This window comes from Amblyomma americanum, chromosome 1 (genome assembly GCF_052857255.1).
Source record: "Amblyomma americanum isolate KBUSLIRL-KWMA chromosome 1, ASM5285725v1, whole genome shotgun sequence".
NCBI lineage: Eukaryota > Metazoa > Arthropoda > Arachnida > Ixodida > Ixodidae > Amblyomma > Amblyomma americanum.
In genome coordinates this window covers 390,295,574-390,367,662 of record NC_135497.1, presented here as the reverse complement: position 1 = coordinate 390,367,662, position 72,089 = coordinate 390,295,574, and the positions used below count along the sequence as shown (strand labels likewise).

The 72,089-nt window shown below is 47.8% G+C and overlaps 1 protein-coding gene and 1 long non-coding RNA gene across 2 annotated transcripts; both read left to right on the top strand.

Annotated features, from left to right (window-relative positions):
* Window positions 1–12,749: 12,749 nt before the first annotated feature.
* On the top strand, window positions 12,750–15,306 carry LOC144101891 (uncharacterized). Its single transcript, XR_013308088.1, has 3 exons — window positions 12,750–12,883; window positions 14,708–14,827; window positions 15,217–15,306. It is a non-coding gene; the product is annotated as an uncharacterized LOC144101891 (long non-coding RNA).
* Window positions 15,307–18,529: 3,223 nt separating this feature from the next.
* On the top strand, window positions 18,530–65,269 carry LOC144123208 (uncharacterized). The gene is made up of 9 exons (XM_077656084.1): window positions 18,530–18,613; window positions 19,083–19,202; window positions 19,593–19,703; window positions 22,863–22,973; window positions 28,204–28,308; window positions 50,971–51,109; window positions 61,413–61,540; window positions 64,528–64,601; window positions 65,254–65,269. Exons 2-9 carry the CDS (start codon window positions 19,152–19,154, stop codon window positions 65,267–65,269), a joined length of 735 nt encoding a protein of 244 aa, XP_077512210.1. The 5' UTR covers window positions 18,530–18,613; window positions 19,083–19,151.
* Window positions 65,270–72,089: the final 6,820 nt, after the last annotated feature.

Below are 72,089 nucleotides of genomic sequence, written 5' to 3'. Positions count from 1 at the left end.
CTTCCGACCGATAACGATAATATCAGTTACATACAGGCTGGCGATGCAGGCGGTGAAAATAGAAATGCACTCATGGGTAGAAAGTAATAGAATACTCGGAGAACTCCAGAACGGGTTCAGATGTGGTAGGCGCTCAGATGATTGCCTGTTCCTGTTTACCCAGTGCAAAAATAGCTAAGGCGGAAAACAGACCTCTGCATTTAGCCTTCCTGGACATAAGCGGTGCATACGACAACGTGAACAGGGAACTCCTGTGGAACATATTAAAAGGTGAAGGTGTCGGTCATGAGGTAATTAATTTTCTACAGGAAATATATCGAGAAAATTAAGTTGAAATAGCATGGGAAGGAATTAAAGAGTACAACAACTGTCCAGGTACACAAAGGATTAAGGCAAGGTTGCCCTCTATCACCGCTTCTTTTCATGCTTTATATGATAAGTATTGAAAGAAGGCTACAAGGAAGCAATCTAGGTTATGATCTGTCGTACACATTAGGCGGAAAGGTTGTTGAGCAACGACTACCGGGTTTAATGTATGCGGACGTTATTGTACTGTTAGAAGATAGCCAGGAAGATTTGCAAACTTTGGTGAATTGCTGTGGAGACGAAGGGGACAGTCTAGGTTTCAGTTTTAGTGCAACGAAGTCAAGTGTGATGGTTCCCAACGGCACAACTGATCAGGAGCTTACAATACAAGGCCATGAAATACCCCGAGTGGCCGAATACAAATATCTCGGTGAATTTGTAAACAAAGGGCATAAGTTCACGGAAAAGCACGAACAGTCTCTCATAGCAAAAGGGCGAAGAGATGCCGGGATAATGAAATATAGGGCACTGTGGGGGTACAACAGGTATGAAGTCCTCAGAGGTATTTGGAAAGAAATAATGGGGCCGGGGCTTACTTTCGGGAATGCGGTTCTATGCCTAAGGGCTGAAGTTCAGACGCAATTAGAAGTAAATCAGAGATCTGTTAGAAGATTACCACTAGGTGCCCACGGGAAAACCACAAACGAGGCAGTACAGGGGGATATGGTCTGGGCAACGTTCGAAGCACGGGAAGCTCCGAGTAAAGTACTATACGACGAACGCCTGAGGAAATTTGACGATAACAGGTAGGCAGATAAGGTATTTAAATATCTGTACAGAAAGAGGGTTGACACACAGTGGCGGAAACGAACTAGAAAGCTGGCCAGTAAGTTTGCCAGAGACTAGAAAGGAGAAATAAAGAGCATTAAACGACTGGTTAAAAACGTCGAAGGCAAAAATTGGATATATTTAATGGAAAAGAAGCATAGTGTAGAACTATATCGATGCTGAAAAAGGTAGATCAGGAAGGAAACGTTTTATGATAACTCAAGAGGCAGTGCCATCCTCTTTCAAACTAGGTCAGGGTGTCTTAGAATGCGCAGCTACAAAAAGAAATCTAACGAAGAAGATGACATGTGCTGTGTGCGGTAAATGTGTAGAAAAATAGAACACCTCATTCTAAAATGTGATGGTATCCATCCCGATGTCGATGCAGGCGCAGTCCCTCTTCTTGAGGCCTTAGGGTTTAGAGATAACAATAGTCATGTAAATAAATCTGCGGCGGAAATTAGCAAAATACGATTGGAGGATTGGTGGCACAAAAGCAGAGAGGTGACATAAGTTTTAAAGTGTAGGAAGACGTATTTTAAAGAAAATGGCGAATTTCATTAACAACTTACAGCAGAGTTCAACAAAAAAAAAGGCAAAAAACAGCATGGTGGCAACTACTACTGCCCCGTTTCAAAGTGGACGCTCCTATCTTCCATCCATCCATCCATCCATCCATCCTCTAGGTGCCATGCGTGCACGCGTTACCGAGCATGGCGGCAATCCATTCCGTTTCAAACGGTACTATCTTCCGTTTCTCGACACGAGCGGCGCGATCTTCGCTTCTTCATCTAGTAAACCAAACAGCTAGCGCTCGTTACCTCAACGTCTTCCAGAAGGTGGCGGCCTTTATTTTATTAAAACCGACCAAATGGATATCTCAGTGCAGCATGTGTCTTGATCATTTTAGCGCTATTGCAATGGTTGCCAAATTCCTGCGCGAACCGCAGCGTTTCAAATGACATATTGGCTATGAGCCGGGCTTGGTAAATTTTTTCTTTTCATATTTTCGCATTCTTCGCGTTAGCGGCTTGCTTATGCGCACGATCATATCGCGTGCCAATGAGAAGGTGTGGAGTGGCAGAGGATTCTTCACTTCGCCTTAAAAGCGGCAGCATACTCGTCTGCTCCAGCGGTAATCGCTCTGACATTTTCTATTCCAACACTAGTTGTCATGTGACGCATGAGCGGGATTTCTATTTAGAGAGGTCCTCGCGGGAGCAGCTTCGGTTTTGCCGTGGTGGACGGTAGAATTAGAAACAAAGTAAGCTCGTAACCAAGCTTTTAAGAACGTTAGCGCTTACTACTTGCGTTTGTCAAGGACGCCTCAGTCTGCAATGAAGGTCAAATTGGAGAGAGCAGTTACTACGCGACCACACTATCAGACAGCAACAGTGGGCGCGTAGCACCGCACTTGGAACCTATACTTTCGATCCGTTATATACATGCCATACAGCGGCCATCGAAATGCCCCCTTCCCCCCTCCGGGACCACGATTTGCATAAAATTTAGGGGCACCCGTTTGTAGCAGAATGTTCGATCTGGTGTCAAATGAGTTGGCATGTTCCTGAGGATAAAATTACTCGTTTTGACGAACCCCAAAATATGCGAGATTCGCACCGACAACCTTTCCGCCAACAAACTGTGCATTCCGAGGACCATCAGACGGCCGCTACGGCCGAATCGATTCTCCCAGGGGGTTTCGGATGGTGCGAAATGATTCATCGTGTTGTGGTGCACAAGTTTATGACATTTATTAACTGATACAAAGAGGATATTGTCACGCGTGAATGCTGGAGATCACTGATCACAAGAGACAGCGTCGGGCTTCGATGATCGTCTTGACCGCCACTCCAGATCGCTTCTTTTTCTTCTTTTTGAGGCGATGCGTGCTTCAGGTCAGCGCTAAGCGAACATGCGGAATGCACCGTGTCACTGACCCCCCGGAAAGAAAGAGCATCGTCCCGATGCGTAGCCTGTGTGTTTAAAAAAAGTTCACTTAGGGAAGCATGATTTGCGCGTGAAAGTGAAGCTCTACCGCTACCGTTCGTAGTAAGGCTTGAGACGGACAACGTGTACCACCTCAGGATGGAGGGATCGCCGATGCCTCTGAAAGCCGTCAGAAATGACCTCATAGTTGAGGTCTCCATTTGGCCTGATCAATACGTAGGGTCCAAAATACCGGCAGAGCAGCTTTTCGCTAAGTCCGCGTCGGCGAATGGGAAACCAGACCTATACACAGTCCCCTGATGTGTACCGAGCATCAGGGCGTCGAAGGTTATAGTGTTGGGCATCTTGGCATTCTTGGTCGAGAATCCGCACTCTAGACAGCTCACGAGCCTCTTCAGCGAGGTGCAGGAAGGTGTGAAGATCCGCATTCGGGTCGATGTCGTCCACTTCAGGTAACATGGCGTCCAGCGTCGTGCTCACGTCGCGGCAGTAAACGAGACGGAACGGTGACATGTTGGTCGTTTCTTGTACGGCCGTAATGTATGCGAAGGTGACGTATGGGTGCACTGCGTCCCACGTTTTGTGCTGAACGTCGACATACATTGAGAGCATGTCACCTAGCGTTTTGTTTAATCGTTCCCTTAAACCGTTCGTCTGAGGGTTGTAGGATGTCGTCTTTCGGCGGTCTGTATGACTATGGCGAAAATTCTGCTGCAGAAGGTCAGCCATGAATGCTGTACCCCTGTCGGTGATTAGGATGTCCGGTGCACCGTGACGCAAAACGATCTGACGTATGAAAAATATTGCCACGTCAAGGGCGGTGGCGTTTGGTAGAGCTGATGTTTCCGCGTATCGTGTTAGGTACTAGGTTGCAACGATGATCCACTTGTTTCCCGAATGAGAAAGAGGGAATGGGCCCAGCATGTTCATCCCGATCTGCTGGCAAGGCCGCGATGGTGGTGCTATAGGCTTCAAGAAGCCGGCCGGTTTTGTTGGGGGCACTTAGCGACGCTGACAGCCTCGGTACATTCTGACGTAGCATGCAACTTCCGACTGAAGGCGGGGCCAGTAATACTTCCCTTTTATCGTTGCAAGCGTGGGGGCTACACTAAAATGTCCAGAAGTTGGTTCATCGTGTGAAGCTTGAAGGATTTCGTCACGTAGTCTCGTCGGTATGACAATAAGGTATTGCTGATTGTTTGCGGGGAACCTTTTCTTCACCAGGACACCATGGCGAATGCAGAGTGACGCTACCGAGCGCTTGAAAGCCTTCGGGGCATTCGGGCGGGTACCGTTAAGGAACTCCATAAGGTGCCGAAGTCCAGGTAGGCGTATTGTTTCTGAGCGAGGCTCGTTGCACTGATCAGATTTAAGGTGATGTCGTCGTCGTAGTTACCGTCCTCTGTTGGGGATTCGACCAGGGCGCGCGAGAAGCCATCGGCGTCCGAGTGCTTCCGGCCGGACTTGGACGCACCGACTCCATCTGACAAGGCGGGCTGACGGATATTTGACAGTCGCGAGCCAACACAAGGCATGGTGGTACGTAACTACTATAAATCGTTTTCTATGAAGGTAGGTTTGAAATTTCCACGTCGCCCACACTATCGCTAGACTCTCTTTCTCAGTTGATGAGTATTTAGCTTCTGCGTGAGATAAAGAGCGGCAGGCATAAGCGATTACTCGTTCGCGACTGCTGTGGATTTGAACCAGAACGGCACCTAGACCGACGTTGCTTGCGTCAGTATGAAGCTCCGTATCTGCGTTTTCGTCGAAGTGTGCCAGAACTGGAGGCTCTTGCAGGTGACGTTTAAGATATTAAAAGGCTTGTGCTTGAGGGGCGTCCCACGTGAAAGGCGCGTCTGTCCTCGTCAAACGCGTCAGGGGCTCGGCGACTGGAGCGAAATCTTTCACAAAGCGACGGTATTAGGCACATAATCCTAGAAAGCGGCGGCCTGCCTTTTGGTCGTGTGGTGGAGGGAAATTGGTAATTACTTTGATTTTGTCTGGGTCCGGCCGAACGCCCTCGTAACTGACGACGTGACCCAAGAACTTAAGCTCAGTGTAAGCAAAGTAGCATTTCTCATTTTTTAACGTTAGCCCTGAAGACTTTATGGCTTACAGCACAACTTCGAGGCGCAGAAGGTGCTCCTCGAACGTTGGGGCGAACACAACAACGTCATCAAGGTAGACGAGGCATGTCTGCCACTTCAGGTCTGCCAGAACTGTGTCCATCAGCCGTTGGAACAAACCAAATGGCATTGCCTTAAACTCATAGAGCCCGTCCGGTGTAATAAATGCGGTTTTTTTCGGTCCCGTTCATCTATCTCGATTTGCGAATATCCTGATTTGAGGTCCGTGGATGAGAAATATTTTGAATTGCAGAGGCGATCAAGAGCATCGTCAATTCGAGGAAGGTGATAAAAATCTTTTTCAGTTACTTGGTTTAGCTGATGGTAGTCAACCCAAAACCGCAGTGTCCCATCTTTTTTCTTCACAAGGACGACAGGTTCCATCCAGGTACTACGGGAGGGCTGAATGACGTCGTCTCGAATCATCTCTGTAATTTGACGGCTGATTGCGGCGCGTTCAGCGGAAGACACACGGCAAGGTGACTGTCGGAGAGGGTGCACGGCGTCATCCGTAATTATCCGATGCTTGGCCAAGTGTGTTCCTCCGACGCGGGAAGAAGTCAAGGTATCGCAGTAGCGCTGGAGGAGATTTTCTACTTCGCCTCGCTGCTGCGGCGAAAGCGCTGTGTTAATGTCGTACTGGAAGTCGGGAACACCGGTGTGAACTTCTGTTGACGACACCATGGCAAGGCTGGGTGCTTGCAGAATTTCGGCGATACTATAAATGTGGGCCACAGTGGTCCCAAGGCTGAGATGTTGGTGGTCACTTCCAAAATTCGCAAGCAGTACTTTGGTTTCTCCGTTTTCGAGGTAAACGACCCCTCTGGCGACAGCAAGACAGCGGTTGAAAAGCATAATTTGTTTGCTTTCGACGACACCCTCAAACTTCCGCAGCATCTTCGCGCCAACAGATACAACACTCGAACAGAGTGGAATGGTGACGTCATGAAGGATGTAAAGAGCAGCGGGACGTTCGGAAGCACTGTGGATGGTGTTCTCGGTGGAGAATGTCACTGACTTTGATTTAAGGTCAATGACCGCGCCATTTTCTGTGAAAAAATTCATTCCGAGGATTACGTCCCGGGAACGCTGGTCGAGTACAACGAAGGTGGCCAGGCACGTGTCTTCTTCGATGGTCACTCGTGGCGTGCACTTGCCAGCTGGGGTGATCAAATGGCCCCGGCAGTACAAGGCTGTGGGCCCGTCCAAGTTGTGGTCACCTTTTTCAGAGTCGCGGCAAAAGGTTCACTGATTACCGAGTAGTCGGCTCCGGTGCCCACAAGTGCGGTGACGTCGGTACCGTCGATTGAAACGTTCAGATCAGCAGTTGTAGTCGTAGGTGTACGGGAACGTCGCGGAGTCCGCTCACGGCTGAGGTGCGGCGCCAGGCGGTTTCGTTGCGGCAGAGAATTGATGCGGCGAGTCGTGTCATCGGGCTGGTGATCATCGGTGTGTCGTACAAGCGGTAGGTGATGGCTGTGCAGCGGTGGAGGATCTTGGACGTGTCGCCGGTGAGCAACCTTCCCCCAAAAGGTTGCAGCTTCTAGTTTTCCCGACGGGGACTAGGAGTCCTTCCACGCGAAATGTTTCGCGGAAGAACGTCGCGGAGATGAGAAACGACGTGGAGAGAGCGACAGAGCATAGTAGTGTGGTGCTTCGCGTGCCGCGGCCAGGTAATCGCTTATTTATCGAGGCCACTCACCCCGCTGCTGTCGGGGCGCATCGGCACTATATCCCGGAAGACCCATACGTCGGTAACTTCAGTTGCGGTAGACGTGACCGGGCGCGCCGCAGTGATAGCACAGAGGGCGCTGATCGGCAGCACGCCTGATGTCACTCTTTCGAGAGGGGACCTGAGAAGGGTGAGGAAGGACTGGTTGGCAGCGAATGTGGACAGGTGTATCGGGGCGACTTGGAGGCGGCGGTGGATGGCGAACGGCTGCAGCGTATGTCTTCATCTGGGGTGTTGTGTTCGGTTGGACCTCTTCACGAATAATGTCCGAAATGGAAGAAACCTGTGGCGACTGCGGAGCTGGAAAGAGCTTTTGAAGATCTTCGCGCAAGACGGTCCGGATGGTCTCCCGAAGGAAGTCGTGGCTAGAAGCATCGACACCGCTGGTAGCCATCAGCGACGATGGACGCTCGTAGTGTCTGGATCGCATGTCGAGCATCTTCCCCATCGTAGTGGCTTCGAAAACAAATTCGGCGACTGTTTGGGGCGGGCTTCGAATTAACCCAGCGAAGATCTGCTCCTTGATGCCCCTCATAAAAATACGCAGCTTCTTCTCTTCGGATATGTTGGGATCAGCCCGGCGGAAGAGCTTCGCCATGTCCTCGGAGTAAACGAGGACGATCTCGTTTGGTAGTTGGACGCGTGTCTGGAGGAGCAGTTCGGAACGTTCTTTCCGGAGGACGGTGGTAAAAGCCTGCAAAAACTGAGACTTCAAGGAACCCCACGTTGTTATTGCGACCTCTCAGTTCTCAAACCAAGTACGAGCTGCACCGTAAAGCGAAAAACACGTGCTGCAGCTTCTAGTCGTCAGCCCACCTGTTGCATTGGGCTAAGCGCTCAAACTTCTCAAGGCAGTCCTACGGGACCTCGCCTGGAAAACGTTGAAAGGTGGGTGGATCGCGTGGCTGCTGCAGCACGACGGACGACGAAGGGATGGCATCAGAAATGTTGACGCGGGTTTGTGTGGATACTGATGGTCGCTCTGAATAGGACGTCAGTGTCCTCACGCTAGAACGAGACTGCAGAGGCCCGAACTCTGGTTGTATCCTTGCAGCCGCCGGCTACCTTGGTGGGTGGGCGTAACTTCGACCGTTAAGTATTCAGGCGGGCTGCAGTCCCGGCTTCCCGGAGGGGTCCTGGGGATGGGGTGTGCTACCCAGCAAGCCTCCACTAAGATGTCTCGCGTGAATGCTGGAGATACTGATCACAAGAGACAGCTGCGGGCTTCGACGAGCGTCTTGACCACAGCTCTTCTTCTTCACCCCAGGTATATGGCACATACCCACGCGGGGGGATTGGCCAAGGTGTAGTTGAATAAACAAAGACGTTTCCATGGAAGATGAAAAAATTGTAGCACCAATCGTGAATTTTGAAAAATGAATGATGAAAACAACAGAACAATATTGACAGTTAAAAAACAGACAGCATTTTGGTGAAAAAATAACAGCTCGTAGAACTTTAAAAGAATTAGCACAGCTCCAGATTGCTTCTTCTTCTTCTTCTTGAGGCATCGCGTGCTTCAGGTCAGCGCTAAGCGAGCATGCGGAATGCACCGTGTCAATATGTACCTGATACAGGAAAGGTGGCTGTAAATCGCAATACTGCAAAATCCATGTCGAGATGACCCTGCTTGTATGTTAGGAAAAGAAACATTCGCGGATGCTTGGATTTGTTCGTCTCCACGTCTGCTGTGCTCAGCGATGCAAACACTTGAAGCTCCCGCAGCTAACGGTCTTAAATTGGACACAGGGGCAGTGTTGGAGGGGAGTTTTTTTAGTACAACTTTTAAAGGGAAGGGAAATGTTAGTTCAGGGCCTTTGAGCCTGCAGTGATGAAAAGAGGGCCGGGAATAAGGTTTGCGGGTTAAAATGTATGCAGCGAATTCAGGAACTGTTGTTGAGCAGTGACGTGCTCTCGCTTCCAATCTATGCGGAATAGGATTCGCCGGCTCGTTGTTCTGACATTTTGTAACATGGCATCGTGGGCATTTTGTTAACCTCCTCACTAATGCATGGCAGCACCCTTGAAGAATATGATGTCAAACTAGGTAATGACAACATACACATAAAATAGCGCTCATAGAGAAATGTTTGCTCCAGTTATTTGTTATCGTGGAAAATGTAATCTATACATTTCATGGGTATTCGTTGCATTTTCAAGTACAATATTGTCGGAAAAGATTTTGAAAAGTATGAAATTGTAGGAAACTGTTATGTAAATATAGAAGGTAATGGCCCATTCTTGTGAAATGTAGGAAATCATTTTTTTTTTTCAAGTGGTTCCATCGGTCGCATCGAACTGTTAAGACTGCCACTTCAAATCAACGGGAAACGCTTTTGACGATAGCAAAAACGATCATAGAGAAAAAATGAAATACTGCAGTCAGGTGATCTGCAGATATATTAATTGTTGTAGTCAAATGTTGCATCATATAAAAAATTACGCTCATAAATGGCTGCCCTCTAAAAATGCTTTTGTCCAGAATTGTTGGTTATACATAACTAAAATGTAGAACTATTTAGTTTGCATACTCAGCTCAGTGCGCGCCTACATTTGATAGCTTGTTTCAATGGTGGACTTGAAATGAGGCACTCAAGAATGGTTGAATGTAGCGTTTCAATGATTGCCGTTCTGGTACTTTTTACACGAATGTACACAACTTTTTACCTAAGATTTTACGCAGTTCTATAAAATAGGATTTTTCAGAGAAGAACGCTGTTTTCGGCATAGCATTTTCAGCGCTGTAGTACATCAGTATACAGCTAAGAGTATTAACTAGTAGGTTGGTTAACTATACATTTAGGCTCTTTTACTGTTAGCTTTCTAACTATTGCTATTAGGCTCCTTAATTGCTGAGAGGCGAGTAGCCCGTTGTAAGTAATATCCATATAAGCTTCTAGAATTCCGAAAACGTGGCTACTCTCGGTGCTGTGGAGCAAAATACTGTGGCTACAGCGCGCAAAATTACATGCTCTTTCGTTAAGCTTGCAGGCAAAGAAACCTCTCCAGTGTACGTAACTCGTCGAAATAGCGAAATTTTGTTTGGCCACAGCGCCGAAGATAACCTCGTGTTCGAAATTCTAAGAACTGACATTACTTACAGTGGGTTACCAGCTCCCAATAATTGAGGAACATAACAGAAATAGTTAAAAATTTAGTTAATCATTATTATTAACCCGACTGTTAATTAGCACGTCTTTGACATATTCTAATACGCTACATCGCTGAAAATGCTATATAGAAAAAAGCGCTCTTCTAAATCAAAAAGTCTACTAATAAAGGTTGTAGAAAGCCTTAGGTGAAATAACCCGTATAGATGTTGAACGGTACGCGTGTAGAGTGTATGAGCATTTTCATGATTTATTCTAACCGAGAGGCGATGAGCTGGCATGATTTTGAAGCCATCGCTATCAGGAATTCGGGATAGCGGACTAGTACATTTGTTTTTCCATCAGGTGGGGCATCAGAAGAAAATACCAGCTGTATCTTTTGTGTACAAAAAGAATACTCGGCTGCAACAAAAGTTTCATCTGAGGACCTTACCACTCTGCTTAATTGCCCAGCTCAGCATAAACGTGCTACGTACATGTGGGTGTGAACGCACCGGCTTGTAGCTGTGGAGCGTGATATCGAGTAACCGTTATGAATGCAAGTTTTGGAGAACACTTTAGTTTGTGTCGAGGAACATGGTATTGCACGACTGAAAGTTCTACTAAACTTCAGGTTGTTTTCACACCTCACTACTTCGGGCTCCATATTAATTCGGCGTCGGACGTGAAGCAGACAGCCAGAAGACGGAAGAACGATGACACACGGATGAACAGAGAAAGTAAACTTTATATAGGACCATTTCGAAAACAATATTGAAGCAACTACACGTAAAAGAACAAGACAATTTACGCTCAGATATATAAGAAGACTCAATAAGTGGCATTCGAGCTCAATGCTCGCTCTTCATGGCTTCACGAAATCCGGGACCTGCCTGCTTCCTCTGACGAAGACTGACCAAGAACCACGTAACAGCAAGCATCACGCTGTTCAATACCTTGATCCAAAACTCCCAGAAGTGGGAGGCAGCGTCGAGAAAGGGAGGAGTGGCAGCGGCACGCCTTAATTGCCGCGTAGGTCTCCCATGTCTTCTCGATAGGCCTCGAACCCTCTAAAATGTCTGGCCGCGCGCGCCCTGCTTTGCCAAGGTCGTGGGAAGAGGATCTTGGTCCTGCGCCGAGATGCGCCTAAGGTTGCACGTGGCTTCCAGAGCATTAAAAAATTGTTGTCCAAGATTATTTTCAGTGACTTTAAACCCCCCTCAATAGTTTCTCTAAATGTAGGATCTCTCCCATCACCCTGCGCTTCCGACAATCTCCGCCTCCCGAAGCACACAACCCAGCTCATCTGGACCCCTGCACACTCCTCCCTCCCAGGGAAGTAGGCGGCCCACTCACACGCCCGAGGCATCAATATCCGGGTGGGGAGCAGTCCCTATCCGCACCACAGAGCAAGGTCTTCGAGGGACCGATTGAAGACTTATGAGGACATCATCCAAAATTACCCACTTTACCGACGTCTTCACAAAACGGCCGACAGGTTACTATCCCACACGCATGCATATCCTGACGCCAGATTCAAACGAACGCATTCCGAAATCCCGCAGTTCTCTGCCATATCTGCCCCACCCTCTACTCTTCCAAACTGCAAAGTCTCCGGTGGGATCGCTACCCTATCCCACATCAAGTAGGGCGGCCCTATCACCCCCCTTTTTCCGCTTAATGAGTTCCGAGGAGCCGTGGCAGACCAGGCTGCGGAGCTCGGAGCCGGGCACTGAGATTCAGCGTGTCCAACGGGATTACTGGGTCACCGACGGACATGAACTCTTGGCCATCCGGCGGAAGTGACCTGCTGCGTATTGAGGGGGTCCGCTCTTCCCTGTCGGCTAACAACGTGTATTGTGGTTCTATCTTCTTCGGCACGTGCGCCGCGCAAGCACAGCACTAAGTATAACGGCCTTACAAGTTCGTTCAATTTTGAGCTGCTGAAAAAAAAGCGATTGGAGCTGTAGTTTATTAAAAATTGTCACTCAAACGTACTCTAGATTGTGGTCATTTCCATAGACGCGCATTGATTAAACTTTCTATGGTTTCGGAATAAATTACAGGCGAGGCATTGAAACGTGGCTGACTTTGAGGTGTACGGGAGAAGACTTATAGAATCTAACCTCTAAAACAAACCGCTTCCGTTATCTTTGCAATTAGTTGTACTAAAATACACGACGCTTTCCAAAGAAGCCGCCCAGTTTGGAGCGCTTAGGTGCGCTGCTAAAGGTTGTTGCAAATTCTTGATAGCGACTCTTCTTTTGGGGAATTTTTTTTCAAGTCAATTTTTCTTTGTTGGCTTATTTCGTGGCGTCTTCCAGTTTCTTGCTCATTTATCACGAGAACTTTTTTTGTTCACTAAAAAAAAGGTAGTTTATACCTTCGTTCGCATTACAGAATGCGTGGACCTTGATACTCATTTGAACTGTTGATCGTTAATTTTTTTATATGTCAGTTTCCCACTCAGTTATTACCTATGTATGCGTGTGTGAGCAAAGCAAGTGAGTTAGAACATGAGGGTTGATTGATTTGCGGGTAGTATTGTCGTAAGTTGAAGGCGAAAGCGCTCGGCGTTTTCGAAGGAATGGCCCTGGCGGCCAGTGTTCGTTTTTTCCTCACATCTGGAAGCGCGCAACGGCATCTCGTGTGCAGAGCCGTTGTTAAGCTGGATCACCCACTTAGTTTTCCCTTTTAAACTGCAGGCGAGTCGAGACCGCCTTGGGCCAAGCGCTGCCGTTCCATCCCCGCGGCCGCTCGGTGACCATAATGCTCGGTCCGTGCAACGCCTGAAGCAAGCAGCACGATTTGCAAGCCCTTTCACTGCAGCGGAGAAAGGCCGGACTGAGGTCAGTCAGATGATACCAGTATCGTGCTACGCAGTTTGTTCTTTTCCGTGAAGTAAATCGGCAGCCTTACTTGCCCCATTTTGAGAAAGCCCATCTTTGTGTATGTGGGTTAACACTTGATGGTATCCATAAAAGATGGCGACCTGGCAGGTGGCGGTTATATTAATGACTGGTAACGCGAGGTTGCTTGGGAAGAGCAACCGGGATCGCAAAAGTCACATGGGTGGCAGCTCCTGCCATCCCAGGAGTGTGGCGCAACTCTTAACCGCTGCACCGCTGCGCCAGGAGTGGTATGATGACTCCCAGGCTTCTATGAAGGTTAACTAGTGAGACCAATAGCGCTTATAGGGGGCATTAACCCATCAGCTATCACGGCATGCCCAAAAGGCGGAGCGCGAACCGCAGTATGGTGGCGAATGTGTTCTAGAAGGTAGCGGGTAGATCAGAACGGGTGCGGCGGCTTCGCAGCGGCTGCTGCGTAGGGCCATGTAGAGGTCGAATTGCCAACTTGCATGGCATCGGGTTACATTACGCAGCAGTGCGCGGCCACTACGTTCACAAAGTGAGCGGTTGGCTGACGCGTTCTCACACGGAAGCAGTTTAAGTGTCTCTGCCGAGATATTATGGCTGTTTAAAAGCGCCGCGCTTTACAATCTCCGTACTATGGCGTTACACTGTAGGAAGTGGGGACTGTTCTGTATTGATTTTTAGTATAAAAATATTTTAGATCACAACATCCTAAATGCAGGAGTGAAGTCAGTATTCACACACAACAATTTAGGTGCGTAGGAAAAAATGTGTATGGAGGCAGAAAACGACACAAATGAAAATAAATACGTCCTTTTAAATTAGAACCAGGCTATTTAATGAAGATTGCTTGAAAAGAAAGGAAAAGTTATATTGTGCATAAACACAAAATGGAGAATAATTAATTAATGAGAGTGACAATCTACGGAAGCACCTACAGTTTTGCTGATGACAGAGTTGTTCGCAGAGCTCTCAAATCTGAGACTGTTGAGAAGAACGATATGCGTAGAAAAGGGGTGTTATTCAGCGAGAGTCGTGACGCCTTTTGGTTGTTAATGATAATTGCTGAAGAGGGGTGTCGCGTATAAGGAAATTCTATTCTATGAGTGGCAAAATTTCCTTTGCGCAAAACTGTTTCTTGTTGCTTAATACCTGAACTTTATATTTTTATGTTTCATGTACCGTCGAATAAGAGTAACGGTGGGTATAAGGATAAAATATTGACTGCACCTTGTCTTAATTTTTTGGAGCAGCTGAATGTACCTTTTGGTGAACTGGTCCTAGACAATGGAGACACACTTCGTCTAAGCATGATCTCAATCATCTGTTATTCGTTAGAAGCTTGACAGACCGGACAATGTTCAAGCTTGGATGTTATTGGACCTGCTTTACGACTAGAAGATGCACAGAAATAAATAGATTTTTCTGACACAAAAACTTTCTGTAGCTCTATGTGTACTGTCTGTACACAAATTTGGGGGGCAGTTCATTTCATAGCGCGAAAGCGTGCGTGACCAGCTTACGACGGCATGCCTTTGGGCGCATCATTCCAACAGGTTACGCTACTGATCCTTTTTGAAATCGGTGCATGTGTGTGGAGTCTTCGGGTCCCGCGTAGGTCTTCAAGTGCACAAAGTCAGTATATTCAATGGGAGGGACGTGTCTTGCCGCTTTGCAAACCATTACAGCGCTCCTCGGAGATTCGCTCTGCACCCACTCTAGCCTTCACGCCTTCTCCACTAAATGGTATTTCAGGAGCGGGCTTACGGACACTGTTGGTTGGATATGCCGTTACAGGAGAAGCCGACCTACAGGGCAAGACTTCAAACACCGTCTCCCTGCAATCGCCCAGCGACGAGCGCCGCCATGCGGCCTCTGCGACGGAGCATTAGCTTGTCGTCGCTCCACACAAACAAGGTGGGCGGTGCTTCATGTCTGCGTACGTCGTTCGTGACGCCCACGAGTCTTCGCGTTGGGAGAACCGGGATGAGGAGTAGAGTTAAACCCGGAAGTAACCATTACTTTTTTTACCAAAAACGATCTGCTCCGAAGTGGTATGTAAGAGTGGTATGTACGAAGCGAAGCGCAGCCGTACAGCTGCAAATAAAAGATATGCAGCTCCGCAATTTCTTATGTGTAGGATTTGCAAATTTAATTTCTGTGTGGACAAGGATTTCGAGAGGAACGGCCTGGTTGGAAATTTTTCACTTGCTTCTGCCTTCTGGAAGCGCGAAACTGTGATTTTTGCGCCAATCCGTCCCTAAAGCCAATTAGTTGGCATTTGTGAAACTCATTCTACATACCAGCTGCAGGCTGCCCGACCCAGCAAGCTGCCCAGTCCTGCAGCAGTTCGCCGACAGCCACTTGGGCCAAATCCTGCGGGAGGCCGTAGCCGCTTCCGGAAGCAAACGAGAGGGGTGAGCCTTGTCACCGCACAACACGCAGTTAGCGCAGCAGCCGAATAAAGAACGATCGCAGTACCGTATTCCTCTTCCTCATTACTCTTTTTTGCCAGTGCTGTGCTTTGGGGGCGTCGTGCTATGGCACTTCTCTGCCGGAATGGTAGGAATTACTAGTGCCAGAAAACTTAAAGTGGGCATGCCCCGCATTTAGCGTTGATTTTTTTGTCGGTTTGTTATATATTGAGGATACAAGGGAAGGAAAATGAAGGGCTTCTTATGCCATACATAATATGGATTCAACAACCACCAAAACCAAGGTGCATAGAGAAGTGTTTCTGTTTTTTTTTTATTTTTCGTGTTTATCAATTAGAGGTTTGTAATGTAAGTATTTTACAGCTTAACTTACGACCTCTGAATGTCGCATCCGTGCTCTCCCTACCGATCTACCGCAACGGCTGTCCAATCTGCTTTTCAAGGTATTTAATCTTCGCTGCTAAAACACTTTGAGCATATTGTACAGTTAACTTTTTAAGTATTACTGTTAACTGCTTAATTATTAAGAAGCGTGCAGCCCACTGTAAGTAATATTCATATCAATTTTTTTAGAATTTAGAAACGTGGTGCAGCATGGCGCAGAAGAAACGTGAGCTCTTTCTTGTCGATGTCTCGTGCCGAGTTTCTCTTCAACATTAGTGACACAGTAACAATTTCCCCATAGTTTATGAACCGCGGACTAACGTCGACCTCGAAAGTTGCAGTGCTTGTGCGTGCCTCGTAATACATGCATAGTAGCTCCAAACTTGTAAAGCATGTAAGAGGAGGCTTCTTAATTAGCACAGATAATATATTAGCCCCCTGTACATCTTTTTGCGGCATAGCTTATAGAGGCGTTTCCATATAGAAAACATATGGTGCTGTGCCCTAGAGAGGTAGAGCTATTACGAAGGTAGTCTGTTCGAACACTTTACAGCTCGAGGGCAAACTGGAGACTGAAATGCCTGTGTGCGGCCAAAAGAGGCATGCAAAGCCTGAGTTGTCATGTAATTGATGTGAAATTTCATGGAGTCGGACGAGATCTAGAATGCGCGGATACGAAATGACATTACATGATTCGTGCAGTAAAGAAATATGTGCCACAATTGTTGCAGAGTAAATTTCTGAGTGGTAACGATACCAATATTTGCGTCGTTGCCAGAGCATTCTGCCTTAGGATATACTCAAGCTTCAGTTGGCGAAAAAAAAGAAGATTTCAGTTACATGAAGAAAAGTTAAGACTGCAACGTTTCTAACAAAGAGCGTTTGTCGGGAGTTTTCTGCCCAAGATCTTTCCTCATCCTTCAAGATGGTAGCCAACAAAGCACAGATTTTGCACAGGCTGTGAGAGCACTCTTTGGATACGATGAGTCACTCGCTGGCATGTGTCACATTTTGGAAGCAGCGTAATGAGAGTCACTTCACTAGTGTCGGCGGTCCGTTCGAAGCCACTTGCGTCGGTTCAAAGCCACGGTGCCTGTACTCTCTAGAACACGACCCCCTGCACTGACACGTTAAATGACTTCATCGTCCGGCCCGTTTGTTCACTCAAACGGCTGTGTTTTCTTCAGTCCGGCCGTTAGTCGCTGCCACCGGACGCTCCTCCCCGAGTTGGCAACCTCGCCTAGCAAGCAGGGGATGCTCCCCCGGTTATGCAGAGCTGCGTTCTGGTGTGTCCGTTGTTCGGTTTTTTACATGATGGATTTCGAGCCACAGGCAGTGTTAGCACAGCTGGTTACACTGGAACGACTGCTATGATTGTGGGAAATGAAGTCTACTAGACAATTTTCAATGGATTCAAGTGGTTGTACTAGAAATGCGTGATCTATAATTGCATTCAAGTAAACAACTGAGTGCAAAATTCATCTCAAAGAGGCTCTCTAACCGTAGGAGCTGGCTTAAGGTCTTCCGGCCTGCTCCTCCCCTCCACCAACGATACCAGTCTTGCTGGTCAAGGATTCATGTGTGCGAGTAACCTTAACGAATGGGTTCACTTGAGTGTAGCGAACTTTCACTGAAGCGAACATATCTTCAGAGTTCCTTGAATATAGTTCATTCGGTAAGTTCGCATTCTTAGAAAGCGCAAAAATCGAGGATTCAGATCCACGGGAGTCTAAGTGACCAGTCCAGAATCTGCATGCTTTGGCAGGAAAACGTGAACATCAACTCAGCGCACAGTGAGAAATGCTTTGTAAATATGAATGATTTTGGGGACGTGTACTGAACAGCACTTGTAACCTCTATGTCGAGAAGTTCGAGCTTTCAGTGGCGGGAGATGCGTTGTAAAAATGAAAACATGTAACGAAGAACGTACTATGCAGCTACGCCACAAAGAGTAAGATGGCTGACAGCGAGAGCTGTGGGGTGGTCCAGCAGTTTTTGCTGAGGGATTACACTGGTATGCATCAGAGTGCAGCGAAGACATGCTATTTAGATGCTGTTCAACTAATATGGAGGTGTTCACTTTTTAACTTTTACTGTTAAGTTCCTTAAATATTAAGGGGCGCGTAGCGCACCGTAAGAAATATCGAGAACACATCTTAGAATTTCAAAAATTCGGTTGCTCTCGCCGCTGTGGCCCAACAAGTTTCGCTTATATCGCGATAAAATACATGCTCTTTCGAGATGCTTGCATGCAGGGCAACCCCGCCAGTACAAGTAACTCGTCCAAAGAGCCAAAATAATTTCGGCTAACCGCGTTTCCAAAATTCTAAAACCTGATATTCATATTATTTACGGTGGGCTACTCGCATGTCAATAAATAAGGAGGCTAACGCTAATAGTTAAAAACTTGACTATAAAATATTATTTAACCACCCTGCTAGCTAATAGATCTTAGCTGTATTCTGATGAACTACACCGTTGTCAATGCTGTGCCGCAAAAAGCGCTCTTCTGAATAAAAAAGCCTATTTTTTAAAATTGCAGGAGGTTTTAGGCAAAACACCTTGCAGATTCACCATTCCTTCGAGCCCTTGAAATGTGCAACGTCAAGGTTGTGAAGGAGAGCGTTGTTGCTTGGTGCTTTGTCAGTCGAGTTACAGCCCTGCTCGAATGCACTTCGCACCGCACCCTTGCACATCTCTTTCCTGAACTCATTCTGCATCCAAAGAAGCACAAAATTTTCCAATTTCTTCGTTTTGGGTGGTGTCGCTGCAGGTGGCGACGCGTGCAGCACCACCAACTCCTCCGCCGGAACCTAAGCCTGCTTTTGAGGTGCACCGGCCGCTTCGCCCGAGCCTGAGCGCACCATCAGTGGAGGCTGGAAAGGTTCGTAGCCCTTCGCTGTGAGCATTATTCATTCATAACTGGGATGTTATTGGACCTGCTTTATGACTAGAAGACGCACAGAAATAAATAGATTCTTCTGACACCAAAACTTTCTGTAGCTCTATGTGTACTGTCTGTACACAAATTTGGGGAGCAGTTCATTTCATAGCGCGAAAGCGTGCGTGACCAGCTTACGACGGCATGCCTTTGGGCGCATCATTCCAACAGGTTACGCTACTGATCCTTTTTGAAATCGGTGCATGTGTGTGGAGTCTTCGGGTCCCGCGTAGGTCTTCAAGTGCACGAAGTCAGTATATTCAATGGGAGGGACGTGTCTTGCCGCTTTGCAAACCATTACAGCGCTCCTCGGAGATTCGCTCAGACCCCACTCTAGCCTTCACGCCTTCTCCACTAAATGGTATTTCAGGAGCGGGCTTATGGACACTGTTGGTTGGATATGCCGTTACAGGAGAACACGACCTACAGGGCAAGACTTCAAACACCGTCTCCCTGCAATCGCCCAGCGACGAGCGCCGCCATGCGGCCTCTGCGACGGAGCATTAGCTTGTCGTCGCTCCACACAAACAAGGTGGGCGGTGCTTCATGTCTGCGTACGTCGTTCGTGACGCCCACGAGTCTTCGCGTTGGGAGAACCGGGATGAGGAGTAGAGTTAAACCCGGAAGTAACCATTACTTTTTTTACCAAAAACGATCTTCTCCGCAAGTGGTATGTAAGAGTGGTATGTACGATGCGAAGCGCAGCCGTACAGCTGCAAATAAAAGATATGCAGCTCCGCATTTTCTTATGTGTAGGATTTGCAAATTTAATTTCTGTGTGGACAAGAATTTCGAGAGGAACGGCCTGGTTGGAAATTTTTCACTTGCTTCTGCCTCTTGGAAGCGCGAAACTGTGATTTTTGCGCCAATCCGTCCCTAAAGCCAATTAGTTGGCATTTGTGAAACTCATTCTACATACCAGCTGCAGGCTGCCCGACCCAGCAAGCTGCCCAGCCCTGCAGCAGTTCGCCGACAGCCACTTGGGCCAAATCCTGCGGGAGGCCGGGGCCGCTTCCGGCAGCAAACGAGAGGGGTGAGCCTTGTCACCTCACCACACGCAGTTAGCACAGCAGCCGAATAAAGAGCGATCGCAGTACCATGCTACCCGTATTCCTCTTCCTCATTACTCTTTTTTGCCAGTGCTGTGCTTTGGGGGCGTCGTGCTATGGCACTTCTCTGCCGGAATGGCAGGAATTACTAGTGCCAGAAAACTTAAAGTGGGCATGCCCCGCATTTAGCGGTGATTTTTTTGTCGGTTTGTTATATATTGAGGATACAAGGGAAGGAAAATGAAGGGCTTGTTATGCCATACATAATATGGATTCAACAACCACCAAAACCAAGGTGCATAGGGAAGTGTTTCTGTTTTTATTTATTTTTCGTGTTTATCAATTAGAGGTTTGTAATGTAAGTATTTTACAGCTTAACTTACGACCTCTGAATGTCGCATCCGTGCTCTCCCTACCGATCTACTGCGACGGCTGTCCAATCTGCTTTTCAAAGTATTTAAGCTTCGCTGTTAAAACACTTTGAGCATATTGTATAGTTAACTTTTTAAGCATTACTGTTAACTGCTTAATTATTAAGAAGCGTGCAGCCCACTGTGTGTAATATTCATATCAATTTTTTAGAATTTAGAAACGTGGTGCAGCATGGCGCAGAAGAAACGTGAGCTCTATCTTGTCGATGTCTCGTGCCGAGTTTCTCTTCAACATTAGTGACACAGTAACAATTTCCCCATAGTTTATGAACCGCGGACTAACGTCGACCTCGAAAGTTGCAGTGCTTGTGCGTGCCTCGTAATACATGCATAGTAGCTCTAAACTTGTAAAGCATGTAAGAGGAGGCTTCTTAATTAGCACAGATAATATATTAGCCCCCAGTACATCTTTTTGCGGCATAGCTTATAGAGGCGTTTCCATATAGAAAACATAATGTACTGTGCCCTAGAGAGGTAGAGCTATTACAAAGGTAGTCTGTTCGAACACTTTACAGCTCGAGGGCAAACTGGAGACTGAAATGCCTGTGTGCGGCCAAAAGAGGCATGCAAAGCCTGAGTTGTCATGTAATTGATGTGAAGTTTCATGGAGTCGGACGAGATCTAGAATGCGCGGATACGAAATGACATTGCATGATTCGTGCAGTAAAGAAATATGTGCCACAATTGTTGCAGAAAAAAATTTCTGAGTGGTAACGATACCAATATTTGCGTCGTTGCCAGAGCATTCTGCCTTAGGATATACTCAAGCTTCAGTTGGAGAAAAAACAGAAGATTTCAGTTACATGAAGAAAAGTTAAGACTGCAACGTTTCTAACAAAGAGCGTTTGTCGGGAGTTTTCTGCCCAAGATCTTTCCTCATCCTTCAAGATGGTAGCCAACAAAGCACAGATTTTGCACAGGCTGTGAGAGCACTCTTTGGATACGATGAGTCACTCGCTGGCATGTGTCAGATTTTGGAAGCAGCGTAATGAGAGTCACTTCACTAGTGTCGGCGGTCCGTTCGAAGCCACTTGCGTCGGTTCAAAGCCACGGTGCCTGTACTCTCTAGAACACGACCCCCTGCACTGACACGTTAAATGACTTCATCGTCCGGCCCGTTTGTTCACTCAAACGGCTGTGTTTTCTTCAGTCCGGCCGTTAGTCGCTGCCACCGGACGCTCCTCCCCGAGTTGGCAACCTCGCCTAGCAAGCAGGGGATGCTCCCCCAGATATGCAGAGCTGCGTTCTGGTATGTCCGTTGTTCGGTTTTTTACATGATGGATTTCGGGCCACAGGCAGTGTTAGCACAGCTGGTTACACTGGAATGACTGCTATGGTTGTGGGAAATGGTCTACTAGACAATTTTCAATGGATTCAAGTGGTTGTACTAGGAATGCGTGTTCTCTAATTGCATTCAAGTAAACAACTGAGTGCAAAATTCATCTCAAAGGAGGCTCTCTAACCGTCGGAGCTGGCTTAAGGTCTTCCGGCCTGCACCTCTCCTCCACCAACGATACCAGTCTTGCTGGTCAAGGATTCATGTGTGCGAGTAACCTTAACGAATGGGTTCACTTGAGGGTAGCGAACTTTCACTAAAGCGAACATATCTTCAGAGTTCCTTGAATATAGTTCATTTGGTAAGTTCGCAGTCTTAGAAAGCGCAAAAATCGAGGATTCAGATCCACGGGAGTCTAAGTGACCAGGCCAGAGTCTGCATGCTTTTGGCAGGAAAACGTTAACATCAACTCAGCGCACAGTGCGAAATGCTTGGGGACGTGTACTGAACAGCGCTTGTAACCACTATGTCGAGAAGTTCGAGCTTTCAGTGGCGGGAGATGCGTTGTAAAAATGAAAATATGTAACGAAGAACGTACTATGTAGCTACGCCACAAAGAGTAAGATGCCTGAGAACGAGAGCTGTGGGGTGGTCCAGCAGTCTTTGCGAAGATATTACGCTGGTATGCATTAGAGTGCAGCGCGAAGTGCTATGCTTTTCAACTAACATTGAAGTGTTAACTTTTTAACTATTACCGTTAGGTTCCTTAACTATTAAGAGGCGCGTAGCGTACCGTAAGTAATATCCATATCACTTAGAATTTCGAAAATACGGTTACTCTCGCCGCTGTGGCCCAACAAGTGTCGCCTACTTCGCGATAAAATACATGCTGTTTCGGGAATCTTGCGTGCAGGTCAACCCCTCCAGTGAAACTAACTCATCCAAAGAGTCAAAATTTATTCGGCTAACCGCGCGTTTCCAAAATTCTAATAACTGATATTTATATTACTTACAGTGGGCTACACGCTTGTCAATGATTAAGGAGGCTAACGTTAATAGTCAAGAACTTGAATTTACAATATTATTAAACCACCCAGCTAGTTATCAAATCTTAGCTGCATTCTGATGAACTACACCGTTGCCAATGCTGTTCCGGAAAAAGCGCTCTTCTGACTCAAAAAGCCTATTTAAAAAAAAAAAAACCAGGAGGTCTTAGGTGAAACGCACTTTAGATTCAACAATCCTTCCAGGCCTTCCAATGTGCAAGGTCACGGTTGTGAAGGAGAGCGTTGTTGCTTGGTGCTTTTTCAGTCGTGTTTCAGCCCTGCTCGAATGCGCGTGGCACAGCACCGTTGCACATCTCTTTCCCGAACTTATTCTGCATCAAAAAAGCACAAGTTTTTCCAATTTCTTTGTTTTGGGCGGTGTCGCTGCAGGTGGCGACGCGTGCAGCGCCCCCAACTACCCCGCTGGGGCCTAGGCCTGCTTTTGGGGTGCGCCGGCCGCTTCGCCGTAGCCTGAGCGCATCATCAGTGCAGGCTGGAAAGGTTCGTAGCCCTTCGCAATCGGCACAATCCATTCTTAACAGCGTGTAGTAGTGGCTTTGAATGAGCGGGAGTGAAAAGTTCACTCAAACCTCGTCGCCATCATTTTTTTTTTGCTGGCAGATATGACGCTGATTGCAGTTAGAAAATGCTATTCGCAACATTCACGGCCATTAGGGGGTGCCACTGGAAATCCAACATAGCTGCCCGAAATATTCCCGGCGGCCTTGCTGGCCTTGCTTTGCGCTGCTTGATGCTGCATTAAAAAGCGGTCGTGCGGCCTTGAGCGAAGAAACTCGCAATGGGGCCCTGGTGTTCGCTGTGGCGCGAATATATGCACGCTACTCTCTGTCACTTTAAAAGCCCACTGTGCGCATGTATTGCCCCGGCCTCCTTTATACTTTCTGTGCCTGTTATGTCGCGGACCGAACAAAAGGGACGCGCCGTGTCGTGAGTTGCGCGGCGCCGCCGCTCATGTTCATGGGGGTGCAACTCACGTAGGTGGAGTCCGGTACTCCTTCATGTGCGTGAGTGGTGGATGAACGCGTGCTGCGCAAGGGCGGCTAGGCTGCTAATGTTTTCGGCGCAGCCTGCCTGGCTTTGCGGCGTACACGTTATGAAACTGCTAGGAATGCGTGTTCCAAGCGTGGCGTTTTTTCTTGAGAGCTTGGGAGGAACACATAGATGATTCTCGCGCAGTCATAGCGTATGCATTGCTGAACTTCTGCAGTCGGCTTATCCTGCGCATTTTGCATAGATATTAACCTGAAAGGCACTGATAATCTCTGTTCAACATATTCACAGCGTGCGAAGATACATGAGAACTCCCCGTTTCCTCAGAGACTTAAAAAAAAGGTGCTAAAAGAAAGAAGGCAGTCGCTGGCTGGGCCATTGCGCGTGCGGTTATTGCCCTTGGTCGGGCAGAAAATCACATTTTTCGTGCCCAATATGAAGGATACGAAGAAAATTTGATTCACAGGGAGAGAAAAAAAAACACAAGTGGAACCACTTTTTATAGTTTCAAATACTTTCTTGAAAGGTACTGTCACAAGACCTCACCAGCCTTTACGAGGTCTTGTGAAAGAAACTGTGACCGAATATTCTTGATAAGGTGGCAATAATTTAAACTTACAAAAAGCAGCCTTTCGGGGTCTAAGGGGGTTGATTTCTGTACGCCAGAAACCCACTACAAAGGTCTTTCATTACGCTCACATTGATTTTATGATTGTCTGTGACTAAGCGTGCTATTTTGAACCCAATCTCTCCAACTTTTTCATGACATTAACAAGCCACCTCTACAGCTGGGACCCATCAGACCTGTAGTAAAAAATAATGAAACTTGGATTCTGTACGATGTGCACAGCCCGTTTATGACAAAGCAAATCAAGGGGTTCGCCAGCACAACCTCACTCCCTGGTTCATTCATTATGCCCATGTCAACTTGGCCAACAAAGAAGTCTTTGTGCTGTGTATTTAAGTTTAGGTTTCATCCCCGTCCCATCAACTATCAGTGGTGAAGTTCTCGACTCGGGTGCATCAAGTTTTCCTACTTGAGGTTTCAGCCTGGTTTCCACTGGACTTTTGACACCCGTCTCTCCAGAACTGCTCCCAATGTAGATCTAAGGAGGGCTTGTGATTAGTAGTTCGAGTGATATCTCCCTCCTTGTGTGCTCATAGGCCTTTGTAGACAGGTGGCGCAGTATAATGCAGTGGCGTACCACGTCTTCAGTCCATGCCGGTTTCTACCACCGGAAGTTTACTATTTGGTCCCATAAAACCGTAGCCGAAAATATGCTTGCCTTTTGCGTGTTGGTGGATGTACTCCAGGTCACCAAAATGGCGATCAGTTTTAATTCTCTCAAGCTCGTTTTTGTAGTGGTCAAGTGTATGGCGAAGCCATTCTACCTGCTTTTTCAGGCCCCTTTCTTTGAGCTTCCATATCGCTCTTTCTGTTGCAAGCAGGCTGGAAACTCCTACATCTACTTGTCTTGCTTGGTGTGAAACCCTTGCATCAGTGCAGGCTGGAGCCTCCTCTAATCCCCGTTTTATCTCAGCCATGACCAGCGTTTCTTCTTCTGGAAGAGAATGGGTTTCATCGAATGTTGGCAATGGAATGACAGTCGTCGTCTGGTATTTCTTGAGCATCGATGTTGCTCTGGCACCTTTGTCGCTTTCTTGCTGGCTTATTTTCTTTATTCTGAGTTCGCAAAAGAAAACTGTTCCTGAATCTTTCTCTAGCCCTCTCTTCAATGGAAGTGGTCTCCAGTAGGAAGGGTATTCGGGAAACAAGGAGGGCACAACACGTTTCTTAGAGGTGGCGTCGTTTGATTTCAGCAAATTGCTTCTCCTTGAAGTGCCGGCTGCACACTCTAGAATAGTTCGAGGTAGTGTTTGGCACCCAGTCATTTCTTCATTTGGCTTTTATCCACTGGTCTCGTAATGTTTCATCCGCAGGAATTTTTTTCGCAAGATTGTTTCATTTCAGGAAACTTCCTCTTTCCGTCCGAGCGGCAACATGGCACACAGCAGTATATCACTGAGCCCTGTAAGGCGACAATCAGAGGCTTAAGAACATGCATCAATGGTACAATCGCGTGCTCAGCGTTCATGCAGTGTCATCAGAGCGATGCCGTCGTTGTTAAAAAACCTACACTTCTCCAACGTGTTGGCAAACGGGCATTTAACACGCTGTGAAAATCAAACTGCAAAGCGCAGAAGCGCACAGTTCAACATGAGATTGATCAAGACACCGTGCGGCCTGCAGTCACACAAGCCACAGCCAGCCAACGTCGCTGGCGCCATCTCTTGGCGGTAGGGAAGGTAGGCCTCGAAAAAAAAACAGATTATGTTGGAGAAAAAATTTTTTTTCTGGTTCTTTCCTAAGGCATGAAAATCGGAAAAAAGCCAGGCACTGTCTGATGCCAATCAGTAGAACTCTCTTTAAAATTTGTGTGCTAAACAATAAAAGCCTTATAAACTTCTGCGTCAAAAGAATCACAGAAATGCATAGGTAGTGTGCCATTCTACATTTATTGTAATTAGTTTTCGTGGCAGTTATCTATGGCGCTGTTTTATAAGACAGTCTAAATTATTGAGACTCTTTAGTATGCTGTGTTCTTGTATTGGCCTTTTCGCATTGCACTCGTCCTGAGCGGGAACCTGACACCGTGAGCAATACCGAGCTGTACTGTTTTGCACGGTCCCGTTTTACATAGGAAAACTTGGGTATATATAGCAATATTTTTGAAGTGAATTTTTCCTGCAGCTACGGGTAACATTCTCATTAGCGTAGTCGCTCTGTACCGCTTATTTATGCGTAAATCAAATTTACCTCTTCCCAAAAGAGAAAAAAGATTTAATTACATACTGGAATTGACAAGAATTTGCTCTTGGTAGTTTTTTATTTTTAGTACACGGCTCATGCCGCTGGTTCTTGAGAATGATGAAATTAGATGCAAAATGAGCTATTGGCAACAACAATTGCGAACTGTGCCGTATTACGTGCCTTACTTTGAAGAAGATTACATGGGAGGTGGGAAGCACTTTTCATCAAATCTCTCAGGTTCATCACTCCCGAAAAACGTATGCCGAAACGCAACATACAAAGAATGATATTCATTTTTTTATATCTTAGTAAATAGTTTTGGTTGAGGCATTGCTTTATTGCCTGACGCTGCCTACGCCCACGTGGGCCCAGCTGCCAATAAGCAACGAAATGCTGAGCACGAAACTGATTTTTTCTTCGACTTGTGTCATCACCCGGACGTAGAAAGCTGCCAAAAGCCACCCGTCCAGCGAATTCCTTGACTTCGGCACAATTGCGGGCCTTAGAAGTTTGAAAGCTTCCCGCCAGTATTTGTTCTTTGTGAGCGACAAAGGTGATCCACTAGAGTGCATCGCTCGAGCCAGAGCCTCATGAAGCTTGTGTTGAAACTCGGGTGTCAATCTGTCAAGGAATGCCGCCATGGAAACATTCTGGACAGTTCCGGCACTTTGCAATGTGGGTCCTCAAGCGCGGTGCATAACAAAACTCGTACTTGGCGCAGCAGAGCCTGTCCACCGCTGGTCTCTTACGACCGCTCTTTAGTAAGTCAGAAGTTCGCCCAATTGATCGAACGAGGTCTCACCATGATTGCCACGGCAAGGAATTCAAGACCGATGCCGCACGCCGACATGGCAGTCCGGGAGCAGTCAGGGCACCTCACGAATCAAAACTCACTTGGCTGTCGCCGGACCGCTCTCAGAAAGCACGTATTAGCGCGCGTTAACGTTACTGAACGGCGGCATTGTACAGTTGTGCGTACTGTTTTATGCCTGCTTCGGTATTTTTGAAATGTTTCCAATATTTCCGGAAAAAACCAGTTTCTTTCCTTGTTTTTTCTAGCATTCAAAATGCCCGGATATTTTACAACCCTATTCGGCGGAGAGTAGCGTAAGCACCCGGGGCTCGAGAGGAAGAAGCGACGGTTGCAGAGGGCGCAATTGGCAGGCACAGAAAACATAGAGGAGGCCGGGGTATTGCAAGTGCGACGGAAGCCACGCTGCTGGTGTGGCTGGACTGGTATGCGAAGCATCCGGCTTTCTGACGACGTGCTACGGCGGCTGCAACACGTAGCGAGGCGGCTCTAATCCCGCCGAGCCGCAAGGCCTGCGGAGAAACGTGCGCCACGTGCGCGGAGAGCAAAAACAGATAAATGTGAACTCTTATCCGACCTATGCTCTTACCCGACTGATTTATAATTTTTCATGGGCAGAGGCGTGGGCTACTGTGTGCGGACACAAGTGTTATTTGCTTTTTTGGGCATCCGTCATTTGTGCACATTGAAAGGGGACGGTGTTTTGGAATACAGGATGTCGACACATGCATTGGTGCCTTAAATGTTATTGATCTGTAGTTTTGATGTCAGTTTTTCACGCAATTATTTATGTATGCTTGTGTATGCGTACAAGTCTGGAGACAAATGTTGTTTATACTATGTCAGTTATTATTTCCATCGAGCGAAGCGCAGCCGTACAGCTGCGAATATAAGATATGCAGCATCCGGAATTTGTTAGGTTGAGTATTTGGCAATTTAATTCCTATGCGGACAAGGATTTCAAGAGGAACGACCTTGTTAGAAATTTTTCACCTGTTTCTCCTTCCTGAAAGCGCGCAACTGTGATTTGTGCACCGATCCGCCCCTAAGCTCATTGAGTTGGCATTTTTGACGCTCATTATTTATTCCAAGTACAGGCTGCCCTACCCTGCAAGCTGCCCAGCCCAGCAGCTGTTGGCCGACAGCCACTTGGGCAAAACCCTGCGGGAGGCCGGGGCCGCTTCTGGCAGCAAGCGAGAGGGGTGAGCCTTTTCACCGCACCACACGTAGTTAGTGTAGCAGCCCAATAAGCAGTGATCGCAGTACCATGGTACACGTATTCCTCTTCCTCATTACTCTTTTTTGCCAGTACTCTGCTTTGCGGGCTTCGTGCTGTGGCACTTCTCTGCTGGAATGGCAACAATATTTGTGCGAGAAAAGTTAAAGTGGGCAGGGGCCGCATTTAGCGGTTATGTTTTTGTTTGTTTGTCGGTTTGTTATATAATGAGCATACAAGGCAGGGAAAATAAGGGGCTTGTTAAGCAATATGTACAATGGATTCAACAGCCACCGAAACCAAAGCGCATAGGAGAGTGTTTCTATGTTTTCGTTTCATTTGTCATGTTGATCAGTTGGAGATTTATATTGTAATTATTTCATAGCTTAAACTACTACCTCTGAATGCTGCATCCGGTGCTCTCTCTACCGAGCTTCCGCGACGGCTGTCCATTCTGCTTTTCGGGGTATATAAGCTGCCCTTCTAAAATACCTTGCGCATTCTGAATAGTTAAATTTTTTAATATTACTGTTAACTCCTTATTATTAAGAAGCGTGTAGCCCACTGTAAGTAATATTCACATCAGTTTTTGAACTTTCGAAACGTGGTTACCCTCGGCGCTGTGGCCCAATAAATTGTTACTACAGCGTGCTAAAATACATGCCCTTTCGTTTAGCTTACAGGCACATCAACCTCTCCATTGCACTTAACTTGTCGAAATAGCCCAGTTTCGTTGGGCCACAGCGCCGAGGGTATCTGCGTCTTCGAAATTCTTAGAAGTGATATTGGTATTACTTACGGGGGGCTACAGGCCTCTGATTAATTAAGGAACTTAACATTAATAGTTAGAAGTTGAATATTCAGTGTTAGCCAACAATCCTACTAGTTAGCTGTATTGTTATGTACTGCACCGCTGACAATGTTGTGCTGAAAAAGCGCTCTTCTAACTCAAAAAGCCTATATAAAAAAATCTTAGTGTTAGGTGAACCACACACCATCCAAATGCCACATAATAGCCGTTTTACTACAGTCGAACCTGGATGTATTGAACTCGAAGGGAATCACGAAATAGTTCGATATATCGGTAACTCTAATATAGACATGTCAACAGATGGCAACATGGCAAGTAGCAGCGATTGTCCGTGTCGTGAGTGTTTTCCTTTCATTGTGTTAATCTTTTTTTCGTCCTGCAGTTATGTCGAAACTCAGCAACCAACATGCCTGAAAGCTATTACTAAAGCATGAGATAAGTCCATCTGCAACCTAGCAGCGAAAATACACTGCACTCACGGTAGTGGCACACCCCTTGCAGCGATGTGCTTTTCGCTGCCGTGTTGCGAGTGAAACTTTCGCTTGGTAATGCTCGGATTAACCTGCTGCGCATCAAAGCTGCTTCGTTCGTTGCTTTGGAACCAGTGACTGGTTATCATAATATGTCTAATATTGTTACAAGTGCACTATGAACAGAATAATTGAACAATAAAATTAGGGTATAGTTGGGATCCACTTTAGCAGTGAGGGCCGCCACGCGAGGGCCGCCGCTAGGCTTTAAATGTGTTGATTTCGCCACAAAACAGCGATGCAGCGCGAAAAAAATTGGCTGGTGGTTTAGCATTGCTAAGCACGAAGTACGTGCCAAAGCATATATTTTTCACATGCATGCCACCTCCACGTATCTCAAAGCGCGATTTTGGTAAGGGTAAATCAAGGGAGCACAACGTTTCATCGTAAATGCCAATTTACCCATGGAATGCCGGCGACCTATTGGTGTATTAGTGCCGCGTTTCTGCTACAACGTTGTCCACGCCAACGCATGCAGCGCACATCTCTATGCTACTACAGCCACTTAGCTCAAAGCGCAAATGGGGTGTCCACCGCCCCAAGGAGCCTGCTATGCGCGTTTCCTTTCATTTCGTGACTCTCTCAGAGGCTTCACGCCGGCCTGCGGATTTTGCGGGGCAGGAGGCTTTACAGTGCTTTTTGCGCGCGGGTGGAATATGATGAAAACGACGAAGCACAATAGACCGCGCGAAAGTGTTGCAGTTAAACACAAGGCATGATCGGTTGTGGCGATAGCATAGTGCTTTCGTGCAGTGGCCAGCAAAGCTCATCTTCGCGCCCCATTGCGGGTTAGAAACCCATTCGCGGCGGTATTTGTTTGATTGCTGCGGGTACCTGAGAGGCTTTAGACAGGCATTGGCTATTTCTAGATTGGTAGTGAAGTAGTGCTTTCGCGCTATAATGAGTTCAAGAGACCGAAGTCCACCCTCGAGCATGCACCAAGTTGACCGTGCCACTTTGTTTCAAAGGGCTAGAGCTGCCATCAGGTACCCAATATCACGCCGCGAACTTGTCTCCGCACACACAGAGTGAGTGAAGAGCGTCATTAGTAGAAATGCCATTCTCAGGGGGCGCGCCGCTCAGTTTGATAAATCGAACGGCCGGCGAAATGGCAATGCGATATACAGCGCGAATTTCTTATATTTTTACTCCGGGTTTTCCAGGGGATAATCTCTGCGTTCGGTGAAGCGAATAATTCGAAATATCCGGGTTTATATATCTAGGAAATGCATACTGTATGATACTCAGTTACTTGAGTTATAGCCTGGAAGTCGTTCTTGTGTAGACAATAGTGTAAATTACATATCTGCGGCATCCATCCTAAAACGAATGAAAATGAATGAATCCATCCTGAACGAATGAAAAGATGGCACATTTAAGGCCCAGAGCATTCACCAATGCGAAAAGTCGTGTTCAGCAAAACTGCGAAAACACCCACGCCTATTTCGCGTCTAACATTTGTGGACAAAAAGTTTGAATATTGGAAGATTTTAAGGTACTGCTATAAAAATATTAAATGCTATAGTGTATTGTTCCGATGCGTAGCAAAATCGTTCTTTTAAAAGTTTTTCATCGATCGCATGAAGCAATTAAAACTGTTATAGAGAACCAACGGGAAAGGCTTTTGAGGAGAGTAGAAGACACTAATTGTAAAACATGCAGGTGTGTAGGCGGGAGAGGTGCATATATATTGTTAGAGTGAAATGTCACATTATATAAATGTAAAAATTGCGCTTTTAAACTCTATCGCGCTAAAAAATGCTTTTGCTCACAATATTTGCGTATACAAAATGGATGAAACCGACAAGGCACCTGATGCTTCTATGGATATAATAGACCACGATGATGACTCGGCGCCTGAAAAGGAAGCTCTGCAAGAGCTCGAAAGAGTGTGAGCAGAGAGTGAGTACAAGCGGCCTAACCATCTCAGTCGAATACCTGTCCATTATTTTGTAGCATTGTAAGCTTACAACTTTAGGGGTGTCTTACAGTTAAGTACCGCTTGGCTTGAAGTCCATTGCTCTTGCAGCTCTAATATGCAGAGATTCTGGACTAGCGGTTTTTTTTTCATCACGAAGTTGTGTATGGACACAATTTTTTTACCCCAAGGTACGACAGTCCCTCCCCCCACCCACCTTCTCGGGACGCTTGTAGTCTTCTGTTTACTGTCAGAAACGCATCTCATTGGGTTTCTTTGCCCTTCTTAATTACTGCGTCCAGGAGAAGGCCTAACTTTGAAAGGAAGATTTTTCAGCGCATAGGAAAATGGGATCATCGCCACCAGTATGCTAATTACGGTATTCCATTGTTGCCTCAAAAGTAAATGTGATGTCAAAAAAAGCTGGAGTCAGGTATGCATGCATGTGTAGGCTTGGGGCCTCGAAGACAATTGTTCCTTGTTTTGTTCGGAAGTCTTTGTCATGAATTGAGACTGAGAGCGCACTTTGTTTTCGCAGCAGCGGACAGCCGGATACTGTTCACTGGTTCCGCTCTCCTGGAAGCTTCGCAACGCTGGCTTGTGCGCAGCTTAGCACTTGAAACTCTCTTGAAGTTCGCTTTCTCAAAGCCCTTGTTCCCTCCGGGGAAAGACAAGCGCTTCTGTCACTCACTACAGGACCCTGACAACGATGGCGCGAGGGCAAGTTCGTACACGGGCGCATTTGCGTTTCGGCTCAATCGAGACATAGCCGCCGCTGTGTTTCGATGGAGACCTCGCCGTCCACTTCAATGGCGGATGGCCATCTCTGCTGCCTACCGTTGGTAGCAGTGTGGACATTGCAAGGCAATGTAGTTCCAGCTTGTATATGCACTTGCAGCGACCGGGCTCATCTAGTTTCTCCGACACAGATGACATACAGACTACGACGGGGGCTACACCGCGATGGTAAGTCGGCGCTTGAAAAAGAATCTCTGCAAGAAATCAAAATAGTGTTGGCACAGTATGAGTACAAGCGGCCTAACCAGCTCAGTTCGAACACGAAGAGGGTTAAAGAGGCCAGTGGGAGTGTGCAACCTCTCACTTACACGATTTAATAAATGCCTGTCGGAGATAAGGACGTCCATTCCATCAACAGGCAGGCTCTCGCATTTCCACTTGAACGGCTGGTTCCGGGCCAAGTCAAGGAAGTGCGTTCTTTCTTTGCTCTTGACCTTAACACTACTGCAGGAGTGATTTCTAATGTAGCCATCGAGATAAAAGATATGGACTTGATAAACCTTTATCTTGCTCGGTTCGAATCACTGACATAAACCGGTTTAGGCAATCGAGGTGTTTGAAAGTAGTGTTTGAAAGAACCAGTTTACCATCGCAAGTGAAGGTCGGATTTTAGAGGCATCCAGTGCGCCCTTATGTGAAAGACTACTCTTCTCGCAGAGAAGAAGCGAAGGCGGTCCACCGATGAAGAAGGCGCACGCGGAACCGGCATGAGAGCTTGAATAAAGCAAAAGAATTCAGAACCCATTAGCAGGAACAATGCCGCTGTGCTGCGCAGAAGCCATCTGCTCCACCTGCACAAATGCTAATTATTCCGACTCCTCGGGATGATTTTGCAGCATGGCCACTTTTACCCGCGCACTGTAGTCTGTGAAATGCGTTCGCCAAAGCATACGCCGGTTCTGTCTACCACAAATGAACGAATCAGGATTATGCTTAAACAACTGATAGGCACCTCACGAATAATCATTGCTGGTGTGGACACGCTCGTTGCTAGGGCTGCTCTCCAAATTTTAGACGCTGTTGAGCCGTTCCTTGCGACTAGAATACAGCAATAGAAGACATTATAGAAGACAACATTCTTTGCTCTGCTGGCGTTACCACCATCACTACGGGATAGAATTTCTCGATCGGCAGTATTTCAATGGAATATTCGAGGTCTGCAAAGTGGCTTAGCGGACTTCAGGCAGAAAATATTTCGTGATATTGTTACGACGAAGTGGCAGGGGTAGACGAAGTAGCCTCTCGCGAGAAAGGACGAACGAAGAGGAGGTTAATGCAGCTCCCTGTTCGTGTTGATGCTCCGTGCTAGGAACTCTTTATTCTAACCCCAGCACTTGTCAACAAATGTAAATAGCATTTCCCGTAACATCCTTGGTGGAGGTGCGGCAAGAAGGAACTGCGTAGCGGACGATACCTACCACGGCCGACAATGACGGAAGTATCCCCCCCCCCCCAAGATTCGGCAGCATCTGTGTCCTCCGTCGTCCTCACTCACCCTCGTGATCCTGGACCCTTCTCTGGTGACGATGACACCGACTTCGGGACTTGGCTTCGCAGGTATGAACGGTGCAGCGCTAATAACCGCTGGGACCAAACTTTCATGCTGCGAACATAGTTTTTATCTTAAGGGCACTGCCTTCAAGTGGTATGATGCCAACGAAGAGACACTGAACAGTTGGGCTCACTGTAAGCAGAAGCTTATCGACCTTTTCGGCAAACCACTCAGCCGGCAGCTTGCCGCTAAAAGAGATCTTGCCAGTCGCGCCCAGTCATTCACGGAGTCCTATGTCTCTTATATTCAAGATGTGTTGTCTCTGTGCTACACAGTGGATACAGAGATGAGCGAAGCTGACAAAGTCGGACATGTGCTGAAGGACATCGCAGAAGATGCCTTCAGTCTGCTCATCTATAAAAACTGCGACAATATCGCCAACAGCATAAAAAAATGCAGCCACTTCGAGGACGCCAAAAGCTGACGGATCACCCAGCATATCGCACGCCTGCCTAACACGGCGGCGCCTTCCTCCTGCCAAGATCTTTGTGCTCAGAACCAGCCGATCTCACCTGAAAACGTGACCCTTATTGTGCGCCGTGACCTTGAAGCAACTGGTCCGTCTCCCTCAGCAACTCCTGTGGCCGACCAGCCGCTGACCCTTCCTCTTATTCAAGCCGTCATGCGACAGCAAATTACTAACTCGGGTTTCCACTCAGTTGGCGCTATTCATTCTGCCCCCAAATACCCGAAGTCCCACCTCTTTATCCTGTCCGGCCTGTTTACGCCACTCCTCGACCACGCAATCCCTCCGAGTGGCGTACGCCTGACGACAAGCCCATATGTTTCAATTGTTCGCTTGTAGGCCACATCGCCCGTCATTGCCGTAGTCTGTGGTACTCCTCCTAGCGGACCTGTTCCTCGACTCCCCCTTATCGCCCCGACGTTGCCCGCTCAAGCTCTTTCTCGCGATCCTTGGACCCATCAAGGCCCACCACCGAAGTCTCGCCGCCACGCTTCAGCCGCTCACCATCCCCACAGCGCCGCCAGTCCCGCTCGCCGCAACGACCACGCGCTGCCTCTCCTAGCCCCTACGGACGATCACAGGCGGAAAACTATCTTCTGCAGCGTCTAGAGGCGATGCTGCAGTGACGACCCGGCCCCAAAATCCTTGTTTAGTTCTTCGTGCACCGCGGAATTTACTGACCATACAAGTCGATAGAGTTGCCGCCTCTGCTCTGGTTGACACGCGCGCCCACATTTCTGTGATGAGTTCCGACCTACGTCGCCGCCTCCGCAAAGTACTGACGCCTGCTCCTGCAGCCGTTGTTCGAGTTGCCGATGGCACAGCGTCTCCATTCCTCGGCCTGTGTGCTGCTCGTGTGACGATTTCTGATCGCCAAACCACCGTGCTCTTTACCGTTCTCAACCACTTCCCTCGTGAAATCATACTCGGCCTTGATTTGGTTAGTGAGCACGCAGCCCTTATTGACTGTGCTACAAGTGTTGTTGAGTTGCACCTACCGTTCCTCTTAGAACCATCTGACTCAGTTGTGCGCCATTTCTGTACTGCCGATTTCAGCCGCTTACCACCTCCAACCGCTAGTTACGTTTTGTTTAAATCTGTTCCACCTCTTCCCAACGACCAGTATGTAACCACTCCTGACCTTGATTTGCCCGTCACAAAGAATGCTGCCCTTGCACACACAGTTGTCACAGTATCGGCAAACAGCGCATGTCTACCTGTTCTCAACTTCAGTACGCACGTCCAGACGCTTCCTCAAGGCATGTGCCTCGACACGCTGTCCTCGACCGACGAGTACGTGATCTCCGCAGTCACAAACTGTGTATCGCCCTCTTTGGACGGTCATTGCAAAGCTATTTCAAGACCTGACCATTATGTCAATATGATCGCTTCTGATCTCTCCGCAGACCAAGCACAGGGGCTTACCCATTTACTGGCATCTATTCAGGACATATTTGAACTGAATGACCGCCCTTTAGCGCGTACGAATATTGTGCAGCATCGTATCAACAACGGTGACGCCGCTGCTCTGCACCGCCGGTCTTACAGGGTGTCCAGGTCTGAACGCCAAGTGATACAAAAGGAAGTCGAAAAGATGCTCGCTAATGACATCATCGAACGATCCTTCAGTCCTTGGGCCTCTCCCGTCGTCCTTGCTAAAAAGAAAGACGGCAGTTGGCGTTTCCGCGTTGATTACCGCCACCTGAACCGCATCACAAGAAGAGATGTGTACCCACTCCCGAGGATCGATATCGCTCTCGACTGCCTCCACCGATCTCAATACTTTTCTTCCATTGATCTTCGTTCCGGTTATTGGCAAATCGCCGTTCATGAGCAGGACCGCGAAAAAACAGTTTTTTCACACCTGACTTTTTATACCAGGTAAATGTCATGCCGTTCGGAATTTGTAATGCACCAGCGACCTTCGAAAGGATGATCGACTCGCTCCTTCGCGGATTTAAGTGGACTACGTGATGTGCTACCTCGACGATCTTGTTGTCTTCTCGCCCACCTTTACCTCGCGCCTTGAACGTCTCAGCAGTACCCAGACTCGATTTCGTACGGCTGGGCTACAGCTCAACTCGTCCAAATATAGATTCGGTAGCCGGCAACTCACCATTCGTGGACATCTCGTCGACGCCTCCGGCGTACATCCTGATCACGCTAAAATTGAAGCGGTACAACACTTTCCTCGTCCACAGTCCCTGAAGGACGTGAGCAGTTTTCTCTGGCTGTGTTCCCGCTTTCGCCGTTTTATTCAAGATTTTGTCCTTATCGCTCACGCCCTCACTGACCTACTGAAGACCGACACCGAGTTTACCTGGGGCTTGCTGACGTCATCGCAGAATCTGGCACATTTTGATTCCGCGGCCCCTACTGAACTCCGCACAGACCCCTGCGGCTACGGGATCGGAGCAGTGCTCGCACAACGCTCCCTGGGTCCAGACCGCATCGTTGCGTATGCTAGCCGCCTCCTTTCACCTGCCGAGCGAAATTACTCCTTTCCGAACGGGAGTGCCTCGCCCTGGTTTGGGCTTAGCTAAATTCCGGCCATACTTCTTCGCGCGTGCTTTTTCTGTTGTCACGGACCACCATGCCCTTTGCTGGCTTTCCTCGCTGAAAGACCCCTCTGGTCGTCTTGGCCGCTGGGCGCTACGCCTTCAGGAGTATTTGTACACTGTTGTGTACAAGTCTGGATGTCTTCATCAAGACACTGACTGCCTGTCTCGGTTCCCTGTTGAGCCACCTGATCTCAGTGACACTGACAATATCCCTTCCCTTTTTGGCAAGCCTGATCTACACAACTTCGCCGAGAAGCAGCGCAAGGGCCCATATTTGCAAACCATCATCGAGGCCCTCAGCTCTGGAAGCTCGAAGCGCTCTCTGCAGCTCTTCGATACTAAAAATGGCATCCTCTATCATAGAAACTTCCGTCCTCACGGGCCCTCCCACTTTCTAGTTATTCCCCAGCAGCTGCGCTCTTCTATAATCACAGAACTCCATGACCTTCCTGCAGCGGGACACCTTGGTGTGGAAAGAACCTACGACCAGATGCGGTGCCGCTTCTTTTGGCCTGACTCATACCGTATAGTCCAGCGTTACGTCACCACCTGCAACCTCTATCAACTCAGGAAGAAGCTATCCGCACCAACTCCTGGTCTTCAGCACCCTATAGACGTGCCCGTGGATCCGCTCCACCGTGTAGGGCTCGATCTCCTTGGACCATTCCCGACCTCGGAATCCGGAAATAGGTGGGTCGCAGTAGCCACCGACTATGCCACTCAGTACGGTATCACCCGTGCGTTGCCTACGAGCGGCGCGACCGATGTCGCTGACTTCCTTTTGCACAATCTTATTCTGCAACAACGTGCCCCTCGTAAATTACTCACGGACCGCGGACGCTATTTCATGTCTCGAGTTGTTGACGACATCCTGCGCTCATGTTCAACCAAGCACCAGATTGCCACAGCATACCACCCGCAGATGAACGGGCTAACCGAGCGTTTGAACCGGACATTAACAGACACGTTGTCTATGTACTTCTCCCCCGACCACAAAGACTGGTATCTCGCCTTGCCCTATGTGACGTTCACTTACAACACCTCCTGACATGATACAACTGGTTACTCTCCGTTCTATCTCTTATATGGGAGACACGCCGTCCTGCCTTTGGACACACTTGTCCCATCCGCTAACCGTCCCGTCACCCCCTACGCCCGTGACGCCATTGTTCGAACTTCAGACGCTCGCCAAACGGCCCGTAGTCGGCTCCAAGCATCCCTACAAGCACAGAAGTCTCTGTACGACAATCACCATCGCCACGTCACCTAAGAACCGGGGTTGCTCTTTCTTCTGTGGTCTCTTTCCCGCCGCGTCGGTCTCTCTGAGAAATTTTTGTCCCCCTACCATGGCCCTTACCGTTTGGTGCGTTAGGTCACCGGCGTCACGTGTGAAGTTGCTCCTCATATGGCTGCATCCTCATCATGCAGACCACCCACCGATATTGTTCACGTCATGCGCCTCAAGCCCTACCATTTCGCTTCTCGACCACAGGCCTAGCGCCGAGACGGCGCTCGTGCCGCCAGGAGTCATGTTACGACGAAGTGGCAGTAGAAGACGAAGTGGCCTCTCGCGTGAAAGGACGAATGAACAAGAGGAGGATAATGCAGCTTGATGTTCGTGTTGGTGTGCTCCCTGCTAGGAACTATTAATTCTAACCCCCAACACTTGTAAATAAAAGTGAAAAGTATTTCCCCGTAACGATATTTCAGGATACTCCAGTACCTGTCCCGGTGCCTGTAACATGTGAGGCGAATATAGTCTGTTCTTTTCGCCTGTCCGGATATTAGCAGTTTCTTTTCGAAGCGTTTGGACGTCTAAGCAAGGGATACTACTCATTCGCCACGACCTGCCTTACGTTCAAATTCCAGTTCCTGCTAGCAGCAGCAACGAGTATAACAGTGTAAGAAACTTTAATGGGCCCACAACCTGTATTATCGGTGACTACATCCCATCTAGGAGGAGAGTTGACGTAACAACCACAGTCACTTCTAGATAGCACTTTGCAGCCCCATTACATACTATAGTCTGAGATTTCAATGCGCATCACCATTGATGGGGAAGCTCTGTAACGAACGCTCATGGTCCGGGTATTGCCACATTCTTGGGTAATTCAAGCCGTGTTCTCCATGACGTGACGTCGGGCCCTTTTGCGCGGAACTGCCTACAGAAGTTACCTGGACCTAGCATTGGTATCGCGGCGTCGCTCATCATCCGCATCCTGATGTGCTGATGTCGGAACGCACGGCAGTGACTTCAAACGAACATATGTACGGTTTCTCTGGTTTGACAGTCTTCCACGTGCCAAGCATGCTGTACTTACTGGAATATTTTCCGTAGCGTTTTAGAAGCGAACTGTAAGTGCCTCACTACCCCAGCGGATGTGAAGCAACGCATGATTACGGGTATGCAAGTCATCGCGTAGGATCTCGGCACCAGATATTGAAACGCCAGTAGATGTGCTCTGTTAGCAGCTAAGTGCGATTGGGCGACTTGCGGAAAGAAAATACCGCCGGATGAAAATGTCTCGGATCTCCGGGCTTGTTAGCGTGCACAGAGGCAAGTACAGTGCCTTTTGGAGAAACTCAGTAGACAGCGGTGGCGCTCGCTTTAGCAGACTGGATCGCCGGAAGCCACTCTCAAGCATTTGGCGATTTGGCGTCATCCGAGCACTGCAGTCTCTTCCCCAGCAGCAGCATCCTTTCCGCGCGTTGGGAATATTTCAGCACTGGAAAGAAGTTGAAGCTGCCGAGGATTTCTGCTCGCGAATTGCTGCAAGCACATCCGTAGTTCCGCATCATCGGTGTGCTCCTCCTGCCGTGGATGATTGTCTAGACATGCAATTCACGTTGTACGAACTCAAAACCGCCCGTTTTGGTTGTAAACATTCTTGTTGCTCAGGGCCTGATGGAATCACCTACAGTGCGTTTCATCACCTGGGGCCAAAAGTAGAGGAAATGTAACGTAGTTTAGCCACTCCTGGGTGGCTAGCAGTGCTCCACATGAATAGAAAAAAGCCGCACTGGGGCTTTGCTCAAACCAGGAAAATCGCCAAGTGATACGACATCCTCCGGACCTGTAGCTCTAAGTTGCATTAGCAAAACAATGGAACGCAGAATGTTAACACGTCTCGAATGGTTTCTTAAATAATGCTGCTTATACCCAGGCGCAATGAAAAGATCTCGCAAAGGTCGCTCTGCTGTCGACAGTAATTTAACCGGTGTTAATGGTAGAGCACGAGAAACGCCGATACAGGTTGACCGCTAGTCTCTTCCTCTATATCAAGGGTGCATTCGACAAGGTTTAGCACTATGGAATCATAGATGCCCTCGAGAAATGCGGAATTGTCGGTGTTTACAAGTTATTTCAGGAACCAAGCAGTCTACACGGTTACCTTTGAAGATGACACGATAGATCATCCTGTCACGCGTGGTGTCCCTTAAAGGAAAGCTGAAGCACTTTTCGAAAAAACTGAGTTCTCTACGTCAATTTATAGCTTTCAGTCCGCTGAAACAGAATATCTCATTCAAAAAGAGCGGAAATAAATGCGAAACCTTTTTTTTAGAGGAAAACACGCCCCATCGGCTCAGGGCGCCGAGCGAACGCCGCTCTTCCCCAGGATTGGTCGGGACCGTCATGGCGTCATCCACGTGGATCTCCTGCCGGCACCGACGGCGTTGCTGAGTAGCGCGTAGCTTCAGCGGCCTTTTAAGGACTCCGTTTTGCAAATTATGGATAATTCAAGCAGTGCTGAACAGTTTGGACTCTCACCATGAATGTTCGAAGCATCAGCAGCTTTCTCTGCTATCGTTATCTTCATCGACTCAGGGGTAGTCAGCGCATTCCCATATTCTTTGCTCCCGGGTAATCGTGGAACCGCCGGACTGTCGGAACCTGGACGAGCGCGCGCAAACCTATTCCGAAATCGTTGAGAACTACAGACTAAACAGAAAACGGGTGCCAACGCCTGATAAGAAGCTAAGTAATAGAAAAGCGACCGCATGGCGGCGCCTGCAAGCCGAAAATTTCGTTAACCAAGGATAGGCCTTTCACGTCCTACCAGAGTAACACGAAAACCAAATCTCGACTGATACGTATGTTTTGCGTAGGTGGATGCGCGTGTATATCTTTTCTGTAGGTGAAACCAACAGAATATCTGGTTAACGTGGAAGAGGCTAGGGGAGAACAACCGACGTATTCTACCAAGCCGTGTGCTGAGCGCTGTTCGAAAGGAGTACCATGACAAAACTGGCCTATATACAGGCTTCAAGCATTACACGGAATGCCTAAATGAGAGAAAGTAAATGGCACTGGCAGATGATTATGTTGATCTGTGGTTCGCCAAAGCGTGGGCCGCAGCGAAGCAAGCGCAGCCGGACGGCCGGCCGACTCCCCATGAATGGCGCCACTTCCGCCAGTTCACCCTCTCTGCCGTCCCCCACCCGGCGCTTCCGGAAGCGACGAGGGCGTGCCGGCGGCGGGATATTAAGAAGGGATTGCAGCTGTGTGGATAGAATCGGAAAAAAATTGACACATTATTTTCAAGGTCCTTTCTTCTCAACCACAGCGTTTCATGCGATTTGAAATCCGTTTCAGCTTCCCTTTAAGAGGGAGTGCTTGGTCCAAAATTAATTAATCTCTTGCCAAGCTACCTATTCAAATAACTACCACACACAGTTTCAGTACCCGTCTACTCAGACGAAACCTGCATATGGGAATCAAGTGTCAAGCATCCCCAATTGCTTGCGAGATTGCAGCGCTGTGTCCATTGTGTCTGCGCACTTGGGTGGTCAGGGGCTTTAACAATCGCCAAATAAAAGCATCAATTCAGCTTTTACACGAAAGTTGATGGCGTGGTAACTTATCGCAATTGACGGTGAATGCGCTCCACACGCGACACACTTTAAATTCTTAGGTGTTATTATAGACCACGACCTGTGCTGGACGAAGCACGTCTCTTTGCGCTGAAAAAAAAAACTGGACGGTTTTGCAAGCATTGTAAGGTTTAGAGCTGGCAGATCCTGGGGTCCGTCGGATTGATCTTTTTTTCACTCGTATCATGCACTGGTGGTCGGTTATCTGAGAATTTGTATGCCGATTCTTTTGGGGCGGAGATTAACTGCCCTGTGAATACATGAAAGCGCTCAGACGCGCGATTTATAAGCTTGCTTTGGATTACCCTCGAAGGCTTCGGCGTGGGACACATTTGATAAGGGCCGCGCATGCCCAAGCGCTCTCAACCGAATTGGCAGGCATGCGAGAGGCCATGAACTATATTGCTCAGCAAAACGCAAATCACTGGACTATACTTTGCGACTCAAGACTCGCACTGCAGACATAAAACCATACATTAAGCCGCGCAAATAAGAGCAGCTATTCGGGCAAATTGTACTTTTACTAGCTGGGGCGTTCCAACACGGCCACATCATCAGGCTTCTGTGGGACCCAGTCATTGCGGCATAGCGGGAAATAAAATTGCTGATGTGGAAACTGAGCTGGCTCATGTTGATCGGGCTTCAATCGAAGTATCTTTCTCGATAAGTGACGTAGCAGGCTTACTGGCTCATGCATTGTAGGCTGTCATGCAATTGCGCAGAAACGATGTGAGCCACCCGCACGACAGCATTTCTCCGCTTGATGGAAGTTCGCGACTTCACCTACCATCGAATATTATGGTACGTCAAGAAACTCTATTGTATCGGCTGCGGCTTGGTGTTGCGCACACCAAAAGTTTTCACAATATCGGAGTTGAGGGTAGCCCGAATTGCTATAACTGCATCAATCCAGAGACAATTCATTATATTATCTGCGAGTGCCCTCAATACACTTATGCGAGGAGGGCCTTGGAGAAAACTCTCAGCCACCCTCTCTCTGAGGAAACTACCCACGGCGTCGGCGTGAAACTGACGGCTGTTTTGTTATGAATGTTGTTTTCAGGTTTTTATGTGAAACAGGCCCAGATTTACGTCTATGAAACTTCAATGTGCTGTGGTGTGCGCGTCTGCACTGCGTACAGTGCGGACTGCAGATGCGCATGCGCCTTTATGCCGAAATATGAGAGACTTCGGAGCTCTTATCTGAAACCGTGCGCGGTGTACGTGTTCAAGACATATGCAGCATGTGGAAGATACGTGCTGCATTTGGTACACATAAACTACGCGAGATGAGTTCCACCCAGTGTATTCGTGGTCTCCTCTATACCCAGATCACCCCAAGCAATTCATTGTTTTATGATATCATCACTCTCCATTCGCAGCCCAACTACCATTTTACTTTCCCTTCTGTCCTTCCCCAATGTGGAGGAGCACGTCATTGTCACCTAAGCGACGGCCTAGCTCTCCACTTTTTCGTTCATTAAATCTCTCTCTCTCTCCTTAGAGTAATAACAATGCTAGTTTCGTGTTTGGCTTGTTTATTTTCACTAGTATTTATTGCTCTTTCACCAGCTTTCGGCCCAATGGTTTTTGTACTGTGCCGCTGCGCCGTTTCATTTCTGCATTTGGCATTAAGGAATGTACTGTCGTGAGCAAAAGTAGTATACAGCACGCAGCTGGTGGCGGAGCTCGGTAAAACTGCACTGCAACGCCATCTAGCAACAGTTATCTGCGATGAAGACAATCGTGGCGGTGCCCCATTTTATCTACTGGAGCATTCGGAAGTTGCCCCACTTTATTCTCCGGAGTAGTCAGCTTACCCCGCGATTGGCAAGGCTCCCGTGGCTCGGCTCAATCCTTATTTACCGCGGACCTGTGTCCGACAATACGTGAGATAAGGCGGAAAGCGGTTCCCGTGCTGGGAGCCACTTGGGTCTTGCGGTTAGATTGCACCTGTGTCTGTTTTCTGCTTTTCAGGGGGTACTTGTCTATTTATATATTTCTTTTATAAGCCATGAAAGATGCTTCTTACGATCCGTGCGTGCAGGTTTCCCTTCAAGGCGGGCATCATTTACCTGATAAAGTTCAACTGAGAGACGAATAAACGAGAATTAACCAATCACATTTTAATATTTTCTTTTTCAAGGCGCAAGGGCATATCCCGAAACTAAAGTCCAGCAGCATCGGAGGCGAGCTCGGCTTTTGTACGAGAGCTACACTGGGCTACCACTGGAGCATTTCGCGGTGCATGGGAGATTCCAGTTGTGCCCATGCGCCGTTACCATGGCAACCGGAGATGCGCAAGGTGCGGCGTGCGCTTCGCCGTCGCCGTCGCCACGGCCGCGCGCCTGCTCTACCGTCGGAGCCGAGCGTGACGTCTCGCGGATGAGCAGTTGTGCGCATGCGCCAATACCATGGTAACTAGAGAGACCCCACAGCTGCGCCGCGTTCTTCGCCGCCGCCTTGCAGCACGCCGCTCTATCACCCAAACCGCGCGTGACATGCGCAGCATTCCGTATAAAAGGCGGATATGTAATGGGCGGCTGTATCACAACGTTTGACACGGGTGCACCGAAGGAAAGTGGAGCCACTGCCAAACGGCGGTATAGACAAAAGAAGATTAACTCTTCCGATACTGAGGTTGTCGCCTGGCACTTGGCCACTCAAAGAAAAGAGGATGTGATTAAGAAGGCAACGAGAGCAGCGGAGACGCTCGATCAGAAAGAGAAGGGCTTCCCAAACGGAGATGCCAGACTGCTTAGTGAACAGACGGTACATAGCCACCGAGATGGAGCGTATGGAAGGCGTCGGGAACCAACAGAAGAGGATGTGAAGGCCCGTCGTGTGACTGATCACACCAATTGAGTTTACGAAAAATAACCTCAGCCAGGGAAACCTACCTCTCGCTACGTATACCTGGCGTAGCCGAGCTAAGTCAGTGCCATTTTTTTAAGTGTCAGAATATCCGAAATGTCAAACATGTAAAACGCAATTTTGAAAACTCGCTAATCTGGCTTTCCCGCGTTGCAGATTGATCAAATGGGGTTACTCGAGTATTTATGGCAAAAAATACCAATGCACTTAATATATGTTTACGACTCGCAAGGTGCTAGTTTTGTTCTCATGTCGGCACCACGATTAGCGATAAAATTACTGAGCGTGCAGCGCAGGAAAGACTACCTGTGCTGCGCTCACAGACATATTTGGCATGGCTGATATTTAAAATCATGTGGCCAATTTTGAAGTTGAAAAAATGGGCTAAATTTCAGTGTTTAAGGCCTTCAACTTCTCGATTTCGTCTTGTGCTCTGAAGCAAAAATCTTATCAGCTGATTTGGTAATTTTTGTGTGTTTTTAGTCTCTTAACTGCGCTTTGTCACATTAACATGCGCCATTCTGGGCAATCAACCGACACGGCCAGCACTGGCGTATATTTTATTGTTTTGAATCAAAAGTGTTTGTTCAATAATTTGAAACACCTTGTATAATACTGTTCCATTTATGCGCCACAATATGCCCTTATTTTCGCCAAGTGCGGTTTTACTGAAATATCTCACATTTGGTGGAGAGTGAGCTCCCCAGTGAATCAGGACAATCATAGTAAAGTATAGAGTTGGGGGTGGGGGGCGACTTTGGGCCACCGCACCGGGTGCCGTTCACCCTAGGGACGCCACTTCTTGGTGGCGCTGTTTACCCTCCGGGATAAATTCCTCCTATGACATCTAGAGTAAACTTCCCGGTAACAAAAGTTGCCCTCAAGCGCATTTTGATCACGTTTCTTCACCAAAAGAGACAGAAGAGCTATATTGCTTTGCTAGCTTATTGAAAGGAGAAGACATTAATGCGAAGTAAACTGAATTGAATGATTTTTCATTTAATCTTGACTGATTTTTTTTCTCGTACAAGATAAGTGATCCATCGCAACCCGACACACTGCAGTTTCCAGACTGGAGGTCGACACCAGAACATAAATGCCTACACTGTGGCTAAGTACTAATTTGACAAGCCCTTTATAGGTTACGTATGTTCAATAGAAGCCCTTATGTGTAAGAAAAAGTGCGCGTCGTTAGTGGCTTTTTTCAGCCCGTTCTGCTTCTTTAATACGGCCGGCATTTTGACACGCTTCTTGAATGCGCCGCATACAAAGGCGTCCATTTTAAACTTCTTTTTTGCGATACTATAAGTAGACTATACCACAATTCAAGCTATAGAACCTGCTGTCCGCTAAAAACGCTTCGTTCTTATTACCCCATAGAAATGTATTGGTGACAAGGCAGTATAGTTGTGTGCTCCCAGAATGTTGTGAAAAGAATATCTCGTCGATGATTTGGTATAAATCACTCTGTGTGGGAGCAGCGTGTCTGCTGTAGTGTTGTTTTAGCATGCAGGTTCCCGGAAGTTTTATTTGTTCATGTGGTTCTTTCTTTCAGTGTTCATTAATTTTCAAGAATATAAAGAGTTAAAAATTACTATGAATTGCTGTAAATTTTTGAAATCAAGAATTACTGTGTTACTATTGGTAAGAAGGCTTCATCAAGGTTATGAAAGTGCGGTTTGAATATATTTTTGCCGGGTTCTGCCAGAGACAGTTTTCGATAATACGTGATAGAAATATCTTTAAGCTCTTTGCGGACTGTTTGTGATGGAAGTTCCTTCTTGAAATACATATTTATCATCTGAACATCATTTATATTTTATACAAAAAGTTGTGTGTCCAACTAAGAATAATTTCTTTAACCATTTTTATTAGAGCAACTGTGCAAGCATGCATAGTGTATATCGTTTTCTAGTTAAGAGGGTTCACCAGTGACAGTGTCTGTAGGAAGTACATGGGAGTTTTCAGAAGCCGTAGTGTCTAAAAATGGATCTATATTCACGAGTTTTGTGATAGCGCTTTCTTCTTTAGTGACTGGAGGAAATGGTCTGACAGATAATATTTTTTAAGTTTGATTTTTTTTACAAATGAGAGGTAAATATCCAGAAAAATTGCACTTTTAGATATGTCGATCTGTCGTGTCATCTCGTGAAAAAACTAAACCAGATATCAGAATTTCGTCCGCCCCATTTCCTTCCTTTTTCTTTTTTGACTGTTAAGCCGCAATTTTTATCCATATCGAGCTTAATGTTCGCGTTTTACAGGCTCTGAAAGTTGTGTATGCATTTTCTGTGGGGATTTGAAATTCGCTCGAAATTTAACTAGCGCGACGTGGCTCCACCTGGCGTCAGAATATTTTGTCGCTACTACCCTCTACCACAAACCTCTTGATTGTCTGCGTTCGTGTGCGCAGGCTTTTACTCAGAACTTGCACGGACTTAAGCTCTTCCTTTCATTTTTTCTTGATTGGGCTGTATTCAGAAAGGATTTCTGCTTCTCTTTTTTGCTCGAGCTCTTGGTGTGGAAAGGAAGTGGGATGCAAGGCCACACCCAAAAGCTTCCCCGCCTTTCCCCTCCAGGCAGCCACACAATAAAGCATTGTTAGTACTAAAACACAGGAAGGAGGCTCCCTAATCAGGACTGTGTGAGAGAACAGCTTTGTTCCTTCCGCAGCCCAGGGGCACAAGAATGCAGCTGCAAATACTCCTCATAGGAGGCCCTCGAACCAATAGCGGCGCTTACATGAACCAAACAGCCTGGTTGTTAAGTTATCGAGCGGAAAACCGGTACTGGGTTCATGTATACACGCCGAGTCAAGAGTCGACGGGTCGGGTCCAGTCAACACCGCCGCAAGGGGTAGGCGACTCAACTCGATCCTACCCCGATGAGCTTGTAAACGCTGTCGAGTGAAAAGTATTGTTATTGAGAGGGAAGAGGATAAAGGCGAACTTGCTTTTCGCGTGCGCCGTCGCGCCTCCGATACAGCGATGGCGTGCCTCAATTTTGGAGACTGCTGCTGCTTGCTCGACGCTTGGAGTCGCTACATTTGAGCTGGTCTCGAATCACTAAAATCGAGTTCGTGTAAATACGCATTGGTTGAGTTGGATTGACCATGCTCAACCCTCCCCCCGAATCGACGCGACGCTATCGGGTTCTTGTAAACAGGGCTAATGACGTAGACTGATTGTCATGACGTAGCGATAAACCTTCTTTTACTGAGGCACTTGTCAATCACCTGCGATTTCACGCTATACTCGCGGGCAACTATCTGTGGCAGACTAACAGCCCACATCAAGAGAAAAAAGGAACGTCTCCTTCCTTTTCCTGCTCAGCCTCTGCTGCGCTGCAACTGCGACGTCATGAGAACCGGTCGAAGCTAACGTTCGCCTCTGGCTCCAAGCTAGTGAAACCAGAATGTGTCAGATCAGCATCGAAACATCGGTTCTCTAAAGAATCTTTGGTCGAGTGTCGCTATTTTTCCCCAATTCTCCTCCCGACCAGGCATATCTCTGCCGGAATGTTTGCGTTATCAGTGCAGGTGCTGTCCACTAGCCGCGGGTGAGCGTGGGTGCACCTTGTCTGCAGAAAAGAGCTAGCGATTTCCGAGCCCCCTGCTCCAGAATAGACATCTCTGTGGTGTAAATAACGGGATGTCAAACGTTCATCGCCTTGCTGGAAAAATCATCCAGTTTTGCTACTGAAACGGTTTCGCATATGTCAAGCGTTCCCCAATCGTCCTTATTCTCCCAATTAGATACGCCTCGGTATGCGCCAAACCTAGTCGCACCTCCTTTACTAAGCTTCCAAAAGTCGCATATTTCAATTAGAAAAACGCTCGGAATGGGCGCTGTATAAATACATATAAAATATATAATACATAAAAGTATATGAGTATATGAAATATATGAAAACATATAAAAGCAGGGCGCATAAAGACACTTTCCCGGAAACCATAGTAGGTGTGGAATTTTTGCTTTCAAACTCGTGACGTCATGCCAATTCATGTGCGCTGCCGTTTTTGTGAAAGAGCAGACGCGGTTGGCGTGGCTGCAGCTACCATCTTTTCTTCTTTTAAATTGCAATTTTTATTATTAAAAAAAAACACTAAGAGCAACTTCGTCTAGAATGTTGGAATTCGCATGTGCAATGACGAAATTTTCGTTCAAAGTCACCACGAATAGGAATAGGACGATCTCAGTGCTTTTGCAAACCACACATCTCACCCCTTTACCCAAGTTTGATTTGTTCCGTTGTGAAATTATTAGCAGTGACAGAGACATGAAACGAAGTACTTCAGCAGTAATTTAGCTACTGAAGTGACTATCGCTCATAAATAAAGTGAAAAATTCGGCGACGCCGACAGCAACAAACGTGCTCGGTGGTCATCGAAGAGGAAATTTCAAGATAAGGCGCTGAAAACAACTACCACAACCCAGAATAATGTTTAAATAGTGGCGCCTGGCTGCAATTTTTCCAGATCGCATCTCGTATAACAAAGCGATATTCCCGCCCGCCAACGCTTTTGAACTCGAAAAAACAAGTAGTACAACAGTTTCGCGGCAATACTTCTGTCAAAGAAGCATCGGCCGGATGATTAAACAAAGTAAGGTCAACAACAGCAAAGACAACGCAAAATAAACGCTGGAAGCGCAAACAATGAGGCCGCAAAAAGCTTTTCACTCAGGCCGCGTCATCGAATCGGCGTCCACACTCGTACACGGTCACCAAGCGTGTATTGCGTGTGGCGACGGAGGAATACGCGGAATGCGGAATAGCCGGCCAAAGTGCGGAAGGGGAGGTGTTCCCAAGGTGTGTCAAAAGATGACTCACACTTATCTGTCCTGGCTAGCCGAAACCAACACTGCTCCTAACTACAGGCTGTGTACCCCACCCTGCAATTGTAAATATATTTTCGCAGAAAAGATGCGAGGAGCTTGAGGGGACCCCCGCCAGAAAACGTGCTTTTTCTTGCGGCAGCTGTGTGTTGGGTTACTGCAAAAGGTCTATTCTTTGACCACCAACCCTTGAGACGGGTTATTCTTTTCTGCTTCCACCTCCCAGTTTTGCCAGGAGGCAGGATATTCACAGAAAGGTGTCGGGCCTACTTTTTGTTCGCGGAAGAACTAATAAATTCGTGTCGCGGTCAAAGAGGTGGCGCGGTAGAATTTACACACCTGGAGGGGAAATAGAAGTTGCCTCCTTTTTGTAGCACTTAATTGCTGCCATCTATGGAAAGAAAAAATTGCCTCGTAGCTGGTGAGCCCTCTTCTCTGGCAGTGTGATCAATGACTGGAGACAAAATTTTTGTAGTGCATTTTTGTTACCACATGGCGCATCAGACGTTAGTAAATGAAGATAACACCAAATATTTATCGGCAATACATAAACGTAATTCCTGTATAATTTCTGCATACGCTTCTGGAGCACAGTGGCGGTTACAGTCACAAGTAGGTACGAGATCACGTGAGGCCTAGAAACGCTGCAGCATTCGCCGCTTTGTCATTTCAATTCGCTGTCAATCGTATGCTCGCCTCCCCTAGTAGCAAGAATTGGAGTGGGCAAATTCATTTTATATTGCAGTTTTGCTATGTCCCATATATCATGCTCTTTTGTGACGTCACAAATACCATTCGGCTGCTAAAACCGAAGCAATACGGAACGAGAACACAATATAAATTATTTACCGAGCGAAGGAAAATTGCGTGCGGTGACCTACGCTGCCTTAGGCGTCATCCCAAAGCAAAAACATTGTAGCGTTTCAATGCAGTTAAACGAGTAGGACGTGCCAAAGCTTTTGCGCACGGATGAAAGTTGATGGAAATGGCGATGTGCAATGCACAGCGTGAGAGAGTGCTGCAGTGAAACACGAGGCGTGATCAGCGGCAGCGACAGCTAAGTGCAATCGTGCAGTGGCCAGCGAAGGTGATCTGTTCGCGCCGCCGCTGGTGAGAAACCCAGTCGCGGCAATATTTACTCTATATCTGCAAGTTGGCCAATGCCAACCTCAAGGTCATGAAAGCCACAGCAATATTGTTTGGGTCAGACTGTGTAAAGTAGTGCTTTCGATCTGAAACCCGCTACGAAAATAGTGGCCCTCTCACATCTTGCATACATCAAAGTTAGTTTTAAGCAAGGGCTTATTACGTCATTGTTGCTGGCTTCCTCAATGTAAAGTACAAAATTTCACTAGTAGTTTACGCTTTCCAGAGCACAACATCGTTCTGTTTTCTTGTCTTTCTTTTCTAAATACAACCCTTTTTATGCAGGCCCTCAGTCGTCCAGCAGGCCCTTCAACCGAGCCGCATTTCCAGGCTGCTTCCCCTCTGCTGGTAGAGCGTAGTAAGGGGTGCACCACAGCGATGCCCACCGGTCGCTGCGGTGACACAAGCTCGGCGCTGTCGAATGGTAAGGGTACAGTGGCAACTTTAGGTGACTACTCTTTCTCACAATCTGTGTGCACTGGAGTGGAAGCTGCACCTGGCGGAGGCGAATACGAAGCCGAAGCATCAAAGCTGTTGGCGTTTTAAAACGATGCGTTGTTGGCGGACAATGTTTTGAGTGTCTTCCATATAAGTGACGTCTTCCTGGTGAAGAATTCAACTGACATTGTTCGTTTCTTTCAAGATCACAGTGATGTAAATAGCGCTCGTGTTTGGCTCTGTTCTTTGCGTTCATGTCCTTGTTGCGCTAAAGATATGTATAATCTCGAGCTGTTGCGCGCCAGCTCATCACTACTGCCAAGGTGACGCACGCGAGCTAGTTGCGGTCACTTGTTCGGCATTACGTGCACTTCGACTGTTTCACCGCTACTCGATGGTGCGAGCTGCGTTTTACCCTTCAGGACCAGCAAACTATGCGAAAGAGCAAATGGTAACTCTTCACTGTATGTAGTAGAGCTGTGTCGCACTTCCTAAGTGGGGTCACCAAATTTCGACCAAGTTTTCAACGTTCGTTTATTAATGCGAGAACATTACTAGTCCCATTACGAGAAAAATTGGCAGCGTGTATGAGTGTACTCGAGGATGCTACAGAAAATCCCAGCGATGGCAAGAAAAATGAGGTTACGCCATCAAGGGGCCATATGACGGACTCAGCAAGCCGAGCAACGCTAGTTCAGACAATACTATGCATGTCGTACGTCTATATATACTTGCCGCTGGCTGACCTGCATGTGGCGCCAGTTTTGCCGTCATTCGCACCATAACTGTGACGCAACCGTTTGTCGTACATTGTTCCTGGTGGAATCATACGCACGTTTGTGGATGTCGCCGTGCAGCGAGTGTGTCCAAAGGTTTGCAGTCTGGTGCGCAACCAGTAAGCAAACACATAAATTCGTAGAAAATATCTAATGCAAGTACAAACATTACACGTAAAAGAGCGCACCCAGGAAGAGTGCTGCTTTCGTATTCCCATACGTATGAGGTTTCAAGTGTCTCTACCAAATTTTTTACGAGACAGGGTTAAGGAGCTCGCTCGTGTCGCCGAAAATCCGGCGTCGTCGTCGGCCTCATTGACCGCGCGCTAAAAATCCACCAAAAATTCGCAGAGAAGCAACCTAGGAGATAGGTGGTTCACCCAGGTCACATAACCTTGTGGCTTCTTCACGACCTGCCTATAGAATTGTGAACAAACTGCGCACTGTAACAGGTGGCAGTTAAGTTAATGACTGGCAGCTAGGGGATGCTGAACATGCAAGTGCAACCTGGGTTGCACAAGCCCCCCCTGGCGGCAACGCCAGCCATCGCCGGGCAGTGGCGCGTCGCTTAACCGCTGCACCACTACGCCAGGATTACCGCAGCGGTGGCCAAGTGGTTGAGCATCCGCCTCGCATGCGGGAGGTGCGGGGTTCGATCCCCAGTGCCGCCGGGTACCCACCGGTGATAAAATGGGTACAAGCTTTCCCCTGGTCCGGTGCTCGGCTTATTTAGGGTGAAATGCTTGGGAAATGGGTCTTTGACCCCACCTTGAGAAAAGGAAAATACCTTGTGTCATGGCGCTCTTTGGCCGTAGATGCCCTTGCGCCATAAAAATCCATCATCATCCATCATCATCATCACTACGCCAGGATTGGCATTGTACTCATAGAGATCCGTGATTGACAAGTAGAGAATGACCAATTCTGTTATATAGACTTTAACCCATTATGCTATTACGTCATACCCTTAAGGCAGAGCTTAAGTGCTCCCTCCAATGTTTTTGTCTTGCCCAAAACTTCGCAGGGTGGTAGACAATGGGAGACGTGAGAATAATGATGACAAAACAGCACCGAGAGGCTCCCGGAACACAAGCCCTCAGTGCTTCTGACTCGCCGGCGTATCTTAAATTGAGGCCTACAAGTTAAATACTTGGATGTTTTTGGCACAGACATACAACTGCGACAATAATGCCCTCTGCCCTGCAGGTAGCTTTCCGTATCTTACCAAACGTCAGTGAAGTAGATCACTAACAAGGCGATGAGTTTCCTTAATAATAAATCTGTCTCAAGGCTACACCCCATTTCAAGGCTGCTAACGTTTTAATAGAATGGACACACATGTAAGCACGCCAAAGGAGGAACCTTTTTGTTACGCAGTTTATCAATGCCTTTTTAGACCACCCTCTGTTGCATTCCTTTAGAAGTTTTCGTCGCTCCCCGTCGGGTGGCAAGACCACCTTCGTTTTTCCTACCATGCTTTGTAGTCCGTACATTTATCATTTTGCTCAAATGACAGCGGCAATCTCTTCTTTTCACTCCACTCATTCATACCAGCATTCCTTCTTACGGTACACATAAGCTCCGTTGGTTGAACCAACACCAGGAGAACAGGGAGAAACCTTTAACAGTTTACTGCTAAATCCACTATAGTCAGCTAGATGGGTGCAAAAGCAGAAGGCGATTTTTTCGTCGTGGCTTAAGCTCCTACCCCACTGTATATTGTATTCTCTGCAATGTCACGAAATATATAAAAACGAGATCAACTCATTGCAAAATAAAAATAATTAGGGGCTGATTCGGTGGGGCACCATGCTTGAAGTGGGGTGCCATGAGAGGTGTGTGTAAGATTCTCGTTTGCGCTTGTCGAAGCAGGCATCCCTGTCTCCAAGGGAGTTATTTGTATGGGAAGACGAATGTTTGGTCAAAATGTTGTAGTGCTGTTAGTGGGCTGGGTGCCTTCCTACGTTACGCCGGATTCCTTTCACAGGGAATGTTTGGTGCGCGGTCACTACTCCCAGCGAATTTGTTCTTTCCATGCATATCCACATTACCTAGGATCCAAATTATTTTGTGCTGTCTGCCTTTGTGTTGGCTGAAGATGTGGCTGCTGTGAAGAGTGTGCTATTATCGATGATGAATTCTTCTAAATCGGCAAAATCGTGAGAGGTGGAGAGCCTTATTTCATTGATTGCTATTGCATATATTTAAAAGCTTCGCCGTCGTTACTATTTCAGCTTTGCTCCGTGTTTTCTCCCCTTCTCTGTTAATTACTTTTCTCTAGACCGGAGAGCTTGTTTTGCGTGCTATTGGTATACCACATTTCATGAAGTAGTGGTGATACAGTAGCGCGCTGATATATCAAACCCGGATATTTCGAATTACTGGCTTTATCGAGCGCAGAGAATATGCTATTGAAAATCCGGAGTAAACGTATGGGAAAGTAGCGCTGTTTATTGAACCGCAATTGCTCCAGTTGTTCGGTACATTAAAGGGAACCTGAAACGGTTTTAAAATTCCGTGAAATGCTATGGTTGTGAAGAAGGGACCTTGGAAATAATGTGTGTAAATTTGTTCTCGATTCTGTCCACAAGAAGAGCTGCTCAAAAACCCGCCGCTGACACGCCCTCGCCGCTTCTGGAAGCGCCGCGTGGGGGAACGGCAGAGAGGGTGAACTGGCGGAAGTGACGCTATTCACGGAGAGTCGGCCGGCCGTCCTGTTTTGCTTGCTCCGCTGCGGCCCGCGCTTTGGTGAACAGCGCTATCTACTACCAGTGCCGGTTGCTTTGTCTAGTTCGGACATTCCGTGCAATGCTTGAAGCCTCTATATAAACCAGTTTTGGCATGGTACTTCTTTCGAACAGCCCTCAGCACCCAGCTTGGTAGAATCTGTCGGTCGTACTCCTACAGCCTCTTCCACGTCAACCAGGCAAGCTGGCAGTGCACAGTATACCGAAACTGCCTGCACAAAATATGTGCATTAATATTTCTCTTTTCGTTATATTACTTTCTTACCTGTTCGTCAACTTGTTGCCTTTTCCAGCTGGTTCACATCCACACTGAGCTAAAGCCACTTCCAACACTTCCTTAATGAGGCACCCAGCCTTCAACTCTTTCGAGCTCGTCACGCAGTGCGCGCCTTTCCGTTTTTTCCAAGTTTCTTGCACCTCCTGGCAGCACAAGCAACACTCTTAATCTTTCATCAGCGCGCAGCACATGCAGCTGAACCTAATGGAACAAAAAACTGATTATATCAATCTAATATACTTGAGCAATGCAAACATTTGCAATCACGAACGCCTCGTCGTGGATGTCGATCGACAATGGCGTCAGAATACATGCAAATTTGCTGTTCAGTCCGAAAGGCAATGTCGTCGAGCCGGGGTGCGCGTTTATCTGCCACAAGTAATTCTGCTGGTTATCTCGATACTCAACAGCAGCAACTACATAAATATCTCGCAGCACGCTAGGTTTGATAAGCAGCACTGCGAGCTATGGAACGCATTCATTATTATTATTCCAAAAGTGAATAAACGGGCGCAAAAAGAAAACTAGAAACGTACGGGGGAAGCGCAGAAGTTTCATGGTTAAACCGTAGCCCGAACATTTCACAAAAGGAATAGCGCACACAAGAGCTTCCTCCGTCGTCTCGTCTTTTCGCGCTGCAGTACAGCTGTGAACCCACTCATCCGCTTTGGTATTCGTTTGTAGTTCTAAAAGGCCTTCGAGTGTAATTAGGCACGTTGCTATCAATAAATGAACAAACAAATGATTTACCTCGCGCAACTTGTGTAAGCATTCCGGCGATTTGAATTCGATTATGTTCACAGGCGTTACAAAAAGTTGGTTGTCCGACTTAATTTCAGCAGCGAGACACAACAACGTTTCCACGCGATTTCGTTTTTTTTATTGCCACATGTGCATGCACCTGCGCAAAACATACGTATCAGTCGAGATTGCCAGCACGTAAAAATGTCACAACTTGACTTTCATTGCCGGCGCACTCCGCGGCGCCGTCGACTCCGTTGTTTTCTGAAGCTGCCGATCGATGGCACGAACATGCATGGTGAGAGTCCAAATGATTCAACACTGCTTGAATTAGCCATAAATGCAAAAACGTAGTTCTGAAAACAGCCGAATCAACGCGCTACGCAGCAACGCCGTCGGTGCTGGCAGATCATCCCCGTAGATGACGTCACGAAGGACCCGGCCAACACGGCGGCGGGTGGCACATTGCTGCAAGGTAGCGTTCTACTAGAGTGGGTGCAATTTATTTTTTAAGGAGATGAAGCGCACAAAAGACAGCGCACAGACAAAGAATAACATGAGACAGGCGCTGCTTACAACAGCGCAAGGCTCCAACTTGCCCCAAAAAGTGTTCTAATGCAACGTATCTCGCGCCTAGGTTGCAGATAAAGTGATCTGTTGCCATGCTTATATATAGAATTACCGATATATCCAACTATTTCGTGGTTTCGTTCGAGTTCGATATATCCGGGTTCGACCGCATTCGGAAGCACCTTATGATTTTTGCTGGTCAGGTTGCTTTTTTATGCCTTTTTCGTCCGCCGAATTCTTAGGAAGGTGAGAATTTAGCTAGATCCCGCGTGGCGTTTGGTATGCTTCAGCTGCGTAACCTAAAAATTTGAGAACTTCCTTGTTTCGCATAGACTGTAGCAGGTTCTTAAATTTGACGCCTTACTGGACTCAAATTCGGTTGCCTACAGTGCAACGCTGGCTTGTTTACTTCACTAGATAATAATTTCCCCACGGTTGTCGGTGTCTCCGAGGCCACCATTCATATTTTCCTTATGAGTGTCTTATGTACAGCTATGTGTCATTTCTGAGGTTAAAGTAAGGTAGATAGCCTGACCGTGATATTAACGTTGCACCTATGAGTTCGATGGCGCTGGCCTCCTTCAGCCTTGACATCTGAGGTTTCCTTTTCAATCACAGTGCCACGTACTTAGAACCAGAGGTGGGCAAATGCCCTCATTTTTATTCTTCCTCCCTAACCCTCACTTTTGAATCCATGGGCCTCCCTTAACCTCGCCCTCATTTTGAAATGTTATCCAGCCCTCCCTCACCCTCACTTCGAAAAATTTGCTCGCCCTCTCTCGCCCTCACATTTTCAGCCCTCCCTCACCCTCAATAACAGTCGTTTTAACACTCTGGTCATTTTTTTGTAGCGGCAACTTCTGGCTATATAACTGAGTAATAAACATATAAGACAAACCCTCAAGGTACTCTTGGACGAGAGGATAGATGCTTATATTATTGTGTGTGTCCATGTACGTGTGTGTCGGTTGTTTGATCTAAAACGTGTGACAAAACCGAGACAGCTAAGAGTTGAGCCACAATACATCACTCTGTCTTTACTTCTGGCACACACTGCATGCATGCATGTGCCCTGCACTTCGAACAATTCATTTTTATGTATATGCACTGCTAAAATGAGTCAGCGCGTTGTTGTGTCTGTGTACAAAAACTAATGTACGCCAAGAATATTTAGAGAAGAGTGAAGTGGCGTTTACCACGACAATTTCAATAAGTGCTAAGCACAGAATAGACTCAGAATAAGGAAAGTTTGTAGGTCGCTTAATTATCATTGCCCGATGGCATTGAGATAGCACTGGGTCTTCTGAATACCACTGCTTCTAATCTCCCGCCATTTCGTGCAGTTTGCTGCATGCTTGTCTGATGACACTTCTACGCGCACGTATGGAAGATGAAAAAGACCAGGCTTTCTAACTACAGGATGAGAGACTGGCAGTTTAACACGCGTGAATGCGGGTACGTGACGAAGTCAACGACATTGCAAACACAGCTAAAGATCTTGGCAGTTCATACAGGCAGGCTGTTAAGATTTCTCCCAACTGTTCGTTCGTCTGAGCGAAGTGTATGAGCCGGCCGACTTTAAATTAGATTGGCGTTTCCTCTTGGTGGGCACTCATCCTTATCTCGCGTCTAGTACTCGGCTGCTTTGTTTCTGCAATGTGTTTCGTGGCGTTTCCTAAATGTGTTGTAAATTATTTTTTTAATGTAAAAGGAATATATTTTCAATGTAAAAAATACTATGCTTGAACAAAGCTGTGGCGACGGCCTAGTGGTCTGAAGCAGAGGCCAGCGGAACTGATTTTTTAGGACCGCCGCGGGTTCGGATCCCGCTCCCCCAACTATGAAGTTTTTTATTTGTTTAGTGTCTTCCCCCAGTGCAATGCCAGCTTTCCGCTGGAGTGAGGCTCTTATGCTGTCGCTTAAAATAAAACATTATTCAGGTCACTTGAAAATTAATCCGGTCGCTAAAATGCAGCATTTGGGCTCAATAATGGTAATCGCTAACTCCCCGAGTCTGGAGGGATCGACTCCTGTTTTTGCCATTTCAGTGCCCTAGGGCTTCCACTCCGCCGAAAAGCATTTGGCGGTGTGTCCGAAGCCTGCTTCTAGCAAGTGGGCTACCTTGATCACGTGACGTTGTGACGTCATCAGACTCACCACCGGATTGTGAGCAAACTGCCCATCGTGAAAGTTATAATGATTAGTCGCGAGATATTGCACAGGAAACATATCGGTCTCTTAAGCCCCACCGAAGGTAGCACCTGCCGCCGCAAGGCAGTGTCCCGTAGCTCAACGGCTGCACCTCTGCGCGAGGAGCGGAATCAACACTCCCTGGGCTCTGTGAATGTAGAAAATGACCAATTCTATCGCAGTACAAGTCTAAAATGATGCAGTATGACGCAAACTTACATCATTTGAGGAACCAACCAAGGGAAGCCTGTTCAGGCCAAGGAACAACATAGAAAGTCAAGATAAAACATACAAAACAACGTCTAATGGGGCTAGCGCATGACAATAAGTGGTTTACGCCAAGCCAAACCGGCCGTGATTTTTTTTTCTTGCACATCTACGCATTACCCAAAAGCCCAGTGTCAATTCCCTACCATGCCGACAAGAAATTTCGTTCATAAAATCAGGGGCACGATTACGTCGTCACACGTCTCACCAGGGACAGAAGTAAACAAAGAGATGTTCCTGTCATTTACAGAGCAGTACATCTTTTTCTTTTTTAGCACCTCGTGCAATGCAAGGCGGAGCGAGCGATAATTCACACCAAGGTGGTTAGGCTTGTGCTTTATTTCTATGGCAAGACTACAGTGGTTGGCTTTGCCCACCACATTGCGGCACCGCTTTGATATACCGTAATTTCCTCTAAAATAGATACCACTGCACTGAACCACTCACAGTTTGAATGAAAAAAAATTCCACACGAGCGCTGCCAACAGCCTTTGATTTGACAGTGTTATTTTGTAGAAGTATTTTTGCGCTGCAGCCAGTTCGTTGAAACCTCACGAAGATGGAATCGGACTTCATTCCGGGAATCAAGGCCTAAAACGTGGGAATTCAATACCCTTACTAGGCATAATTTCTACATGTTTTACTCTACACTCTGACCATTTGACAGACCTAGGACTGATAATGAAAATGCTAACTGCGGTACTACGGTTCCCGTTGGACCGGCGGCAACCAGTATTGTCAGTCCAATGCCTCCTTGTTAGCGCCTATATAGAGTGTTTCATCTGAAAATTTATGCAGTTTTTAAAAATAGATCTTTTTTACGCAGAAGAGCGCACTTTTCGGCATAGCATTGTCAGCGGTGTAGTACATCGTGGCGACGGAGAAGGTGTGCGGATCTCCGCTTTTCTTGTTCGCGTCGTGTGCCTCCAGGCTGCAGAGACCAAGACTTCGCCGTGAACCTCTACCCTAGGAACTGGAGCTCTAAAACGGTCATTCATAACGGCTGGCACAGGAAAACGCGTTAGCCGGGAGTACGGTTCGAGCCATCAACCTCGCCATCATACCGTGCATCTTGCCCTCTCTCGCCCTCACCTCATCATGTCCTTCCTCCTTTACGCTCGTCCTCACGAATTTTCATGCGCCCATCTTTCCTCACCCTCACCTCGCCGAGTGGAATCCTCATGAGGTGAGGGCGAGGATGCCCTCATGAGGGCTCGCCCTCGTTAGGATGCCTACCTCTGCTTACTACACACTCAGATATTTTTATGTGGATATTGTTAAAATTTGGCGAAAATCACTTTTAACACTGATCTCACTTCTTCAACTACATTGAAACTGCTACATCACTGATTTTTTTGTGTGTGTATGTACATATGTGTCCTCATTTTTCTTTTTTTCTTTATCGTCTGCTGCCCCACACTCTTGGGTGACTGACTTGTTTCCATCTTTGTATGCTTTGTCTGAGTACTTATTTTCTTGCATTGTTGTCTGCTGCCACGCATTGTAGGGGTCGATGAACTCGTTCCAAAGCTGCTCTTGCAGCTGTTATTCTCTGCCCTCCCCAAGTGACACTGGGAAACTAAACTCAATTCAATGCAATTCAGTCATCGCAATGATTTCTTCGCCTCGTCTCAAAAAGTTGTCTACCACAGTATCGAATCTGGTATTCCTCTGAATTGTCAGCAAAAAACATTTTACCCTATTGTTTTTTGAGGAACAGATGCCCTATTTTAAACAAAGCCTGATATGCCCTTGTGCGGCGAATTCTAGTCCAGTTGGAATCATTTGATGTTTAAAATTTGCCGTAAAAGACACTTTACTAATTTGAAAAGTCTTAAAGCTGAGATTTGGGAGAGTTAGTAAGCATTTAGTGCTTGTCTTGCCTTTGTCCCGTCTTTGTTGCGCTGTTCACCCACCATGATTGAAAAGTCTTCTCATGATGGTCGCTACACAATTCGATTGTAAGATCCCAGGGCACAATGTCATAAGTTTTCTGCACAATGAGCTCAGCTTAAAGAACGAGCTAACGAAAGTCTCATAACGGAAGCCAATCGTGCATGCAGCGAGTGATGGGGTGAACTGTCACATTTCAGCATTCCCTACGTCCCAGGAGAAAATGTTTTCAGTGGCGATTTTTAATGCGAAAACATTACCCGATTCATTGGCTACAAAACCCGGCGTCGGCGTTGACCAGCAGCAGCGATGCCAAAAATTGCAGATGACGTCACTGTGGTATCAAAGAAATATAAAATTTCTTAAGATAGTGCCGGGAAATCAACCCAGCACTTCCAGACTGCGAGGCAAGCACGCCCCCCTTAGGCCACAAAACCACTTCGCTTCCTGGCGAACAAAGGTTAGCCTAGCATATGCGTTGCCTTACGACTGTGCTCTATTGAGCCGGTGTGTAATTAGAAATAAAAATAGAAAAGGTAGAATAAAAATCAAAAATAAAAGGAAATAAAAACTGCTTTCGAACTACAAGCACGCAAGTAGTCTTAAGCGCCTTGTGTAATTAATTATTGTTGCTATTATATCATTATTCGGCAATCAGGTGGAGCCCTGGCAAACAAATGGGCAGCGATGCACGCTAAAGAGACGAGCTCATTGATGTACTTATGAAAAATCCATTAGCGGTATCCGCCCAGCTCGGCTCTTGCCAAAACACGCCTGTATTCCGGTTGGGTTAATTTGAGGAATGTGTCTGCTCCCTTCCGTCCGCAGTCAAGCCGCTCGCTGGAGGGCACATTACCGATGGGCGAAGCGAAGGCGCGCTCGCACGCCCTGCTGATGAAGAATTACTCGAGGAGGGACGTGATCTTGACATCAAGCAGCAGGCCACGGGCTCTGAGGTAAGCGCCTGGTTCTTTCAAAAAAGTGCAGACAGTGGAATCTGAAACGATGATATTCTTACAGTCGAGCTCAAGCAGAAATCTAGTTCCTGTGGCAACACGGCGTACCGAGTCGGTGTACTGCCGTGGGTGATGGGGACGAACGAATTAAAAACGGGACCGAACGCAGAAGGACAAGGATGTTTCCGAGTAAAGAATGGTTCTGTCAAGAATACTAAAACCTTCTACCACGATGTTGAGGTCGCACTGTGAAGGTACTAGCGATGTTCTTTAGAACCCTGGCTCTTCCTCAAGCGTTCTTATAGGAAACCCGCGAAATTCATTCAAAACTTGGGTTGGATTCCAGATCATCACGTCACACGTGTGCATGTCAGAAGAGGAAGGAAAAAAGCCTGTGCGTGGTGAATGGACGATGGTCCTTTCGTCAAGATTTCATTAGTTCTCAGGTGGAAATCTAAGTATTACGAATCAAAAGAGCGCAAACTTCACAAATGACATAGAAAGGGAAGCTGAGACAGCGGCGTTGACTTACGAGTAAAGTTTTATTGCCCTTACATCTCACTCAACATACACCAAGCATCAAAAAAAAGAACAAAGCCTCATAGCCAGACATCGAAACCAGAAACCAAACAGAAGAACCATAACCACTCAGCTCCCGATAAGAAGCGCAGAATGGCTATAGAAGGAGCGCTGACAGAAGACTCTTCTTTGAGGCTCCCGATTTTTGCGGCCTCAATGATTTCTCTCGGGATTTTTTCATCGCGCCTGAGCAACACGCTCGTGTTACTCAACTCAGGAGTGAATTTACTTTCTCGTCAGAGAACACACAGATGGGTCACAATCCACTCTGTCAGAATGTAGTGCTGTGATAATCTTTTAATAAGGCACCTGCCGATTTGCCCTACGTATGGATGGCCACAATTCATGGGGATCGAATACACGATGCCTTCAGTACAGGATTCAAAACGCTCGTGATGGTTTGCAGTTCAACCTACGTATCTTTGCCCCTTTGGTTTACGCGCTTGCACAGACTCTACAAACGATTCGGAGCCGAAAGAAGAACGTTTATTCCTTCTGTTTTCCTGGCTTTGTCAAGTTGTGTGAAATGCCGTGTGTGTAGGGAATGATCGCGATATTCTTATCCTTGTCTCTTTTTTAAAACAAAAGGCCTTAGCCTGTGAGGCTGAGAGTCGGCGGACCTTCAGCCTGCACTAGTCAGCGCGTTTCGTTATCATCTTCATCAAGATGAAAGACAGATGCTGAACTGTTCTACCTATTTCGGTGGTCGTATGTAATCCGTAGCTCTCCACTGCGGCGTCCCTCGTAGCACACGTGCACTGTCCGGACGTTAATCGAGGGACACAAGCCTCTCAGTTTGGGTGTGCCGCACAGCGATTTCGCTGGAATATGCACGCACTGTTTTTACAGCATTCGCAGTATGTATTTAATAACACCCCAAGGTTACCGCTATGTACGACTGTTCAAGATATGGACGAAGCTTTCTTCTTAAGGTTAAGTTTGCTTATTTGGTGCAATTGTAGCATATCACAACACCATTTTTTAACTAACCTCGCTGCCTGACTGGTTACGGGCATGGGCGTATCCGAGCGCCGGGAATGTGGAAAGCTTCGCTGAAGTCAAGTTCCCTCTACAGAAGTTGAAATTAGATATTGTGGTGTCGAAAGACTGCACATCATGGCCGTAATTGTAGGCGTAAAATGAAAACTCTTTACCACAAGTAACAAGAAAAGAAGACAGCAGAATATCACGTGACTGTAGATCAGCTGAAAGACAGCGGACATGTTCTGTTAATGCCTCATATCCTCAGGTGGATCAGAGATAAGAGGGCGTGTTGACATATTATCATACATCTAAAGGTTGATAATTAAGGTCGAAAACTTAACAGACTGGTCAGCTTTTTTATCCAACCTCTCTGCCTGGCTGGTACATGGGCGTAGCCGAGCGGCGGGACTGTGGAAAGCTGGTTTTGCATGATAACACTTAGAAGTGGAAAATATTCGTCTTCAGTAAAGATGTACACAAATGTTCTGAGCATAAACAGTCTCGACACATGACCGTTATTTATGTAAAAGTGTTCAGTTGAGATATAAATATTATTCGTGCGAGCATTGCGTAACCAATTAAAACAACGTAAATATCGTAGAATTTTCTCACGAATACTACACAGTGGTCATATACCTACATAGGAGGTTTGTGAAAATACGAATCGGGAAGGGCATAAACAGTCTCGACACATGACCGTTATTTATGTAAAAGTGTTCAGTTGAGATATAAATATTATTCGTGCGAGCATTGCGTAACCAATTAAAACAACGTAAATATCGTAGAATTTTCTCACGAATACTACACAGTGGTCATATACCTACATAGGAGGTTTGTGAAAATACGAATCGGGAAGGGCTATATGTATTAGGACTGCTGTTTACTGCATGTAAAAAGATGGTATTGACAGCGCTGGGGTATGCAGAATTTTTTGTGAGGTTCTGAAGACTCTTAGAAGAACAACCCCCACTTTGCTAATGACGCTGTCCAGCAGCGAACTGTACTGGTCTATTGATGAAGGAGATAATGACGAATTTGAGACTTGAGCTTCCTGCTGTTTCTGAGCAGAGGCCACTGCGGAGAGGTGCCCTTGTACTTCCAACTCTGTTATTATTGTAGCGCAATTTACATCCTTTTTATACTAATTTGTTCATGCTCACGCTTACGTTACAGGTGTCCTTTAGCATAAAACAAGACATATCTCTGCACAGGTATAAAATATATACACGGCGACACGAAGGCCTGTACCACTGGCCTGAAATGAGCCCTATGCCACCCGATCTAGCTTATATTATGTCCCTTACATTTTCATTTACATTTTATTACGCTTTTATGTACTGCTCAGAGTATCATGTAAATGACGGTGCTGGGTTTGTTGCAGCTTTGAAATAGAGCAAAACTGGTATTCACACTTTCTTCTTCAGGTGCCAAGAACCGACAAGGCTCCGAGCCTTCTCGAAAAACTGTTCAAGCTTTCCGAGCTTGAAGATGAGCTCAGGTGGGTGAGATTTTGCCGGTTTAGCTCAGTACGTCGACGAAGCGCACTTAGCAGAGTGTGTGTGAGTCCTGGTGCTCCGGAAAACCACGCGTCTAGCTTCCGATCAGAAGAGTGCTTCCTTCCCTCTAGAGTATGAGCGATCTTGCTTGTGCGCATTGCCGCGCGTTTAATTTCTCTGAAGCCGCTAACTGGAGTTGGATCGCAGCCGGCGTGTTGCATTTCCTAGTGAGTGCGGCTGTATGCCTTGACTTAACCGTCACGAAGTATTGCCGCAAACGATATCCTTCGTGGTTCAGCAGTTGTCACCACGCGCCAATTTGGCGGACGCGAGCAGGAGAAGTATAGACGGGCCGCAAACGTGACTCGTGCCAGACTTTTTTGTAGGCTTAACAGCTTCCCCAACCTGACTGCGCTGAGCAAAAATCACTGCAGGCAATGACTATTCAAGAACCACCTCTCTGAAAGGTCAGGATTACTCCTGCAGTTGCACAGAAAACAGCGCATGTGTTTGCTTGTTTTTTTTTGTGGAAAATGAAAAACTGTGAGTCGCGACTTTGCAGAATTATGCAACTGAATGTACGTTCGGGGAAACAACAGTCGTGTGCGAATGCAAGGAGCGGCTTCAGTGTTTTTCTATTATTTCACTGCGCAGGAGCAGCTTCTCGTGATGTTTTGAGTCGTTAACGGCGGTATGTGTGCAATTATTCATGACAGCGAAGCGCCCTCGTGTACCATTACATACCGCGAATGCTGCGAGTGGCTCCAAATTTTCAGTGCCCGGTAACTGTGGCCTTGCCAATCTCTTCTAGCGATAGCTCTTAGAGATACTGAGCCTTCCCTGGCCTCAGCGGTGTCCGACAAAATGGCGTCATGACTCCTTCTCCCCGCGCGCCGTAATTTCACCCTCGCCCTAATGCACTCATGCAGGTGCTCGTTTCCGCGTGCGGAAAAACGACCATGGACAGTTTCAGTTGCGGAGACATCGAGAATGGCGTTCAAGAAATAGAAGAAATAGGAGAGGCTTAGGGATCGTGCCGTCCCTTTGTCCCACGCTCTCCCTGTGACAGCATTAAGCGACGGTTCGGCAATGAAACGTCACACTGTGCGACAGGGTTAGTTCCAAGCAAAAATTTTTTCTCTTCTATTCGCCCTTTCTTTGTATGGCGAGAAGCTCCTAAATAGCTGCCCACCGAATATACGCCAGTGCTCCGTCGACCCTCATTGCGCTCATGTGGTGTATACGTATATATAATCAGAATATGAAGGTCGGCCCCTGGTCGAAACGTTAAGAAAAGTGTTTCTTCACCACGTGTTTTCTTTCAAGTATATATATATATATATATATATATATATATATATATATATATATATATATATATATTGTAATGGGACCGACAGGCGCAGCGCAGCGAAGAAGCGGACGAGTTCAAGCGGGACAACGAAGAAGCAGACGAAGTGCAGCTGGGTTTTTCGAACGACGCCTGTGAGTGTGCCCGTCGTGTCGCCGGTCAACCAAGACCAACCGACCTGTGCTTCAAATAAACGCCTTGACATTTGGTGGAGATGCCTCGGTTCCCGTCCCGGTCCTCATCCTGGAACTTCGAAGTGGAACGCTCCTCGTCTCCGCCACCATGCCGGAAGGTCCGAGTGAACCATCGCAGCCCATCCCTGCCACCGTACTCTGTCACGGGGTGCAGCGCCAGCGTGACCCTTCTCCATTTAGTGGCACCGATGACCAAGACGTCGACGATTGGCTGGCCTCCTATAAGCGCATCAGCACTTACAATCGGTGGGACGATTCCGTGAAACTTAGCAACGTCCTCTTCTACCTAACGGACGTTGCCAACCTATGGTTTCGCTACCATGAGGCCGATCTTCCCACCTGGTCGTCATTAAAACGAGCTTCGTCGACGTTTTCGGCCGCCCCGCCGTCCGGAAGCTTCGCGCCGAGCAACGTCTTCGTGCTCGATCTCAGCTCCCTTCCGAGACATTCACAAGCTACATCGAGGACATCGTTGACCTGTGCAAGCGTGTCAACCCCTCCATGTTCGAAGGGGATAAAGTCAACCACATACTTAAAGGCATAGCCGATGACGCTTTCCAGATGCTGCTGGCGAAGAACCCCACCTCCGTCGCTACCGTCATCCAGCTGTGCCAAAGCTTCGACGAACTCCGCAAGCAACGCGCATCTACGCGGCAGTCCGGCGCGCCTGCGGGGGGTCTTGCTGGCTTGGCCCTTGGTGGCTCGTCTGCTGAGCAGTCCCTGTTCATGCAGCAGGTTAAAGACTTCATCCGCGAAGAGATCGCTCGCCAGCTTTCTCTGCTGCATCACATTCCCGACCCCGTCTGCCCTCCGCACGACCTGGCGCCATCTCTCACGCCTACTATCCGTCGTGCTATTCAGGAGCAGGTCGCTGCAGTTCTGCCATCCAGCCCCCACCTCCTCCTGTGGCAGCGCCGCTCACCTATGCTGAAGCAGTCACCGGTACACGGCGCTCGCCCACCTCTGCCGCCTACCCTAGCAGCCCGGCCTTTTATGCTCCACCGCCGTCTATACCCCCGCCGCAGGTCCCGGTTCGTCGACCCCGCCGAAACCCTACGAACCCCTGGCGTACTGAGGACAATCGACCGATATGCTATTCCTGCGGTCTTCCGGGCCATGTCGCACGATTTGCCGTCAGCGATCTCCTCGTTCTGGCGATTTCATGCGCAATTTCCGCTACGATTCCGGGTCGCCCTTGCGTAACGTCTCTTCTACCTCCTCTACACATCGCTCCCAGTACCATACTCGCCGCTCGCCTTCCCCTCGTCGACGTTCCATTTCTCCGATGCTCCGCCGCCCGGACCCTCTCCCAGAGGAAAACTGACTGCCGCAGTTCAGGAGGCAAGAACTGCGTGTTTTGCCAACTTTTTAAGTCCTCCGTGTTCTCCTGCTGGCGTGATTGAGGTGTCTGTTGAAGGCGTCCCCGTTCTCGCGCTCGTCGACACGGGTGCTGCAGTGTCAGTAATTAGTGATGCTCTTCGCCGCAAACTTCGTAAGGTGACAACGCCGCTGTCTGACTTTTCACTACGTACGGCCACCTCTCAGCGCATCCACCCCATCGCAGCCTGCACGGTCCGCGTTTCTATCAACGACGTCGCCTATACAATCGAGTTTATTGTGCTGACCGCCTGCTCTCACGATGTCATCCTCGGCTGCGATTTCCTCTCGACCCACCGTGCAGTGATTGATTGTGCCCGTGCGGAACTTGAGCTTTCTCCCCTGTGTGATGTTTCGTTGTGTGACCTACCTGTGCGCTCCGCTAAGCTTCTTGTAGCCGCCGATACCGACATACCTCCCTCCTCTTCAGCCCTCGTTCCGCTCCGCCCCGACTCTTTCCTCAGCGGCCCTGCTCTTTTCACACCTACCGCAGCAGCCACTCGCCATCAGCGCCTCCTCATTCCATTCGCCGTTGTCTCGATTTAAGATGGCCACTGCGCCATCTATGTCACCAACCCATTTTCTTGCCCGTCGTTTGTTTTTCGCGGCGAATGCCTCGGCTCTATTGAAGAACTGGACCCTGCTCTTGCTTCCGAGTTCTCCGATACCCGTGCCTGTTCCCCAGTTACTGCCTTAGCCTGTTGTGCGACAGCGCCCGATCCGATTTCCATCGACGTCTTTCGTCGTAACATCGCTCCCGACCTTCCGTCCGCCTACCGTGACCAAATCTTGGAACTTCTCTGCCGCTTCCGCAACTCTTTCGACCTTTCCCAACCCTCCTTGGGGCGCGTTGGCCGTCTCTCACACAATTGACACTGGTACCCACGCTCCCTTGCGTCAGCGACCGTACCGAGTCTCGCCGAGCGAGCGCCGCGTCATCCGTGACATTGTGGACGACATGCTTCGACGCGGCATAATACAGCCTTCTCACAGCCCTTGGGCCTCTGCTGTTGTCTTGGTGACGAAAAAAGATGGCTCCATCAGGTTCTGTGTGGACTACCGCCGTCTCAACAAGATCACACGCAAGGATGTTTATCCTCTACCCCGAATCGACGACGCACTGGATTGCTTGCAGGGAGCGGAGTATTTTTCATCCCTCGACTTACGCTCCGGCTACTGGCAGGTCCCGATGGCAGCGAACGACAGGCCGAAAACCGCTTTCGTCACCCCAGACGGCTTGTATGAGTTCAATGTGATGCCATTCGGCCTCTGCAATGCTCCAGCTACATTCGAAAGGATGATGGGCACTATTCTCAGTGGCCTCAAATGGGAAACTTGTCTGTGTTACCTAGATGACATTGTCGTTTTTTCCAAAGATTTTCCTTCCCATCTGCACCACCTTCAGCGCGTACTCACTAGCCTTACTGACGCCGGCCTCCAACTAAACTTGAAAATATGTTACTTCGGTGCAACGCAGCTCACAATATTAGGCCATGTCATCTCCAAAGACGGCGTTCTTCCTGACCCTGCCAAACTTCGCGCCGTCGCTGACTTCCCCAAACCAACCACCTTAAAAGAACTTCGCAGTTTTATAGGCTTATGCTCATATATTCGCCGCTTCATCCGAAATTTCGCCAGTATCTTCGCCCCTTTAACGCAGCTTCTTGCCGGCAGCCCGAACCTTTCGTCTTGGTCCCCCGCCTGCGATACCGCGTTCAGCACTTTACGCCGCCTGCTGGTCTCTCCCCCCATCCTTCGCCATATTGATCCCGCCTGTCCGACAGAAGTTCACACTGACGCGAGCGGTGTGGGCTTGGGCGCAGTTCTTGCCCAGTGAAAGCCTGGGTATCCGGAATACGTCGTCGCTTACGCCAGCCGCGCCCTCACCAAGGCGGAATCAAACTATTCTGCCACAGAAAGAGAATTTCTCGCCATCATTTGGGCAATTGCCAAGTTCCGCCCTTACATTTACGGCCGGCCCTTTTATGTCGTCACAGACCACCACGCCCTATGCTGGCTATCCTCCCTCAAAGATCCTTCTGGCCGACTCGCCCGCTGGGCTTTACGTCTCCAGGAGTTTGATATACGCGTCATTTATCGCTCCGGCCGCAAGCACTCGGACGCCGACGCCCTTTCTCGTTCACCACTCCCATGCGAGTCAACCTCTGCCCTCGTCTGTGCCTACGAATTCTCTTCGTTCAACATCCCTGATATGCTCTCCGAACAACTGAAGAATCCTTGGATCACCTCGCTGCTAAACTTCCTGAACACTCCCTCGCCGCATCATTCGACCCGGACCCTTCGCCGCCAAGCCCACCACTTCACCGTTCGTGGCGGCCTCTTATACCGCCGTAATTACCTCCCCGACGGCCGGAAGTGGCTGTTGGTCATCCCTCGACACCTCCGTGCTACAATCTGTGCCTCTTTTCACGCCGCTCTACAATGCGGCCACGCCGGTGTACTGAAAACATATGCTCGCCTTCGTCAGCGATTCTACAGGCGCGGTATGTACCGCTACATACGTCTGAACATTCGGTCATGCACCGCCTGCCAACGTCGCAAGAAACCTCCCCACTCCGCCGCCGCTCCTTTGCAGCCGTTACCTTGCCCTGGCCGTCCCTTTGACCGCGTCGGCATTGATCTTTATGGCCCGCTTCCAACTACTTCGGCTAATAATCGGTGGATCATCGTTGCCGTCGACCATCTCACCCGTTACTTCGAAACGTCGGCTCAAATCTGATACCGCAAACGATGTCGCTCACTTCATTCTACACAGTCTTGTTCTTCGTCACGGCGCCCCGAAAGAACTTCTAAGTGACCGCGGCCGTGTTTTTCTCTCGGACGCCGTCGAGGCCCTGCTCAAGCAATGCCAAATCGTTCATCGCTACACCAGCGCCTATCACCCCCAGATCAACGGCATGACTGAGCGGTTCAACCGCACTCTGAGTGACATGCTCGCCATGTTCGTTGACACCGCCCACTCCAACTGGAATCAAGTGCTCCCGTTCGTCACGTACGCGTATAACACAGCTACTCAGACAACAACGGGGTTTTCTCCTTTCTTCGTCTTATATGGCCGGGAGCCTACATCCACCATGGACACCATCCTTCCTTATCACCCTGACCCTTCCGAGACCACCTTACTCTCCGAAGCTCACCTGTATGCCGAAGAATGCCGGCAACTTGCCCGCTCTTTCACCACACAGCAACAATGGGATCAGAAGCACCGTCGGGATTCCCCGGACCCTCCAGCGTCATACCCATCTGGCGCCCTCGTTTGGCTCTGGGTGCCTCCCTCCACTCCCGGCCTCGCCACGATACTACTGTCTCGCTTTCACGGACCTTACCGGGTTGTCCACCAAACTTCTCCGGTGACTTATATCGATGAGCCGCTCGTTCCCTTTTCGGACCACCGTCGCCGGGGGCGCGAAACTGTGCACGCTGAGCGCCTGAAGCCTTACTATGACCCGCCCATCCTCTCCTCTTCGTAAGTCGCCAGGATGGCTCCTTTTTCGGAGGGAGAGTAATTGTAGTGGGACCGACAGGCGCAGCGCAGCGAAGAAGCGGACGAGTTCAAGCGGGACAACGAAGAAGAAGACGAAGTGCAGCTGGGTTTTTCGAACGACGCCTGTGAGTGTGCCCGTCGTGTCGCCGGTCAACCAAGACCAACCGACCTGTGCTTCAAATAAACGCCTTGAGAACGAAGCAGTCACAGAAACAAAGTTGCATAGGGGAATGATTCTTTTTTTTATTGGTAGCGCTGATTACTGGGATAATAATACTTTGAGTAATTAATCGAACTGCTATTCCCCCACTAATTAGCACAACAGAAAAAAAAGACCTTTCCCTATGCACCTTGGTTTCGGTGGTGGTTGGCTTCCTTCATATGTTTGTCAAACGAGCCCCTCATTTCAGTTACCCTGGCTGCTGTATATATATATATATATATATATATATATATATATATATATATATATATATATATATATATATATATATATATATATATATATATATATATATATGAAGGGTGCTAACAGTCACCGAACCCAAAGTGCATAGGGGAATGATTTTTTAATGTGTACTGCTGATCGGTGGGATGATATTACTTGGGTTAATCTATCGCTTAAAGAAAATTACTTATAAAGCAGCAGAAAACACCATGCCGCCGGTGGGATCCGAACCCACGACCTCCGAATATCGCATCCGGTGCTCTACCAGCTGAGCAACGGCGACGGCAGTCCAGTCTGCTGCTCTCGTGGGTATTTATGTTTATTGGGTGTAAGCGAATCTTGAGAGTGTTCACCAGCAACACCCTCGTCCATAGCGGACGTATCACGTCCTGTATTACCGCGAGTGTGACGTGGAACGTCATCTAACGGCGAGGGCGGAAACTGTCCGAGAGCCCTCTTATGTTACCTATGGGATCAAGACTGCCAGAACTGAGACCCTCGTTAAACTATTAGCAGATAAGGTAAAGGAAATAAGGGGCTTCTTTGACAAACTTCAGAAGGGAGCCAACAGTCACCAACACCAAGGTGCATAGGGGAATGTTTAATTTTTTTTGT

Excerpts from the sequence above, each read along its gene's own strand:
- LOC144123208 (XM_077656084.1), top strand. The coding sequence starts at position 19,152 with ATGCGGCCTCTGCGACGGAGCATTAGCTTGTCGTCGCTCCACACAAAC. Across the intron at positions 22,974-28,203 it reads CATCAGTGCAGGCTGGAAAG|GCTGCCCTACCCTGCAAGCT; the intron begins GTTCGTAGCCCT and ends TTCCAAGTACAG. Across the intron at positions 51,110-61,412 it reads AAGCTCGGCGCTGTCGAATG|TCAAGCCGCTCGCTGGAGGG; the intron begins GTAAGGGTACAG and ends TTCCGTCCGCAG.